A 54,536-nucleotide genomic window follows, 5' to 3' on the forward strand; every position below is an offset into this window, starting at 1 on the left:
GCAATCGCATGCATTACAACTATTCAATGACCGTTAAAGTCCTGAATATACAATGGCGTATCCCGTCCGCAATACTTGGACGGTAATCGAATGCTTCTCTTCAAGGAAACACTCACGCCAGCTCCAGCGTTGATCGTCGTAGCTCAACCGTCGTCGTGACTTGTCGCGGCTCACACGGTGTCGTCATCGGATTCTTCCAGATCGACGAGCGACTGACCGCACACCATCATAAACACATCTTCTTTGGCTAACGGAGCCACACTTAGCGTAACTTCACCATATCCGGGCCGACTGACTCGCTCACTCCTTCGCTGACTTCTCGACTCCCTTGTCTCCACTTCTTCACTGACTTCTCAACTCCCGTCTGCACTACCCTCGTCGTTTGCACGCTTGTATCCCTTCTTCCCCGGTTTTTAGAAGCGTTGGGAGGTTTCTTCGGCGTGCAGTACAGCTGAGGCTAGAGAAAGGGCGAGAGCTTTCTCGTAGGTTCGAATCGCGGCGGCATCGCTCGCGGATGCGTCACCCTTTCCTTCTAGAAAGATCCAGGCTTTGCCGGGCGTTCGATCGTGTTGACTGCGTCTGGCTCGAGTGGGTGAGGAGAATGCGGCGCGCCGGCGTCTTTTGATGCTTGTTTTTTCGTTGTTCGTGCTTCTTGGTCGCGCGGCTCGCGCTGTTCTGTCTCGTAGCTGCTTGAAAGCGGCTGCGCGCGCGCTTTATAACACGCTAATTTGTGACAACCTCCTTTTGCCGAACAGTAACCACACACGGCGAATCTCTACCAACTGGCTTCACACCGGCGGCGAGACCTTCGGTTCCTCCATGGTGCCTGAAACAACCAATAATCAACCTGATATTTCCAGGCGTCCAGAAAAAAACAAGATCTGTCAGCACCAGCTCTTAAAGGGCCCCTGACAGCAAAATTTTTGTTGGTGACTTTTTTACTGTAATTTGTAGCTTTGTGTCTGGTAAGTTAAATCGTAAATGCTCTAGCGTATCGTATAACTAATTCTTGCGTAGTTAATTGTGACCATTTTAGCGTCACTTCAAAAGGCCCGCCTAAAAACCACAAGGAACTAGCGCCCCATGCGGGGGAGCGTCAGAGACCACGTGCACTCAAGCTGTGGTGACGTTGAAAGCGCGGTTTTCAAATCGGGGCCCCGCGCGCGGTAGAGATTGAAAGTATGTGGGTGCCTTGGTATGGGTTAAACCTGTTAAGCGCGTGTCCCCTCACGAAAACTACCTCGTGAGCAGCCCGATAACAAAGCGAGAGGGGTGCGGAACAATAGGCCTCGCCGGGTGCCAGTCATCGTATTGTGCACGCGTGCACCGGTGCACCCCGCAAACCTTCCGTGGAACGTCACACGGGGCCTCTATCTACGTCATACCAGGATGTCGCGAGGTGCAGCCAACTCAAATGAGCACTCACGCTTACTTTTAAAACCAAATTAAGATATCTTAAAGGTAACATTCGTCACTAATAATCAGTCAGATGTGTCCCCGTATACAGGAAAGTCAAACAACAAAAACATCTCGAGGTTTCAATTTTGGTGTCAGGGGTCCTTTAAACAGCTCGCTTTACTTCTATTGTACGAGAAGTATCGCGACTCAACTCACGTCTACAACGGCTCCGTCCTACCGAGCAGTTCAACAGCGGCGGTCGTGATTCCAACGATCGCCACAAAGTGGGAATGATTATTTTTTCCAAGGCCCTCTTCATCGGGCAAACGGGTCGGTGTTTGAACACCAGGCTGTCAGAGCATAAGAGGGCCTTGGAAAAAAATGATCATTCCCACTTAAAGGGACACTGTTCTCAATGTGGCTGCCTGCCACTGTTTGATGACACCTCCGTCGTTTTCCATCACGTAAACCAACTAACCAGAGAATAGTTGAAGCGTTTCACATTAACAAAAGAAAAGACTGCTGCATTAGTCAACCATCGGTTTCATTAAGTCATCGGGAAGTCACCTTTCTGGAAGGGCCTTAAATTGTAGGATTGCTTCTTTTGCGCCCTCATCCTTGCTTCTATTTCCGTTTTAAGCGAGTGTTGATTTCTTGTTGAACGTCTTGCAATAACCCTAGATTGTGCATGGTTTTTTATAGTGTACAAGCTGCTCGTGTTTTGTTAACTTTTGGTTTTTGAATCGCTTGAGTGTGCCACATAGTTTGGTCCTAGATAAGAATACATTGACTGTCGGTTTATCTTCACACGTGCATAACTTATCCTTTCACAAATGTGTGCAAAATTTTGCCGTTAATCAGGTGATATTGAGGGATGGTTCATTTCTGTGTCGCTCGGGGGTGCTTAGGTACATATATATTGAAGTATTTTTCCTGAAATAAATTCAGTTGCGAGTGTAGCGAGTGTCGTGTCCTTTCTGTTTCTTTTGTCCCCGTCGAAAGTGCGCTACCTAACCATATAGGCATAATTATCAGTCACCAACTAGCCCAGCTCTCAACCTTATTGAATGCACTGCCTCTCACTTTTTCTTCTTCTCTTTCCTCCTCTCTCTCATCTTTGTATTCCCCTTCCCTAATCCGCCAGCGTAGGGTAACCTACCGGAAGTTTTTCTGGTTATCCTCCCTGCCTTCTCGCTTTCTGTTTCCTTCCTGTCGAACTTTGTGGTGAACATTCCGCTGATTTGCTAATGCGGCAACGCCCTTTATCCACCAATTCTGCATTTCCAGAACGCCTGCGTCGCATTAGGGCCACATATATTGCTCTCATCGGGCTGCTGCTGCAGCTTCATTCATAGCCGCTTCTTCCCGACGGCAGTTACGACGAGCGGTGTCTCGAGATGCTCAAGCCTCTTCCGCCATGGCGCATACGTTGTCGGTCTTCCCCGGCTGCGACTAGAGCCTGGTCGCGTGATATTTGCGATTTGTTTTTAACACGAAAATGTTTTATGCCGGGATCCACCATAACTTCAAAGGCGTATTTCCGTCACGGAAATACGTCAGTCAAATATAGATGACAATGAAAAAAATTCACAGCATATCCACGGGTGAATGTTGAAGAGCTTGGGCGAAGCTCCTGAAGCAATCATGGTCACACCGTAAAATCTTCAATTGTTTCGCCCAGCAGTAGTCAAAGCGATAGCCCAGTACATCATCAAAGACGTGACAAACACTGTATATATTTATACAAGAAATTTTATTAATAGTAGGTGGTAGCTAGACGTGGCTTCCGTTCCCCCTTCATTATAACGGCTTTATGGTCGGTGAAGTGATGGATCGGTGATCGGTCGTAGTGGGATGTTTGCAAAGACGAAATAGTGGGCAGTTTGCAAAGGTGGCTTCCGTTTCCCCTTCATTATAACGGCTTTATGGTCGATGAAGTATTGGATCGGTGATGGATCGTAGTGGGATGTTTGCAAAGACGAAGTAGTGGGCAGTTTGCAAAGGATCGGTGATGGGCCGGTTATGCCTTACGCCGGACGCGTGACAAGGTTAGACTAAGAGGAGCTTCGCCCCTAAAAAGTCGCCCGCATCTTCCCACAGGGGGAATTCGAGTAAATACGTCGCAGAGTGGTGGGGGTAGTAGTAGTAGTAGTAGTAGTAGTAGTAGTAGTAGTAGTAGTAGTAGTAGTAGTAGTAGTAGTAGTAAACAAAAGAGGTGGGAAGGATCGAGGACTCATTTTTTGTTGGACACCACCTAATGAAACCAGGAGACTTGATGCCTTAGGTACTATACGAGGGTTTATTGGTCAGCTTTCCAGGTCGTAAAAAGATGACGTGCAGCGTGACGCTAGCTGGCAACAAAAAGAGTGTTCCACAATCCCCTTCATGGCTGCGAGCGGCGCTGGCTAACACTCCCAGGATTACACAACCATGAATACCCAATAAAGTGGATGGGATAGCGACCGCCCCTGTATAGCTCGATTGGTAGAGCACCAGACTCGTTATGTTAAGGTTATCCTGTAGCAAGTTGATCTTTCATCTACTTGAATTCCTTTCCATTTATGTCATAATTACTATACTACAGTTAAAACATAGAAGTAATGTCCCCTATAACTTCATTAGTTTCATTGTCTGTTGGCTTCATTAGCTTGCTATTTATGTCACAAGCTGTCATCTTCTGCTGATAAAGTGGACAGAATTATTTTGAAGTCATGAGATGAGATGAAGAAACATGTGTGCGCTGTACTGGAGGCGCTCACTGCGAACTAGCGGCTAATTTTTCGATCCATGATATTGACTGTATTATTATATGACAAGTGGATGCAGTCACCTTCTGGCAAGTGCTAGATAATAATTGACTACACAACACCCAATTTTTTAAATTAGGTAAAAAGTCAATGGGCCTTTTAAATAATCAATGGGTAATTACTAGCTTCTTTTAGTGGGGAAAAGTGCTCCACTGCAGCCCCGCCACGGTGGTCTAGTGGTTATGGCGATCGGCTGCTGACCCGAAGGTCGCGGGATCGAATCCCGGCCGCGGCGGCTGCATTTTCGATGGAGGCGAAAATGTTTGAGGCCCGTGTACTTAGATTTAGGTGCACGTTAAAGAACCCCAGGTGGTCGAAATTCCCGGAGCCCTCCACTACGGCGTCTCTCATAATCATGTCGTGGTTTTGGGACGTTAAACCCCAGATATTATTATATTAGTGCTCCACTGCATTTTTGCGAACTATGCCTCAACACGATATTGAACGTTGCGGAGAAAAAGCAGATTCGCTCAGATACTGGAGCTTGGTCTCGCTCAAAGCGTTGTGCTAAAGGCCGTCGCCACAATGTGGCCTCCGCGACTGTGAATCGAACCCACGACTTTGTGCTGTAGCATGCAAAAATAAAATGATTAGGAAAACATTAAGATGTGCCCGACCTTTAGGGTTCCTATCAAGCTACCGGCACAACGGGCTGTGAACAATAACGTGAGCGCGGAAAGCTCCTGTAAAGTGAGAGGATATGTATTGAAGTTTTCCTCGGATGAAAACGGTGTTTGTACTTTTCTGCGCCGTGAGTCAACCGCGTCAGCAACAATTGTATCTTCCTTCGGCGCATCTTGTCACATGCGCTTTCGCTGCAGCGCATTTCCACGCCATGAAGAGCGCAACAGAGGAAAAGAAGGGTCACGTGACCTGAGCAGAAACGTCATGTATGGCGTCATTGGTAGAGCGGCACGTCGCTCTTGACTCTGTGTACGGCAGTAGCGATGCTGGCAAAATAGTGGTGGTGGTGGTAGTGGTTTGTAAGGAAAGGAAAAAGGCACCTAATTTCTGCAGCCCTTAAGGGAGCACGGCGGAGAACCGCGCAGCGGCACGGCGCAGGTTAAGGCGGGTTAAGTGCCTCCCAGTGAGTCGGGCCAACCACTGACACTGGCGAAATAGCGATACCTATGTAACGACAGGCAGAAACTTTTAATTTGATTCAAATTTTGCTGGTGGTATGACGCCATAGTTTACTGGTCACGTGACTTTGTCGCTTGTGACGGCGACCGGAAGTTCCACTGCTGAACTCTTTAGGGTACAGATACACTCTTCGCTGCGCATGCAGCCAAAGAAGGGATGCCCAGACAAGAGTGACGAATCTTGTGCCTGATCAGGGTTCACCCTACTCTGCTCAGACACTTGTACACGCACCGAACGGCACAGCGGTCGTAATGACGTCATATCAAGACGATACATATTCGCTTTCCCGCCCACTTTCGCCTTTCATTTGGCACTCAGCGGCGTAAGAGCTACGAACCGCACATGTGAGTACTTGTCATTTCGCACTCTAATTTCTTGGTCACTCATGTCGGGGCAGTACTGGGCGGAATGGCAGATTTGTTCGCTTATTCGGCGATGCTTATCAACGCCAGATGTGCAGCGTTAATTCAGTTCACTTTCCTCGGTGTAAATTTCTATGTGTGGGCGTTGTCTCTATGTAAAATAAGCAAGACAACGCTCTAGAAATGCGCTCATTCGTGGTACGGTCGGTGGCTGCTTTAATTTAGGTACTTTTAAGGAGCGGTGCATCGCGTCGCCGCGTCGCCTTTCGTGTCGCCGTGAGAGCGGTCTGACAGAATAAGGAACTTATGGAGACGATTGCGTACCGTGCTATGCCCCACGCTTTCATTTTCCTTCGTAGTGAGCGGTCATCGAGCCAGCGAAACATAGGCAACCAGGAATTGGAATCGTCATCATGTGTGCCTCGCCTCTTTTTTTGTTCATTGTCTCGACGCTGGGTTTACATTTAACTGTGACATGCCTAGGTGTGGTGGTTTGCCACTGGGTTTCGCGTACATAACAAGCAGGGCGTGTGCACTCCTTAGTGTTGTGTATAGCAGACGACCTTCGAAATAAAAAAAGTTCCTCTACACGCTCGCGCATACTGTCTCCGATCTCTTGGTTATAACAAAACTGTGGAGTCCACGCTCGCGCATACTGTCTCCGATCTCTTGGTTATAACAAAACTGTGGAGTCCACGCTCGCGCAGTATTAAGTAAACGCTACGATTTGAACCCATGTAATCCATAAAAGAGCGTGAGTGCCGACAAGAGAACAGATTGGCGCTGTGTCCCAAAGCGCTTTAGCTAAATCGTTGCAAGTATACGCGTGCACGCAAAATGTAGCCCAGTGCCTTTGTCTGGGCGAGGCTTTTCCGCTAGGCAGAAATGCACTCCTTGGTTTTGTCGCCTCGTTCGATGCTGGTATCCCACAGCAATGCCTTTTCCGATGCTAATGCCTTTTGCGCGCTTGGCCAGTGTCCAGAGCGGCTGTCCGCGGGCGTTAGTGACTGGATCAACCTGCCGTGAGCGGTGGGTAAGACTAGTATAGAATGGAGCATAACACATCGCTACATTATACTGGCCCTGCTGTTGTAACAGTAGATAAAAAAGATCTACTGTTGTAACAGTAGATAAAAAAATTTCAAGCAGAACTTTTTATTGTGGTAGTTGGTGCATGTTAACGGAAGGTGTTAACGGAAATAAAAATGTTCTATTAAATCGGCAATCTGGCTCGCCAAAAAATTCTAGCTTCAAAAATTCATTACTGTACGTTTCAAATCCACTATAAACGAGGTTCCAAAGTATTGCCGTTCTGTTCATAAATTTGAGGTGGCGCAGCTAGGCAAATGCCCCCACGCCCTTTTTTTTCCTTTGCGCTGGATGATCATAATTTCCGCAACTGTTTAAACCACATTTAAAAAAATCTGGTTCTGAATTTCAATATTTATTTTGCTTTTATGCTATCTTCGAGTTTCGAAATATTTCTTCGTTAAAGCCGATGTCGTGGCGGCTCTTGAGTTTTTGGTTTCGTTATAAAAGAAATAAATGTCCCAATAATTAAGGCAGACTAACCAAAGTTCGTATTTAGTTCGTTTTAACCGATAAATCGCTATGTCTGTGGTCGTTATAACGAGGATCAACTGTATACTCTTCGTGCGTGAAAATCGAAAACATTCGGAACCATTCGAGAAGGTTCCCATACGTTCACGCGTGGCTGCCCCCGAGCGATGTGACGTGTTTTAGACGGTGGGGCCCCCTCGACACGAAAACTAACCGTGTCAAATAATTGAATCGATATGGCGTATGCATAAGTTGCACTTGTCTAGCAAGCAGCTCCATCTAACTAGGGAACTGCGTTCCTCTCACTTTCAGTATTTTAAAGTCCGCAAGTCAATTTTCGGGCCCTAATGGGTTATTGGAATGTCTCGACTGCACTGGTGCTCAAATGCTGGCATGGCTTTAGCAGCAATTTTTGTAAGAGCATAACCATCGCAAAGCGCAGTATCGCTGAAAAAAAAAGAAAAAAAAACAAAACAAAAAAAAACAAACAAAACACGCAGAGCGTTGTCAGCCCAGTTTTGCGCTTCCAACCTAAAGATGGTGCCTCGTCAACGTGCCCGAATTCGCATTAGTGCCAGTGTTCCTTTTAACTAAGGTATAAATTCTAAGACAACTGCGCCCGCCCTGTGTTATTATGAACTTTTGTTCCTAATAACACAGTAAAAAGGGATAACCGTAGCCAAGAAATGGCAACTATACTACTACATTTATTTTTATTTCAATAAAAAGGTCATGTGACGTGCCCTAAAATAACTTTAGAAAGGTTGTATGTCTTTTTCAGTTTTGCCTAATGGTGTTCTATGTTGCGCCACATTATATTTAGGTACGCACCAATACACGCAACGTTGTACTTTGTACTAAACATATTGTCACGTAGCCAGAGACTACGCGCGGTTCTTAGGTAAAACGAGGTTTATTGAAGCGAACTTGTTCTCCCCATTAAGTTCAATGAAAAAGGCAAGTGGCCAAGTAACAGCCAACAGAGCTACGTACAAAAAGCGAGTGTCGGCGGAAGAACGAAAAATGCCGCGGCGGTTATCCTTTCCGCAACCATCGGATTAAACCGATAACACCGGTCTAGTGGTGACAGGGTGAAACACTCTCCCTATCAAATCAGATAGCCAGAGAAAGAGGGAAACATGCACTTCGCTTCAAGCACAGATAACACAATCGGGCGCTGCCAGACGCTGGCCACGAAACACTTAAAGGGGTCATGAACCACTTTTCCATGTAATGATCTAATGACGTTAGTATCGGAGTTTACTGCCTCCCGAATCGATTGCCGCAAAAATTTCTCGAATCCGTCAAGAATCAGCGGAGTTACGGGGGTTTGGCGCACGCTCTCAGCGCTTTCTCTTTTCTCGTGCCGACGAGCGCACTGGAAGCTAGACAGGGAGGGATGGCACGGGGGTAAGAAGTCACGTCAGCGCGCGTCATGAAACGCGATCGCTCTCCCGCTGTGATTCGCATGCGCGAGTGCGGCTACCGTGTAAAAATAGCAGACTGAGAAGTAAGCGCGCGGGCAAGTGGCGGCACCCCGTGGCAAGAAGCGCATCTCATCCGGCTATCGGCCAATAAGCATGCTATGTCTCCGCGACGTACGCATGCAGACGCCCCGCCCACCGACGAGAGTGAGAACCGGCCTCTGTTTGAAAAGAGGGCGCCTGAGGAAACGGCAAATTCGCGCTCCGCTTGTGGGGTTTACGCGACGCGCACGACTGTAATATTTTGCAGAGCAGTTCATAGCCCTGTCAGCTTTCCGCAGGTTGTGTTTTTTCAACAAGCCCAAGAGGTGCTTCATGACCCCTTTAAAAGTAACAAACGAGAAGGCATAGTTCGCGGCAATATAAACATATCGTAATCGCACTGGAATGTTTTGTAATTATGCATCAGACTAAAGTGACTGTTAGGCTATCTTTTAGGACCCTTTATTGGAGCAGATTCGTTACGATTATTTGGGAAGTTGAGTGCTATCGCGTGAGCTGTTTACCACTGCTGCTGCTGCCCTGGCGGATTTCCCGCTCGGAAAAGGCTTGCGGCAAGACAATCTGTGCAGATACGTTGTCCAGCTGGGTTCCCCAAAGGCTGCATTACTGTATCCTCGAACATGATGGACACATGTCGTGAAAACGTTAAATCTTTACTGTAAGTATGGTGTAGCCATCATATGTTAACGCTTGACGCGCAGCGTGCCCTGGTCCGTCAAATACCTAAGTGTGCTCATCTACACGCATTAGAACAGCAGCGTTCGTGCAGTTCATCTATGCTGATACTCTGAAAATATATTTTGAGAAGTAGCGCAGCGCTATACTCTACGAGCTGAATTGACCAAAGACGTGGGTATTACTTGCACATGAAATGAAATTCATAATTGTCTAACAATTTATCTAATTGTGTTTTAACTAAATACAAGTTCTATTGCATGCATGCGTTGGCAGCTCTAGTGCTGTATTTGCGATTTGTGCTAACGAAAGTGGTGCTTCCGCTTCTGCAGCAGGTCTACTCGCGCTCTGTCGCGAGCAAAGATGGCCTGCCATGTACTTGCGTGTCAGTCGATCATTGATGTCACACTAATTTATCTATAAAGCCTTGAAAGCTTATATACGTGCCTTCACTGATGGCCGCCAACGCAAGCACAAGCGTACACGCCGCCGTGGCTTTCGTAAAGTTGCATAAATGTTCGAATGTCCGGTCTGTGTGACACAACCGGAACGAGTTAACAGGCTCTATGTGGACGCACTTTCGCGTTACACAGGAGCTCCTGTGCGCACATGCATGAATGTCTACGGCTGCACTAAGCCTCCTATTTCACCATTCCAGGAGCGGCCGATGGCATGTCAGACCACCTGTCTTTTCTCGTCGCGTGGAAAGATCATGGCGGCGAGCCTCAAGACTACGTTTCGCTCTACAGACGATTCTTCACTACAGTTGACATTCCCCGAAGAGTACGTTTTCACATAAGTGATGTTGTGGTGCAGTCGGGTACGCACTCGTATGAGAAGCTGTTCCAAGCTGTGTGCACAATTAAGTTGCTCGACCAATCGGCCTCAGATAGCGAGCTATCCTCCATGTGCTCCAGCATAGCTCAGCAGTGGTGTTTTCTGGGCAAGGTTGTTCCGTTCAAGGGGCATCTTCAGTGGCTAATCCCCGACCGAGAGCGCGGTTTTTGGCGTGGCTTCTGGCGCGCTACAACTCCGTACGAAACTCACACACCACTGGAGACTCTCTCTTTCGGAACCTTCGCTGGTCTTTGCGTGTTCGCTCAAAGCCACGTGATTTATTCCGACGAAGGCCCTCCAGCCTACTCGCTCTCTTGCGCTTTCAAACATGACGAGAGATTACTGCAAGTGATGCTTTTTTTGAACCACCGTCAAGAATGCAAGCATGCCTCCAGCGCGTTCAAGCTGGAGATACCATACGGCAGCATCTTTAGGGTTGTTGTAAACGAGGTGGAAAGAGATCAAGACACCATAGGCATCTACCTTCAGCTCATCACCCCGCCATTGCTGTATCTAAGATCAAAAAATCCCGGCAGCTGGGATATGCCCAGTGGTAGCGACGACAGCGCATGGTTCAACCGAGTGTTCCAGCTGGGATGTACTTGCTTTTGGTTGATGCGAAGCAGCGACATTGGTGCAAGCTCCGTAATCAAGTTGAGTCTCAAGAACAAACTGAAAGGACGACAAGCGATCAGTTGTCTAACAGCCCGTTGCAAGCGGGAGACAACTTTTCAGTACTCTCCGATGACGACCTGCAAAATTGGTTCTCAGCTGAAAGAGATCAGGAAGCGTTGCAGCAGCAAGGTTAAGCCGCGTCTCGGTTTCTCCGCTTGTTATGCCTTGAGCGCCGTTCTACAGCAAGGAAATAATGGATATTCTCAAATGGCTTTGCTCGCTCGCGACAAGATGGAACAGTTCGAAGAGGACCTGGTTAGCTTTGCCCTCAATAACAGCGCTGCCCTCGAGGCCGCTCTTTTTGCGATCCGCAGCGCTATCGAGGAACACGAGGTTGTCGATATCGTTCACTGTCTGCCGAAGCTATATGAAAAATTCTGCAAGGTCGCTCTTCACCTCCCTAAGACACCCAATGGAACGTGCTTGGTTCGACGTTCTATAGTCACTCCGTCCAAAGTGATCTTGCTCCCTCCCCAGCTTCACAACGAGAACAGGATCCTCCGCAAGTTCGACCCGGAGTACTCGCTAAGAGTGTCCTTTCGTGACGACAATTTGCAACACTTGTCCTACTCGCTCATGTCCGGCTCCTGTCGGCATATGGCAATCGAAAGGGTCGTCACCGACACTGTCCGGAACGGTCTGGCCGTAGGAGACAGGCAGTTCAAGCTTCTGGCGTCCTCGTGCAGCCAACTGCGAGACCACGGCGCATGGTTCTACGCTACGGTGAGTGGTTCTTCAAATACGTTTCATGATCCAACGATTGTACTGTCGTAATACTGAGCCCAGTACCTTCTCAAGAGCTGATCTTTCTGGGCGTCTTACGAAGAATCTTTTGTCGTAAGTCTAATTCTGCGCTGGCCTTGCAACCTATTTGTCGCACACCCGTTGCCACGGGCCAGCAAATTGCTTTCCATCCATCTTGATCTAAGTTTTACACCTATCGCAGTCTAGGCTTACGCACTAGAAGAGGCTTACGCAGCACTCCTTGTTCTTGTCTTTATTCGATAGATCCGACATTTCTAAATGGTAAATGCACTGAGAGTTCCGGCGTGTTGGCGTAACCAAATACAACCCGTTTCGACGAAGAACACAACTAGTCCCACATGCACTTGGCACGATGTTCCTCTGTCGGACACAACGGCCATGCACTGGCGTGTAAAATCTGATTGGAAAAATAAAGCGCTATTTGACGCTTGGGCAATGCTTAAAGACGCTGGCAGGAGAACATCTGACAGTATACGCGTAGGGGCAGGAAAAACTCCTTTGTGAAAAACTAAGTGAATAAACCAGGTTATAACTCTTTTGCTACCATATACGGGGAGGGGGAACGGGGCAGAAAAAGAATCTCTCTCGTCTCATGTAAGGCTAATGACTTACTGCCAGCTACTCCATGTGCAATAATATACCTCATAGCACCTGCACCGGTCACAGCGTTAACCCATAGAGCTGGCGATAAGTGTATAGGTATAGTCTAAAAGTCTCGGCATAATATCCCGATATTGGTCCTATTACAGCAAGTGATCCAAGAATGCCGCTCCAGCATGTCTGATCTAACAAGTTGTCGATTCACTTTGAGCTGAAACTAACAAAGCAGGATTTTCATGAGTATTCCAGGCTTTCTTTTGCTCCTGCAGCTTTAATTGTTGAACAGGGAAAAGCTGCATTATTTCGCTCGCGCTTTCGTACACCCCACGCCTTCGTAAAAGAAAGCAATAAAACAAGTGGGCATGAAAGGTAGTTCTGGTATGAATTACACTGAGTCTTATTCGTGCATCAATCGGTCAGCTAGCCTAGAAGCGTAATTTGCTTCGTCCACCTTTATACGATATACATATACCGCACCTTTGTTCATAGTATACATTTCTCCTTTGAAGTGCCAGACCAAGTCGGCCTCGAGCCACCGTCTGTATATCACCCGATCCGGAGTCTCGGTAGCAGAGACTGCGGATCGCCGTTCCGGTAAGGGTAGGGGAAGGGATGGAACGCTGGGGTTCCCTGCGTCATCTTACCTGCTGTGCATGCTATGCCGTACCATAGTTTTTATTTTTTTTTCCCGCCGTGTGCTTCTAGGATGGCAAAGGGTACTCCACCGATATGATCCGCTACTGGATGGGTGACTTCAGCAGTATCTCGAGCACTGCGAAGAAGATGGCGCGCATGGGCCAGTGTTTCTCATCAACTGAAGAAGCCGTGAAAGTTCCCCTCATCAGCGACTCGGTGCTGGAAGTCCCGGATGTCCTAGGAGGGAAGAACTCTGTGACAAACGAACAGTACATTTTCTCTGATGGCATTGGCATGATTTCTTCAGAACTGCTTGATGAGGTGCGTACACCCGCAGTGGCTTTTATCCTGCTTCCATCCGCAGGAACAATGAAAACCCTTGCACTTTTTACATCGCGCTAGCGTCGACTGCATGGTTTGTCAGCGCCTTATAACTGCAGTCGTAGCCTTTTTGTTTTTCTGTCATTTGCTCTTGATCATAAACGTCATTTCTTTAGCCTTATTCCTTGGAGCATCCGTAGGTTCCTACAGAAGTCTAGCCAGTTCCACGTCGGGAAAGCTGTCGTACTGGGAAACAAGCGAAGCTGTTGCTCCTTTCATTCTGTCCCTTCCGACTTTTCTTTCGTTAAGTCTCGTGTCATCATCCATCGTACACGTTATGCATATATGTATAATTAGTATTCGATACCTCATATAAGGTCATGTTTAAAACACACTTGAAAAAATTGTTTATCAACACCATGATTAGACGCCACATAACGGGCACTTCCCTAGTGAAGTAGAATAAACTTTATAGTTTTACTGGCTTGAATACTGGTGAGGTGTTCACCTTGGATTTGGTCGACCCTGTAAATCCTAACGTACATATGCCGTTGTTACGTTCGCTTTGCATTTCCAGAGCGCTCCGGCAGCGTTATATACGCCGAGTAACATTCACGATCTAAGCTTTACCCCGAATATAAGCTGGCTCCACTGGCGATGAAGGCAGATTAGTCATTTTTGTACTGCAGTTTTACAGCTGTCTTTTAAGTTACCTAACACAGGGCCCATTCGGTAGGTAGTATCGCTGGTTGAAAACTGGCAAAGAGAATCGCTGGATGACAGTGGCCCAGTAACTTTATTGGCTACATGCCCATCCACACGAAGATTATGTTCCATGATTAGACCGCCTATCTGTTGATACTAGACAAACCTGTTTTCAGATATCTCTGGTGTATGCACAAATTTGTCTACTTAAGTCTTATTTTAAGAGTTTAATGTTGGGCGAGTTGGTGTTCGGACATAGTTGGTGTTTGTACATTAATAAGCAGCGCCTGTGTTGGTCTTCTTTTGTTGTGTCGTGTTCGTGGCGCTGCTTACGGTATTGTCATGTTGTTTGTAAGTGTACAGACGGGCATAAAACAAGTGCTCCTATTTAACTTACTCATGCTTTTGTTAATGCTTCGATATGCTAGAAGATACGCTTTGTTGCATGTTCAATCCAAACACCGAAAATTTCTTGACATAATTTTAACGTATTGGGTTAACTGCGACTGCAAACCAAGGAATCGCGTGTTCATTGCATATAACGACGTCAATGGCAAGGAAAACATCTGATTTCAGCGTGTGGTTCTTCTATTCGTAGATTCGAAGATTTCAGTGCGAGCCAGAACACTACTGTTACAAATCACTTTTTTACTGCATAAAATGTCTTGTCACGCAGTACAATCGTATACTTGGGAATAACATTTATGCAGTACAACCCGCTGACGCATGTATATTATGTGTATAAAGTACCATTTCTCGTCAGGATTTGTAGCCATCGCAAAGTCTTCTGTGCAGTATTAAAATTCGGAGCAAGTCGTGTGGCTGTCGCTGCCAGTACTCGCATTTATTAGCGTAACCAATAGCGATTTTGAAGTGGCTGTACGTGCTACCTTAAATTCGCGCCTATACGCGAGTTTTCATTGCCTTTACTGGGCATTCCTTCTTACAGGAAGTGCACAAACTTGAGAAATCTGTCAATCGGTCAAGCAGAACTTATCATGACTTGTTTGTACAATCCTCAAAAAAGTCGGCTGCTTTTTTCGAGGTTTCTACGTTAACTCTGCTTTAGGCGTGCATTCTTTTAATCTATCGTTCTGTGGATTCGCACATGTATTACTCAGGTGCTCACTCTTGCTGGAAGCTGTGAAATCTTTCTTTCTGAATTTTCGAATCGTCAAGCTAAGTTGCAGTTGAATTTGTGCAAATGTATAGCTTTTATTTTTCACAAGGCCGGTAGTTTTTATTTTATTTTTTTTAACAAAACCTGGCCTTCTCGCGTTTAGTCGTCGTATAGCGAGTGTTTAGTGTTTAAGGCCACAATTCAAACCTCTAAAGGAAGTGTGGAGCAAGTTCCATAGCTTGCTAGGGCGTGAAAAGAGATTTGGTTTCTTTGATAGGTGCACAAAAAGCTGAAGTTTCTTGAGACACCGTCAGCCATTCAGATACGCTACGCCGGATACAAAGGCATGCTTTGCCTCAATCCGTCGCTTCCTGGTCGCCAGCTGGTTCTCCGGAAGAGCATGCGCAAGTTCAACTGCGTCAACTCGGAGAACATCGAAGTGATCAAAATTTCCGCTCCTCGTAAGTGCCCAGTGCCTGTTTAATTTGTAGTCTTTCTTTCGCTCTGTTCAAGTCGTGGGAATATGGACCACATTCAAAAGTGTCCAAGTTGCACTAAATTTACCCTTTGTAAACGTAGGTTTGGTTCAGTTCTGATTGCCGGTTCCCTTACAAACTCTGCGATACAAAATGGTTGGTCAGTTTCTTCCATACTTTCGGTACACACTTGGATATATGGGATATACTAGTACGTATAGCTAAGGAATAAAATTGCTCCCAGTAAAAAAATAAGTCTGAAATTCCTTCCAGAGTTACGAGGCCCTACCCTTATTCGCCGCGAGATCGGGCTACAGGTGGCAGCACCGTCGCTGCGTTAGTGCGGGTAGGCGGTAAGCGGTGTTTAGGACAACGCCAAATGCACTGTGATGAGCTTGAACGACAAGGTGTCACCCGCATTGAAGTGATTTTGGCGAAAGGACGGTACGATGATTACACCAAGCGCCAAACCGACACATGCATGCACTCGCAATATTAGTGTGCATGCAAGCCTCTGAAGGCGAAATGCTTGTGTATATCGTTTAAGAATATGTACCAGCATTTGGTACTGTGCTAACACAACGGAATAAGCTGACCTTGGAGGATGTGCACGACGTTCGCACACATGCGATCACGGTGTGGCTAGCAGACGAAGCAAGGAGCCATCCTCACTGCGGTATTTCGTCCGGTGGGCGCCGACTCTGTTCGATCTCGAGGCCAATATAACAACCCATGTATAACCTTTCATGCAATCACTGACAATTTCTGAAACGTTCTAACCAAGTTCAATTGCAAACGTATATGTGTAAGTTATTCATACAGTCGATGTCGTAAAGCAACTCGCGCATCTCGAGAGGTAATAAACATTAAAGATGGCATCCGTCTAATAAATGGCTTGCAGCGGCATGCCATAATGCAGTAGGGACTTATAGCGGTTTCTAGTGCCCCATTGTTAGTCTGAGGTGCCTTTAAGTGTATGGTAACGATGGTTTCGCTCGCCAAATAACTCTTTCGTAATTCTGGAAATTGAAGGTCGACATGGGCGAAAGGGCCTAATGGAATGCTAAGGAATATATTTACTTTCGTGGAGCGCCGTTTTTACAGTTACATCACCGCAGCCCTCGTGCTTTTCCCGCTGTTGATTGTGATTATGAACTACTAGCCTTCGCTCTAGATGAGCGCGGTGGCTGTAATAACCTCGCAGTGTGGTGCAGTGTTCTTGTCCCCATGCATTGCTGCGTGTATGCAGCCGAGTCTTTTCGTCACAGGTGCGGTATTTCTCAACCGGCAGCTGATCACGCTCCTCGAGCAGCTGGGCGTCCCAAGCCGCATGTTCTTCTGCCTGCAGCAGCACATGGTTATGCTCCTCACGGAATCCCTCGTCTGCGACAAGAGTGCGCTCCAGGTCCTCGACACCTACGTGGGCTCTGCGCTCCCGTTTAATCAGCTCGCACGATATGGCTTCTCGCTTACTCGGGACCCCTTCGTGCGCTCCATGCTCTTCGCGGTGTACAGGACATCCATGGGTGAGCGATACTAATAACCTGTCCTAAAGTGACTTCTTTTTTTTATTTTTTAATGCGTAGCAATTACCAGTGGTTCTATAAATGGTCTTACTGGAGCTGTAGCAAAACATCAAACAATGAATCTTTGGAGTATACAACAGCTCCGATGAGAAGCCTTATGGAGATCATTAGATGCAGTTTTGTTTCCAGTTGCTCAGATGACGAGCCACGTGCGAGTGCTGTTTTGTGCGTGTTGCCAAAAAACAGGCAAGCTAAGAAGTGAAACCACAATTTTGCTCATCGCGATCACGTGTAGTTGCACTTGAAAGCAGCTATTTCGCGATCTTTACAGCGGAGTTCGTGCTCTGCCATAGGCTACGTTTATACTACAAATATTACTTTTGGTCTTAACTCTCTCGCCCCTCTAAGTACTGTCCCATCCGGTTAATACTTAATTCATTTGTTTGTGCAGCCTCAGGGGCTGATACACTGGTCGGTAATCACTTGAATCGCTGCTATATCCTGAAATTGAAATCCATGTTGTGGTGCTTTCTAGGTGTCTTTTTTTTTCAGGAACACACTATTTTGTTTGTTCCAGAATCTCTATTATCAAAGTCCCGCATAGCTGTGCCACACAATGCGGGGCGGAACATGTTCGGCGTGCTGGACGAGACCCGGACGCTGAAGTATGGCCAAGTGTTCGTGCAGTACACTTCCTTATCTCCAAAAGGCCCCCATGACGACGGTCCCGAGACTACAGTCTTGACAGGTATCTTAAAGTATTGCCACACCCGCTCCTTTATTTATGTTTTATGCTACCAGCCCATTGCAAGTGTAGCTGCGGACTTGCGCAAACCGCGCCAGAATGTCCGAGAACATTCGAGATTTTAGGATAGTCTGTTATGCTTGAGCGCGCAAACGCGAATAGATGTGTTCATTCTCCAACTAACGCGGCACCAGCGATAAGGCTCGAATGTTCGATGCCGCATGTATAAGTGCCGACACGCCTTGCCGCGGTTCAGTTTTATCGACGGCCGACGCTCTGTTCTCCGCTATCACTGTACAGTGTGTATTGCTGTAGCTTGACTCTCCGTTTCCCGGCCACAAGTTCGGCCAAATAGTTTCATCTTGGACACGCCGAGTGCTGCCTTCGTCGAAGTCACAACCCCGTGGCCGTGACAGCATAACAGACGCTACTCGCACAGCTACTAAGCTTGAAGCGTCGCTAAGCATGCACGCTATCCGTCCCTGCCTTTCGCAAGGCATTGGTCGTCTCGGTCCATATATCCTAGCTCTTAGAAAACATTGCGATAGCTAGTTTTCCCAGAATCGCCGTACTGCCTGCTGTTGCGACACCGGGTTCTCGCTCTGACAAGCGGGGCATCCGGTAGTTCAACGTGGTAGCGTGCCGGTTGGTATGCCATTTAAAGGGCCCGACGAGGACGACCGGGCATGTGCGAGAAAAGGCGTAGGCGCAAAACTTCATTTTACGACCATTTTTGCGTTAGGGAAAGAAAAGTATGTACAAGATATAGCCGACTCAACGTCGAAAGAGGTAACGACTACTACAACAGCAGCAGCAACGACGACAACGGTCTTCGGCACTCGATCCTCTGCTCCTTACGTAGTCACCACACAAAGAATCCGCACCGCTCACTTCGGATTTGTGGATAGTGATGTGAACTGCTCCCAGTTTAGTGGCCGTTGACCTCGTTGATTGGTGCCACTAGTTTGACGGTGAACGCGCCGCCTCCGCAGTCCTCTTGCCGGGGTTCGTTGAAGACGGGTGCCTGCGACATCCACATCCGTCCGCTTTTGGGAGGGGTGGCCTTTTGTCCCCAGGTGGCGGGGACACATAATCCGCACCTGGTTAGCTCATGACGGACAGCAGCTTAGCTCCTCAAGTGGCCGGCTTTTTAGCCAATCGTAACACTGGCGTAGCTCACTCATGACAAAGCAAGCCTTTAAGGCTCTTAATTTTGACATTGTCTTCTATTCAAGGCTATGAACTGTCCCTTTGTATCCGAATGCGTTCACAACCAATCCTGTTTAAAGGGGGATGCGGAGCTAAAAATTTTCGAGAAAAATATGAAATTTCAACTTAATGCTGTGGTGCGCAAAGGAACGAAACACGAAGGAAGGCAAACGAAACACGGCGCAATTTGCCTTCCTTCGTGTTTCGTTCCTTTGCGCACCACAGCATTAAGATGAGTTACCAACTCGCCCAGCAGTCCGTACTTCTCGAGTGAAATTTCAAGTTGTTTTGGATTGCTGGTTCATTAAAGAACATGCTGACCATGTTTGGTTATGCGGGCAGCAGAAAAGAATAAAACGAAGTCTTTTCACGAGACGGTGGCGAGCATTTGCTGCCGAAAACGTCTCTGAAACGCAGTTTCCAAGACGCGGCCGCAAATCGGGCAAAAGAAGCCGAACAGGGACTGAATGCCAGTGTTAAGTTTTTCTCTGCCCCCCCCCCCCCACCCCTTTTAGCAGCGGCGACAGCAGAGTCGCCGGCAAACCGGAACCGAAGCTCGAATTGGCGGAAACATACCACGCGACCTTCCACAGCTCGTTTCGCGTCATTCCTGAGTTACTCGTGCTGTCATTTGTGTACTACTCGGTTTTTCTGTTCTTTCTCCTGCGAGTTCATGACGATCAGCGGGTGGTACGTTTTGAGACCACCCCGTGTTCTGAACACCATTCACAGCTTAAACGCTGCGAAAAAATAAAGACGGTTGGATGCGATTGTCACAGAACAGTGTCGTGTTGAAGAGGAAGGCCATACCTATTAAGCAGGCCATTTTAAGTTTTTGACCATCGAAAGAAATAGCTTGTTGCGAAATCTTTGAACTCATTTTTCTCAGTTTGCACTTTTGGAGAGAGCAAGTCTATTAGGAAAACTATCACTTCCAAACTCTCCAACAGCTGCTTACAAGGCTGTTTCTAAACTGAAATTTTGTCAGGAACAAGATAAGGTACTTCTCTGATCCCTAAGCATTTTCTAACACAAGGAAAAATTCAGATGTGTGACATGCAGCAGTAATGAATGAATGAATGAATAAACTTTACTAAAAGTCCGGGCGAGGCGGGGGGAAGAGGGGAGTAACCCCTGTCCCGTTCCACTCTCCGTCGCTGATGATGGCGTCAGGTGACGGCTTGAAGCCCTTGGACCCGGGCGGCATCCTCGGCTTGCCGGACGGCCCAAAGTTGGTCGGTCAGTAAGGAAAAAATTCTTTGCCTTTAGAGTGATGCCATTTTTACACAAACGTCATGAAAAAAAATACGCCACTGGCCTTATTTTGCACTACAAACCCTCTAGAAGGCATCTAATTATAAAGAATTCGTACATTTTCATTATTTTTGAAATGGTAGTTTTCCTAAGTTGGCATACGTGATTTGTCATGACTCATAGGTTTTTTTTATGCATGCTAGGCTGCTGAAATTTGGAGTATGTTCTAACAATAAGGGGATAATTCATTCCTGAAATTTTCATCAAAATTCGTGCGGCAGTTCGAAAGTTGACGGGTCAGCGCCCTATCCCCCGTTATCATCGCACCTCCTAGTCATCAGTTGCCTCTGAGCAGAGTAGCAGGATATATGCACGCAGAGGAAAATCGGAGAAAGACGAAAGGAACAGCCGAGTCGGTGCTTGTCTGTCGTTGCTTTGTCATTTGTCTGTAGTTACGCTATTGCTCCAGTGCGTTTCCTCGATAATTTCTTCTTTTGCACACACCTGACATCCCTAGCAAGCATGTTTGACTTTTGTAACGGGATAGACAAAAGCGTAGTCCTTCTTCAGATAAGTGTGACGCCATTGTCGATGAAGCTCAGGGTAGCAACAATGAACTTCTCTGCTCTTCCACGAGAACACGTACATGCGTCAGCCGTGTCGACATTTTCTGCATAGCGAAAATTGTTTTCCTATATTCATGCGTTCTACAAAATGAGCAAATTGCTATTGGGGTTTTGTCTTTCACGCAAAAGACTGTGCGCTTGAAGCAGAGGCGTAGCCAGAAATCTTTTTCGGGGGGGGGGGGGGGGGGCGCTCAACCATACTTTATGTATGTTCGTGTGTGCATTTGTATGTGTGCGTGTATATATGCGCGAGCAAAATTGAAAAATTTCGGGGGTGTTTGAGCCCCCCAACCCCCCTTGGCTACGCCCCTGGCTTGAAGCAAGGAGCGCGTATGGATGTCTGGTTCGAGGGCCAAAGGCTGCGATAGTTTTCAAACTTCTTATGCTATTCCTATCGTAGTGGGCACGCTTCTGTATTCAGTATTCTTTATTCCGTATTCGAATTCCTTCAAAGAAATCCGCTAGGCTATACTGCATCATAAGCAACTTCATTGCCTTTTACATAAACAGAAAAGTGACTGAATAGTTCAGTTGCGAAGTAAAATGCCTGTTTTCACAGGAACGGTGCTGGTGACGAAGTGTCCTTGTCTTCATCCCGGCGACGTGAGAAAATACACTGCAGTCAATGTAACTGCACTTCATCACATAAAAGACTGCATTGTTTTCCCAGCAAATGGACCGAGACCGCATCCTGACGAAATGGCAGGCAAGTTGACAGATATACGTGTGCTGATGGCAGAGCTTTCAAAAAGGGACCCTGCAACACTTTTTCAGCATGGTTAGAACACGCTGCCGATCGGTATTCGAGGCTCCTGAGAACAGGCGAGCCAAACATTACAGCGCAGCACGCGGCCTGGAATTTAAAATTCTGTCTGCTAGAAATCATCCCCTCTTCTAACTACGAATGATGCCATATACCCAAATCACTTCGCAATATACCCAAGTCCACGGCCGTTGGCTGATTTCAGCACGACAAGCTACATAGTTATCCGTGGCCGCCGCGGGATGCCGCCACGTGCCCGCACGCGCTCTCGCGATCACACTGAATGCAAGCCACGCGTTCGAAGAAAAAATGTAAGTGTTCAAGGTCATGACGTGCGCTGACGAAGGGACGCATCTTCTTGCCCCTTGTCATCCACCTCTCTGCGTAGCTTTCAGCACGCTCGCTGGTACGAAAAGAGAAAGCGCTTCAATCGTGCGGCAAATCCCTGTAACTCCGCTCGTACTTGACGGACTCTAAAAATTTTTGCGGCAGTCGATTCGTGAGGCCATAAGCTCTTTTAATGAAGCCATTAGACGATTACTTGGAAAAATGTTGCAGAGTCCCTTTAAGGTGGACCTCCTGCGTGTGTAGATTGCGCATACTTAGCGTGAGCACAGATTATCCTCGCTTCAGATCACGGATTTTCCGTGGTTATCACGATGCCCCTTGTACATTATTTTACTTCGTAAATTTTCCCGTCCGAAGTAAACATACAAACTAAGGTCACTTTCAGCAATATCCATCATTAGAGTTGATGGTTGGGTCCTATAGGGTCCTAAAGTCCGGTGGTCTCCTAGGAATGAAGGCTCTCTGTTCGCATGTAGAATCTTCGGATATGGCTTTGGCCAGGCCAGCTAGAACCACCAAAGGTGCGAAATTTCAGCTGGCGTTGCAAAGGTTTCGTATGGGGGCGACCATAGGTTACGTATAATTGCCTACATCTACATAGACCAATGGAGGATACCTGCGTGCACGTAGCTCTGCAAAAAGAAATGCCGAGTTCGTAATTTTCTCAGGCATTCACAGCAAAAAAAATCGCATTACGTCATATATGCAGTATTGTATAACATAGCTTTATTGCATACGGAAGTTCCTAAAAGCAAAATAAGTATCCGATTGTCTAAGGTGCGAGACGAAAATTTCGTTTCATAGAAGATACCATTCCACTCAACTGTTCTTGAACTGTACAACAGCGGAGCCACCGCACTGTCGTAAAAGTTCTCTTCATACACATCTGAGAACGGAGCAACCAGCCTATCTAAACGCGGACGATGTTATTTTAAATGTTCCTTGGTACGCTAAGCATATATTGCCAGGGGTAACGCGAAGACCAAGCGCAATTCGTAGCAGGACATAGCGAAAACAGCGGAGCTCGGAGACGGCCGTACTGCCAGCCAGAGCTCCGTAGCGCATGATACTATGTTCTTGCATATATGGTAACTGTTGCAGAAAAACGTTAATACATACGGGTCCTTTATACCAGTCTTCTCTCATCATTGCTCGCCCAACTCAGGTATTTAACGATAATTTTCCTTGCAGGTTCTGATTTAGATGGAGACGAGTATATTGTCATCTGGGACGAGAATCTTTTCTTCCCGGGTCCCAACAGAGAGCCTATGGTGTACGGTCAAAAGCTACCTCCACAACGATCGGAGCATAATCTGGTAATTACGGTCTTCATACAGACGCTACTGCCGGGGCATGCATTAATCGTCAGCTGTGGCTTCAACTGTAGTTGTAGTGACATCATTCCCGCTAAAGAAGCGCTGTTGTTGATGATTCACGAGATTTGGCGGGAAAGTAGTCGTAGCTACTAAGGTTACTGCCCGACAAGACAGATTTAAGACGGGCTACCCCCGCAAGGCGTCCACCTTCTCACGGTTTCAATAGCGCTGCGTACCGGAAAAATGGGAGGGGTGGGGAATCATTCAAGCAAATGTTGTATCCACTTACAATTGGTAATACGTGTCTACGGCAAACTCTTGTCGCAGAGTCGGTGAAAAGGATAGTTCAAATTTGGGCTTGTTGGTTCGTGTTCATGTTGTATAGCGTACAGGGGAAATTACGAAAGGAAGTGTATCGCTTCGGTCTTCCTTTTGTAGTCTTTCGCTCTGGCTATACAACCTGTCGTTCAAATGGTTTTCGCGATGACCGAGCAACTCGTCTATTACGCGTAGTGTACTTTGTGGCAATTCAATTAACTAGTGTTCTCTCATTTACTCTCATCGCATCTTTCCTATACACCGTATAAACCATTCTCAAGCCTGCCCGCGTGCCACCACAGACGCATTGCCATGAAATGCTTTGAAAGCTGTCTAAGAGACATTTTATTTTCTTTTTGCACTCTTTCAAGGTCGACAGCATGGCGATGTTCATCTCTGACTACATTCTGAACGACAATGTTGGTGTCATGTCCAACGCCCACCTAGCCCTGGCTGACAACCTTGAAAGAGGAGTCTTTTCGAAGCCATGTCTCTCTATAGCGAAGAAAATCTCAACCTGTCTCGACTTCGCAAAGACTGGTGTTCCCGCTCTTTTGGAAAGGAACGAAAGACCCGAAGAGTACCCAGATTTCATGGATAAGGGCGGTCACAAAAACACGTACCGTTCTGGTAAAGTTCTCGGCTACCTGTACAGGTTTCAAAGGTTTCTAGAGTCTGTCGTTAGCTCTAACTTCAGCAGCCACCTCGTTGACAGCGGCAGCAATATCAAGCTGCTTGAAATGTGCGGCTGGACACGTTACAAGTTAATCGTGGAGGACCTGTTGGCAGCGCACGAGTCCGACATGGATCGCATACTCAAGCAGTACGGTATAAAAAGTCAAGCAGAGATTGTGTCCGGATACCTCAACGAAGTCTCGGCCTCCAACAAGGGTCACTACGAGAAGAGTAACGTTGAAGTTCTTGTCGCGAAGCAGTACCGAGCGATAGTGGAGTCGACACGGGAGCGATTCTTCAAAGAAGTTAATTACGCGTGTCGCATGGAAAACGCGCTGTCAGAAGCAGATAAAAAGCAGATTCTTCTGAGGATGGCGTCCGCGTGCTATATGGTGACTTACTGCAGTACGCAGAAAACCTTTTCCAGTTTCCCTTGGTCTTTTGCAGACGTTATTCTTCTCGTCATGGAGGAGAGTTCATATAGGCTTGAGCGGACGAGCAGGAACCTTCTCGTATCCCGCCTGGATGATCAGCTGGTGGCTGCTGAATCCCAACACGCGTCCAAGAACGTGGCGCTTGGAGTGGTATTGAAGTGGGCCGAGAAAGAAGACTTGATACTGAAGACAGAAGCCGTGAATTGTGCTCGGATTTGCAAAGATTGTCTAGAAAAGCTATTCGCCAAAAGTGCACTTGCAGAGGAATCCGCGCATGCCGAAAAGGACCCAGAGAATACGAAGCCACCTTCCACTGGTCATTACGTCACTTCCTTTCTACGTTACGTGAGCAGTTCCTCCGTCGTCTTTCCTGAATGTGATGCCTGTAGCCGGTCATCACAGACCCACACCCTGACAATGGCTGCACTCAGGACTTACAGCATGTTGTCGATCTTGTGCGATCTCTGCCACCTAGGTCTGCCCTGCGACGCAAGCCTTCACGAACCCATTCAGGAGATAAAAGAAGGCAACTCTGTCCGCATCAAGGTAAGCCGCCTTGATATTTTCTATCTGTTAAAGTTCAGTCAATTGTATTTTTGTGGAGTTCGCTCTGGGAAATAGAGGGCTAGTTTACATCGTTTCACAATATGCTTTTATAACCAGTGGCACAGTCTTCATGGCTACTAAGCTGTTCGTGTACTCGATGAAGTTTACCTAGGAGTTCGAATGCACTGTCTACGATCTGTTACCGGCTGTACTGTCTAAGCACTTTCGCAGGTTCAAAGTTGCTTCATGCTTCTCATTCAACTCGAGTGAGTTATTAAGTTGTAGCAGAAGCGCTGTGTCGAAATTACCCGCTCTGTAATCTATCGCTCCATTAAAGTGAATATTTCCTTCGCTAATAGGTTATTGGTTACACACCCCATATACCTTCGAGCTTCTTTGCCAATAGTGGCATGACAGTTTCGAAGAGTATCTCAAACAACCGGGTTAAATAATGCCGGCCTACATGCTGCAAGGGGCTTTCATTTTTGTTTACATGGGCCATGGTTTCCTTGGCATAGTTTTTGCATGGTATTCCTTTAGCTCTTACGAACAGGAGCCACAGTGTGAAAAAGACTGTGCACTCACTACGTTAAAAGGTCTTTGGACGCAGTCTGCCCTCTTGGACGATCCTAAATATTGTAGATTTAATAATACGCTGTCGTGCGCTGATGCAAAACTGCGACAAAACGGCACGCAATGACAAACAGAACTGTTGGTATGCTTCGCTTGTCGCATTGTGTCGAACTCTCCTCGCTATATACCCTGCTGCGCTGGCTTTTTTTTTTCCTTCGTGCTTCCTGTGCCACTGACGCATACGACCTTGATCAAAGAATCTTTGCTTCCGAATATGGTTTTAGTGCTATTGCGGACGCGCGTCTAATAAACTTTTACGCCTTTCGTTGCATCTCTTCCTTCGCGTTGCGCACGTGTGGTATTTTCCCTGAAACTGAAGGGGCTCCGACCCACACACAGTTCCCAAACGTCGGCATTCTTTCCGAGCAGTGTGCAATTAATACCAGATGAGGAAAACTGTTGCCCATCAGCGCACCGATAGGGAGACAGTTGAAACATGTTTTTTCAACCACTGATTATGACGTCAGTTTTACGGGAGTGTTTTCGTAGCACCTAGGCAAACTAGCAACCGCGCAAACTAGGCATTAGTAAAATGTAATTAACGCTCATCAGTTAGGAAACGTAATTCGGCCATATTCTGCTGCCGGAGTTGTGGAACCTATCGTATTCTTTTCTCCTCTTGTGTTGGTCACAACATCGATGGAGGCGAAAATGCTTGAGGCCCGTGTACTTACATTTAGGTGCACGTTAAAGAACCAGATAGACCAAATTTCCGGAGCCCTCCACTACGGCGTTCCTCATAATCATATCGTGGTTTTGAGGCATTAAACCACAACAGTTATTATTGGTGGCCACAATATTCGCACATCAATTCTTAAATAACCCGAGGGGCAGCACGTAGGCTGTGGTGAGGAAGGATAGCGCCTGAGTCTGCACCATTAAGTAGCTTAAAAGTACACGTTTAAGAAATCGCCGCTGCTTGTTACGCTTGTGCAGCGCCGTACGGCGGTATACCAATGAGTCGCTCCGTTCTGGAAGTCTGAGCTGCGGGAGTTTGACGTCAGACACACAACGTGAGAAATTCGGATGCTCCTAGTTCAACTTAAGGACTTAATACAATGAGCATTTTCTGTGCATGCAAACACGAATTTACTCGGTGCGCTCTGTGGATGACGGTGGTGCAACACAGTGCGCAGCATACCACGGCAGCTGATCGTCAGCCTTATGTACGGCGCTACCACTTGCGCAGGTGTCCAGCCCAGCCTTATGGGACATACTGGTCCACAGCCAAGACGAAGTGGCTGGCCTGCTCTGCTCTTGGTCCGGCGTGCAGGAGGTTCGCATCCGGCGCGGCTCCGACCGCTGTAGCGGCCAATACATAGTCGTATCGTCGATCGGCCGTGACTGGCAGCGCTGGTTTCTCGAAGAGCTACTTCTCCAGCCTTGGTTTGCTCGCGCCGTCTTGACGCGCAGCCTCGCCGAATTCATTCGTGCATAATTTGTTTTGACGCAGGTGTAAGACTGCACGTGCAACTAATGCATACATTTTATCGAATTTCACTTTTAACCTTTTGACAAGGACGTTCCGCCACCATGTATTCTGGGCCATGGTCCCGCGAAAAACTTCCTTCTCCGCTGTGGCATGTCCTGCGGGCACGTACCTTTCTTTGTACTCATAAAATTGTTGTTCAAGAGATTTTTTTTTCGTTTCGCGCAAGGGAAAGTACATTGCATCTGTTAGTCAAACTAACTAGCGCGCATCTCTGTAACAACTGTTTTATTTGTACTTGTTTTGTGTACACGTTATACGCTTTAAATAAAGTGACAGATATAGCTTTCTCATCGAGTGGCGTTTGTATACACAAATATTTGGGGCAGGGAATAAAAAAATTCAGCCGACATTAACGTTCCATGGGCGCCAGCCCCTACAGCATTCGGAGAACGTTTGCTTCACTTGTGCATACTTTCGGCGAACTTTTAGTCGTCGACTTCCATAGCTTCAGTGTGCACGCACTCCACTAGGACTAGCTTGTTCGGTCGTCCACTTCAATGAGTCAAATGACGAATGACTGTTCTGTAGTGGGTATGTGCCTTATGTTGGCTTTCAATCAACTCGTTCAAGTAATCCTTTGCTATCCCGACAGTTAATTGGCCCGTTACTAACCTTATTCCATACAGTGGGACTTCGGTGACGTCCTGCACCTAAATCACTCTGTCGGTCAAATATTTCCTGCAGCTGAATCCCTGGGAGTAAGTTTTAACGAATTTATGCTTTGGGACCACCAAAATGCCTACTTACGCACTAAACTTTCGAAAGCCGTAGGCATTCTAAGGAAATATATGCATTTTCTCCCAGACCATCAGAACAGTCTAGTATACAGCATAATTGCTGTCTGGGCAAGTTGGAATTGGTTATGCATGGTCTAGTACACACTGCCTTGTTTGAATCGCACTTGCGTTACTGTCATCTCGTATGGGGAAATCGTACTAAGAAAGCCCTGCATAAGCTTATTATAATGCAGAAAAATGCTCTACGAGCGATTGCTAAGCAGCCACATGATACGCACGCATACATCGCAGTTTACTAAACTCAGAATTTTAAAATCTGAAAAGTTGTGTGAATTTCAGCTACTATCTGCCTTTAAATGTGAAACACGTAAGAACACACATATCTGAACACTTCCTATACAACGCTTCTTTACGCTCCTTGAGGCGCACAGAACTTAACTATGGTTGAAGTCTAGCATCCCTCAGGTTTTAAATAAACTTCACCTGACCATAGAGGGACTTCAGTGTTCTTTCGAGCAATGTTGTATGCGCTTCTTGCATAAGGCTTATCTGGTGTTTTAACTTCACTGGTTACATAATCAATGTAGTTTCCATGGTGTATGTATTATTCAATAAATATTGCTGCTGTTCGTTTTTGTGTACACGTTCTATTTACTTCTGCTAAAGTGTCCGCTACTTGGTACTGGGAGGTGGGGGCCTGTCAAGCTAAGTATGTAGAGTTTTTTTGCCACATATCGGCCCGCAACGTGCTAGGGCGCGTTCAGAGGGACCAAAATAGTTTATTCATCCATCCATCCCCAACCACATCTCTTGCGCAATTTGTTGTACCTTGTGTGGTAAGTAAATAAACTTCAAACAACGTAATATGAAATGCGTCCTATACAACTCTTACCTTGAACCAGTAACTCTGTTTTACTTGAAAGATGTAAATGTTATAAAGCCCTCAATAAAACAAGAACTCTTATAAAAGAGTGGACCCAACGCTCTACTTCCGGTTGGATGGGGGCGAATTCCGGCGTGCTCCTTGAGAAACCTAATGTCGCTTAGCCATAAAAAAAAGCCCAAACTTAGCGCAGCCAATTTCTAAGTAGTGCATCTAAAAAAAGGCAGGCCTAACCTTCGCCGGCATTTTTCGCATGGATTCCTCACAGTACAAGGTAAACAAATACGTGGTGGTCAAGCTTTCGTAGCAGATAATGCGTTAAAAAAAATGGCTGTTTATAGTACTGATCGCACCAATGCGAGGGGGCCACTTCAGGTGGATGTAAAAATAAACTGAAGTGACTGCATATCGGGTAACAAAAGTTGTTTGCGATCAGAGGGCGCAAACGTTTCTTTCTCTATGTGGGCATGCGAGTAAGATAGGATTTTTAGACTTGCAATTCGAGACGAGTCTGCAATGGAATGGGCACTGCAAACCTCAAATCGATGGGTCCTTTGCGCTGCGCCGGCTTTCGAAGTTCAAAGCCCAACTAAACGGGCGATTCTTGTAAAGTCAATGAAATTTAAGTGTACTGCTGCTCCACCTTTGTTACTTTGTAAAAATTAGCAGTACTGTGCGTTCGCGAGACTATGGTGAATTTGCCCTTCACTACAATTTCTTTCGTAGTGGGCTAGTTGATCAACAGCTGGACACGTGCTGCATATCAGCATATTTTGCGGTGTTTGTATCTCGGGTATGCAGGAAATCCCCGAGTGCAGTGGGATGCTCCACACTGCGATGAAGTTTACGCTACAACAAAAGTAATTTGTATTCATGTCCGAATATCCGACAATTGTTTTATCACTTGAAATCCATACAACACGGATTACAGAGGTGATAGTGTTTAAATTGTGGCAACGAAAGAACATGTGCGTGCTCGGCACTATTCGCCCTCAAAACCTTACTCATAACATAATCACAATTTGCGATAAAGATATGCAGAACAGTCATTAGTATTGGAGTGACAAGGAAAAGTATATACCGTAACTTATTGTAACAACCAAAATATTCATACTTTCGCGAAAACTTTCGGTCAAACCCCACAGACTTACTCAAAACCTCCAAGTCGTCCTTAAAATTTTTGATTGGCACCCAGATGGCTTAGATGTATACGTTCAATGCCGACGCATATTTCGGTTGATGCAGTTAGTTTTACAATTCTTCGGGAAAAAATAAATGTATGTTTCAAACAACTTGAAGACCGTTATACTCCCCCTTTTTTTTTTTTTTGAGATAGCAGGAAATATGCATGCGCGCGAACATTGGCGCAAACATAACTGATCTCGCGTTGCGCGCCCCTTTCGCTTATCGTGCGTTCTGAAGCGTTGCAGTGGAGAGTGACAAAGCAGCTATGGAAGACCAGCCAACCAGTGCCTACAGAAATTCTTGTATACTTTCTCGCAAAATTATTTCTTCGCGTAGAGATGCTTACTTTTATGGGCCAGAAGCATCGTCCCGAAAGGATGCCGATAACCGCAGCACCATGAAGGCGGCTGAATTCGACGCTTATCTGGTGATCTAACTATCTTCACTTTTCAATGAAGGCGTTCACTCATGATGCAACATAACTCGGCAAACGCAAAGTTGGGGCCCCCGAAATTCAGATAGCATGCATGAAGAGGAGCAAAACGCGTACGTTTGAAGGGGCGCGTGGTAGCAGGCTAACTTTACGAGTGCGCTTTTTGCAGTGGCATGGACGCCCCCCCCCCCCCTCCACCCCTCTATTTGTTTTGAAAATGGCCTTATTAAATGTTCAACATCGTTTAATAATAAACCCGCAGCGTCCCTCATAATCATATCTTGGTTTTGGGACAGTAAACCCCAACAATTATTGCGATAGCAATTATATGGACACTCTCGGCGGATTTTTGCTATCACCGTCATGTCCCGTATATGTATGTATATATGCATAAAGGCACAAATAAAAATAATTCAGAAGAAACATATGCTGAAGCGCGCTACCGGGGATTCGAACCTGCGACACCTCGCTCCGCAGCGCGCTGCCTTAGACAATTTCGCCATGCGTCATTCGTTCTCCACGATACTAACGGCAGAATACAAACGCAGGCGGTGTTGGTGGTGTTGGGTGAAACGCACGGGACGCCACACGTGGCGAAATTAAAATTATGCGAGACGCGCGCCATACTGCATCGTTTCCCGGGCTGCGTTTGCGTGGTATCGCTGTCGACCCACGCTAGTTTTCCATTTTGTGGTTGTAGCGCCACGCATCTCGTGGCAAGTCGCGGCCAGGGAAAAAGAAGAAGAGCGTCCCGTGGCTCGTGGTGGCGCTATCTAGTGGAAACACTTTGATTCTCGTGGGCTTATGCCACAGGAGGGAAGAAACGAGACGGCTGAACCAGAATCACAGTATATATCTTACACCGTGACCAGAATCCTGAGGCTAAAATTACAGCGTGAACGCACAAGACACCCACGAACAAAAACGTACGACATAAAGCGCTGACTAACAACTACTTTGTTCTTTCATACGCCAATGCATATATAAGCCCAAGGCAACCTTACCGCACATGCGCACACAACAGTAGCTCTAAACCAAAACGTGTAACACGGATGATAGTGTATTAGATACGCGAAGACATGCAATCATTTCAGATGGGTGCGGGGACGAAGAAGTAAAGAAGTGAAAAGAACAAGGAAGTGCGTTTGCGCTGTAATTTTAGCCTCAGGAATATGTTCCGACTACACCCAAATGAAGTTTTATTTTAGTGACCAGTATCGACGAAATCAGGGAACGCGAGCCGTGGCTTCACGTGCCACTGCCAATCGCCGTCTTTATTTTCTTCTCTTGAGGTTGCACGCTTTCCGGTTTTGTTCGCCGTCCAAAGGAGGGCGCTACAGGGTCTTGGGACAACGCGAGCGCAAGAGTCCGAGAGTGACTTGCGTTCTGCGCATGTGCCCTGGCGGCTCGCAAATTTATAGGTCCCCAATTCTAAAACTCTCAGTGTTTCGCCGGAGTTGGGATGTGCGCCTCCGACTTGTACGTTGACATACAGGGCGTGGTCGACCGTGTTCGCGCGCTCATCTCTTGAGGGGGAGTTATGTAAGCCTTGTGCTTTCACCGCAAAGTTCGCGCTGAAGCTATGGACCGCACAAAGGTCACTTTGTTCGCTGCAGCGGCCACGTTTGCGAAAGGAGTGAACTGCTAGCTAAAAGAGCCAAAATAGGGGCTAGTTCAAGTAACAACTGTGACAGTTCGCACTCGTCCTGTGTGTACCTGCGCGTTCTTTTCGTGCGTTCTTCTTCGTGCTTGAGCAGCGCGCAGCAAGTTTCTAGCTGCTTGCCGTTCTTCCTGTGGCATTCATTGCTTCGCCCTTGAGGCGAAACTGTAACTTTTATTATCGTTTAATAATAATAAATTAAAATGCAATCTTCTTCGCGCACTGAAGTTAACAAAATTCTAACAGAAAGTTAGTCTTAGTTAACTTACTGTCATGTTCTTTATTTCAAAAGTAACTTTTTTCCAAATAGTATTCTTCCCTCCTCACCTAGTCAAACTCCAATCGTAATTTCTACTATCCGCATTGTTGATGTTTTCTTCAAAAATGGTCTCCGACCGCTTTTCGTTCACGACCACGTAAATCGACCTTTCACAGCATTCGGACGGTTTAGGACGCTCTACGACGAACTTTGTTTTTATACACTTAATTCAGCCTCAAGTTAGTGCCGCCGGGAACGTAGACAGTTATAGTTCTCTTTTAAGGCGACGCCGAGACATGCACAAAGTGCCATGGATCTTTAATTCATACTCAGAGACGACACTCACCGGTGCACCACGTATCTCGAAGCCCACGCGCGGACTTCGCTGGCGCGCCATCAGTGCAGCCCCGAGGCCACACGCCGTCGGAAGTCACGCAGAATTCGCGTGGACTACGTCGCAGGTGCCACTGGATGGCGCAACGTGTCATAAAAGAAACACAAGCTAAGAGAATATGTGCAGCCACCACTTATACATAGCGCGTTTCAGTGATGGGATGTAGGCTACACTTCTTCCCTGTTATACGCATTAACGCCGACATTTACGGTGAGATGAATTCGCGAGATGAGTTTTCCTCTCTTGACCTCTTTTTTTTTTTCACCATCTCCAACCTCACTTAGTGAGCTTGTGAGCTAAGTGAGCTCACTTAGTGAAAGATCACCTAAGCTTTTGGTGAACGAAATAGAAATGTTACCGGATGTGTTGAGCTTCGGTAATTCATTTAATTTAGTGCATGTTGCGAACGTTTACACGTTCGATTCCTTGCAGACGTTGTCTGGCACTCTGTGATAGGCCGACGGAGTGTGGGAACGAGATTGCAGCGTCACTGGCAATGTCAGAACCCTTTAAAGACGTTGTTTATGAGCCCAATTAGTCGGTGCAAGTGTGAGTCTTATAAACTAGAACAAAATAATTATTGAAGAAGCAGCGGGTTTTTAGCAGTAATTTGGCATATGGACCTTTGTGTGCTATACCGACTCTCTATTTAAGCCATCACCGGAAGGCAAAGGCGTGGTTAATTGATATAAAAGGCTTCGAAATCGTGAAAGGTTGCTATCTTAAGGGAATCGCTATTTGCAGACGGGGTTGTTGAGCACTTTAATTGACAGCGGCTGTAAAGGTTCCGATCGGCAACAGCAGAGGGCCTGTAAACGAGAATATAAAAGAGTGACCTTCATGACAACACACTGAAATGGATGTCCCCCGTTTCGTGGTCCATGGCCTGCATGGAAACGGCACGGTCTAAATATGAAGACCTGCAGCGCGCAGGCGGGTGTATACGTTTAAGAAAAGTGCGTATATCGGCGCGAAGCTCGATACCATAACGTCTAGTGAAGTGGCGAGAAGCCCTTCTATAGGCGATGTGAGCCCCTCTGACGAAGCCCTGCCGCTGAGCTTATGGAGACGTACCGTTTGTGATATGAAACGTTAGTAACTTCAACTGCTGATATTTGCCCTTGGAGACGGTGATCCGCGATGCCTTACTGAAGCACCTCCGTTATTACTGAGACATAGTGTGGGGCTGATGTTCTTCATTCCCCAAGTTGTCTGGCTACACTGATCCACATCACAAGGATTTGCACCACACGTGAAACTTACAGATGCTGGCTTCACTGTCAATACACATAGCTGCTTTTATTAAGGGCGGAGCACTTTAAGAACCCGGCCTGTCGTATGCTGTCATCGTATGCTGTCGTAGCTTGGCTTAGCGCAGGCAAAACCACGAATAGCATAGCCAACTGAAGCATATTGAGCGCGCGGTCGCGCCAAGTAGAAGTCTTCTTCCTCTTGTTCTTCGAGCGCCTTGATGATAAGTACGGAGCACTTTAGGGGCCCGGGCTGTCGTACGCTGTCGTAGCTTGGCGTAACGCAGGCAAAACCACGTATAAAAATAGAAAAATGGTAAGCAAGCGAGTTATAGAAAGAGAGAGAAAGAAAGGGAAAAAATAAGAAGAAAAGTAGAAAGAGCAAAAAAAAAGAAATAGATAAAGAGAGAGGAAGAAGTAAATAGAAATAAAGAGAGAAAGAAAGACAGAAAAAAACGGAAACAGAGAAAAAGAAAGAAAGAGAGGAGGAAAGAAAGAGGAACAAAGAAGGCTGCCCAGCTCCGCACTTCCTTCAGGCTTGGCACCCCTAGTGCGAAGGTGCCTTAGTTTTTTTTTTAGCATGGGGCATAGGTGAAGATGTCACGCTGTCTTGCTTCAAAGTATAACGATGAAAAACATCAGAATATTTCTCACATGTTATTGAGCGAGATACTTTCTGGGATTTTACGTCTCAAAACCGCAATATGATTGTAAGGCCCGCTGTATTATGACCTGAAGCACGCCGGATCCGGAAATTTTAACCATCAGGTGATCTTTGACGTGCACTCACATCAGACAGTACACGGGCCTCTAGCATTTCGCTTTCATTGAGATACCACCGCCGCGGACGGGATCGAACCCGCGACTTTCGGGACCGTAGCCGAGCACGTTAACCACTGTATCACCGCGACGTACCAGAGAGAGAGAGAGAGAGAGAGAGAGAGATAGCACTTGCTCTGTGTTGTTAGTAAAAGGTGACCTCTGCTTTCTTCGGACATATTTATTTTTATTTTGTGTCAGAAATGTTTTCAACTGCGCGATGAAGACAGGACGAAAACAGGAACACATACACACAAGCGCAGTGTGTGTATGTGTATGTGTTTCATCCTGTCTTCATCGCGCAGTTTAAAACCTTCTTGAAACCATGAACCGACTAGCCCAACAACACGCCTTGCTTTTATTTTGTGTTGCCCGCAATCTGTTGTTTGTCATTAACAAAGCTGTTGTAGGGAATTATCCAAACCAAAATACACCCGCAAACAGAAGTGGGCATGAAGAATATTACAGTCTTTTGTCCTACTCATTAAACAAAACTCGTAGATATTAGGGAGGGCCTGCTAAGACTTGCAACGTGTGCAAGAACGAGACGCGAGGCCATCGGGCGTGAATTTGAATGTTACGTAATACAAGCAGGAATAACAAGCAAAACAAGACATAAGCTTCACTCAAACATAAACTCTTGTCTTTATATTGCCTTAGTGCAGAAATGTAAAATTCGAAACATATGAACAAATCTAAAGTAACACTTGTCACAGACAAATTTATTTGATAGCTTTGTACAGCAAGAGGCATACTTAGCGAAAAACAATGGCGGCAAACTGATGAGGGGCGAGAGGCAGTACTGTACAGACAATGGAACCGCATGACACGCACTGATGCACGCATTCCTGAAGTAGCTTGTGGCTGGTGGGTGACTTTTGATCTGGATACTTTGGATAAACTTCTTTGAAGGCAAGCTGCCCGCAGACGAAGCTCACCACCCTTTTTGTTACATGTGGGACCTATTGCTGAGGGCTCAGTAATTACTTTTCCTATACACGTTGAAGGATGGTCCTCGTCCTGGTATCCGCATAGGCTTGAATCCACCATCGTTGCCGGATCCAAATCCACCACCAATGGCATTTCTGTGGCCGCCACCGAAGCCCGCGCTACTGCTACCTCCGAAGCTTCTACCACCACCGCTTCCCCCGAAGCCCCCGCCACTGTTTCCTCCAAGGCCTCTACTAGCGCCGCTTCCTCCAAAGCCACCGCCGCTACCGGCACCACCATGTCCTCCGGAAAAGCCTCCTGCGCCGCCGCTGGTACCACCGCCGCCAGAAAAGCCTCCGCCTCCGACGGGACCTCTGGGGAAACCTCCCCCACCTCCGCTGCCCCCGTTGAAGTTTGCACTACTACCGTGACCTCCAGCGAAGCTTCCGCCACCGCTGCCACCACCGAATCCACCGCCACCGTTTCCACCAGCAAAGCCGCCAGCACCGCCAGCACCACCACTGCCACCACCGAAGCCACCACCGCCACCATTTCCGCCACCACTTCCGCCCCTGAAGCCACCGCCGCCGTTGCCACCATCGATGCCTCCACCAGTGCCTACGTCGCCCCCGTCACCTCCGTCACCTCCGTCACCTCCACCCAATCCGTCACCACCTCCCAGAGCCCCACCGATATCTAAGTCACGAGCGCCACCGAGTCCTAACAGGGCTCCGGCGTCGTTGTAGTTGACGATCTTCTTTATGGTGTGCGTCAGAGTTGCGACTGGTTGCCTCACGTATGTGGTGACGGGCCTGGTCACGTAGCGTAGCTTAATAACTGGCTGTTTGACATATGTCACGGACGCCACGGGAGTCGCCACACCACCAGCGATATTGACTGGGGCCGAAACGCTCACCGGGCCGGACACAGTCGCCGGGCCTGCTGCAGCAGCCACTGGAGTCGCCCCAGGACTCGCCACGCCCACCACGGTCGGACCGGCACCGAGGATGGCTCCTCCACCTCCCAGGGCTCCTAGGCCTCCGAGGCCACCAAGACCCAGCGTGCCAAGTCCTAGGCCGGTGACACCTAGTCCTCCAACACCCAGGCCGTGAAGACCACCGATGCCGTCGACACCACCGAGGTGGCCCAGAGCTCCAGTGCCCAGGCCGTCGCCAACGAACGTGGCTGGTCCGAGACCACCGCCTAGCAGTGTACCACCGGCAAGCGAGCCGCCGCCAAGTGCTAAGGGCACGCCGGCCGACGCACACGCCACGAGGGCCGACAGCAACACCTGGGACAGAGAAGCGCTCCATTTAGCTCTATGCTGCAAAAACGATCTTCGAGAAAAGTCCAATATGTTTGCATAGGTCATGTATGCGGAGCTTATGTTAATATTCACATGGGTAAGCACGCCGGCCGACACACACGCCACGAGGGCCGACAGCAACACCTGGGACACAGAAGCGCTACATTTAGCTCTATGGTGCAAAAACGATCTTCGAGAAAAGTCCAATATGTTTGCATAGGTCATGTATGCGGAGCTTATGTTAATATTCACATGGGTAATAAGCGATCACCTCAACTTTCGTGGCCCAGGCGTTTAATTATCCGCATGATCTAGCCAATAAGTTATTGATGGAGGGATATAGGTTTGGTGGCCCGCCGGTATTATAACGTAACATGTGCGCAAGAAGGAACCCGCCCGCAAACTTCCCGTTCTGCGAGCACATTCTCGCAACCGCTGATATATATACATATATCATAGCATATTCAGCCGACAAACAAAATATATTGAGGTAATGCGTTAATACGTTAGCACTTCAACGTGCTGTTCATGTGAGGTCGGATGAAACAGCAGGCTTTTGTGCTTCCGTTCAGCATTTGTAGAAACAACGGGGAGAAGGGTAGCACGAGAGAAAGTTCTGCACTTTAAGTGCGCCTGAAAGCAAATGCAGAAAAGGGCCAACTAATGTCAAATTGCAGACGGATGACTTGAGTGCTCATTTCTGCGTGTTTACATGATCACCACTCATACTGGACTGAGCCTAATGATAAAAGTACGGCCATAACTTAATTTTTAACTATAGTGATAGTTTCTATAGTTTCTTTGTGGTTATTCACTGAAGTTACCTATACCATAAGAGCACTTACAGCATCCGCCACGGTGGATCACTGGTTACGGTGCTCGGCGTGTTCGATCCCGGCCGCGGCGGTCTCATTTCGGTGGAGGCGAAAAGGTAGAGGCCCGTGTAGTGTGCGATGTCAATGCACGTTAAAAAACACCAGGTGGTCTAAATTTCCGGAGCCCTGCACTACGGCGTCCCTGATAATCATATCGTGGTCTTGGGACGTAAAACTTCAGATATTATTATTAAAAGAGCACTTACTGCATGTGATGTGTGATTTCTATCCGAACGCGCGATATATATTTCTGTTTCTTCGGACATATCTGCACATTTTCCTACGCAATATTAATTGATACTTCTAGACAACCAACGCATGATTTTGAAATAATTAAACACGCTTACGGGAAGGACAGCAACTGTACAATAGAACAGTAAATAATTCACAGCACTGTTATGCAATGATCACTATGCACTGCGCCACGACTTTGAACAGTTGCCGGAAGCTCATTTGTGAACACTAAAAAAAAGAAAAAAAAAGAATACAGTCCAGTCACGCCGCAATCAAAATAGCTGTCGAAGAAAAAAGAGAAACTGGAAACGAAAATAATAAATTATCGGGGTTTTTCTCGGAAGCAGTACTTACAGCGAGACGCATGATGCGGCTCAGACGAGGCAGAAGACAAGCTAGCCTCGCACAATAGCCGTCCCGCTTTGGCTCTCTTTATACCCCGCCGTGAGAGGGTCTGGGCGAGAACGACACGGTTTTCCCAGATCGCGGGCAACGGGGCGGTCGTGCTGCGAGCGCTCGCGGTGCCGCGGTAACGTATGCTACCCGACTTCTGGGCTATCACGTCGTCACCCCAAACGAACACCGCCTTTATTTTTTTCTCATCGTGTCCGTGTTTTCACTGCTGATGCGCTCACAGTCTAAACGAGTTTCCGTCGGCATGCTATCGCAACTCTTCCCCAAGGCTGGCAGACGTCGGCCTCCGGCTATAGTGTCGCTTTCTTGCATGCTCTGCTCCTATGCCTTCGCAAAACAAGGCAGGTGCCGAATGCGCGTTCGCTTTGCAATACTGTGAGTGGGCGAGAACGGGCTAGGGAGGTACGATTTGTCATATAAAATGGCCCGCACAAACACAGACAATGCGGTCGCAAAAATAACGCGACACGCCGGCAAGAACTTTCTACGCTACGGTTTGACGAAGAAATACTTTATGAATTTTTATCATTGCCTCTAGGTGTTGTCGTAATGCCGGCCTCTGTTTCCCGTATTCTGCCTTGATGCTTCGCAGATATTTAACAGGCCATGCGAGTACGCTTGCACGGCATCATTGATCAGTCTAAGAGGTCGTTGGTGCAGGCGCAATTCTTTTAAAGCAAAGGACTCCCGGGGATGATCAGGTCAAGGGAGCGTTTCGTTCAAGGCCAGCTTTGAAGCTTGTAGCTCTAAACGAACTCGTTCAACGCTGAACCGGAAGGCGACATTTGTTAACGCGCTGTGTCGGGCAAAGTATGCGCTCTGCTCTCCCTACGCTCCTACTTATATTACAAAAAAAAAAACAAAAACGAATAGACGGAACCAACCTTGTTTAACACTGGACAGTATTTTTTTACAGCTAGGCTGTTAGTCGTACGTCGGTCTGAATTTTCGTGTCGTCTTCGTGGTCGCCATCCGCCAGCACGAAAGGTGGGCCGATACTGGGGATAGTGCAATACCGGGCCGACCCGTGGTGGAGGTAAGGCATGCTTTCCGTAGTGCAATACCGGGTGTACCCGCTAATCCGTAATGACCCCTTTTCCAATAAACAGGTAAAATGCGCAGCTTATGTTGCCGATGAGGGTTGCAACGTGGGCTTGTTGGTTACTCATTTGAACAGCTTTTGGTGTAGCGCGAAAGGAAACACGGACACGAGAAGGCACAAAGAACACCACACAGCGCTACTAGCAACAACATGTTTATTTTCATTGTGAATTATCTGAGTGATCCCACGTGTTCAGCTGTCTGCCTGATTTTGATGGTATATAAGCGGTCTGTTTCTTGAAAATAAACATGTTGTTGCTAGTAGCGCTGTGTGGTGTTCTTTGTGCCTTCTCGTGTCCGTGTTTCCTTTCGCGCTACACCAAAAGCTGTTCAAAAAAAGCTTATGTTGCGTGCACGTTTGACCGTGGCCGGCAGGTGTGGCGCGTTAGGCACTCTTAATCAAGTCATGCTTAAGCACTCGTAGACCCGTACTCAGTATCGTGGTACCAAACACACGCAATGATGATGATTATTGGGGTTTTGTGGCGCAAGGGCCATGAGTGGCCAAAGAGCGCAAGGAGAAACGTGAGAAGTGCAGGGCACACGTGAGAGAGAGAGAGAGAGAGAGAGAGATAATAAAATGAGAGAAAGGCAAGGAGGTCAACCAGAATTCTAGCATCCGGTTCGCTACCCTGCACTAAGGGGCGGGGGAAAGGGAAAGAGGGATGTAGAAGATTAGATGTGTATGGGGCAGTGTGAAATATGGGAAGAGCTAAACGTGAGTGTATATGTGTACAGAAGTTGTATTTAATATCATAACACGTGTTCACACAACACGTCACTCTTCACACAACATAGCCGCAACAGCAATGAAAGCAAGGCAAACAAACATCATGCTCAGCACATCTTGATAATTTTGATTCAGGAACGTTTTCGAACGCATGCGCCAAGCCAGGCACGACGTTCAGCAGTTAGCGCCCAAAAAGCCTAGCGCTGGCAAAAAATTACAGTGGTTGAACGCGGTTAAGCCCGCTTTGTCGATGGATAGCTCGGTATTGCTTAGAGACGCTGCCAGGCGCCGTCGGCACTGTCGGCTTGAAGGCGCAGTGAATGGATGGATGGATGCTATGAGCATCCCCTTTATAACGGGGCGGTGACGTGTGCCACCACGCGCGACAAAAAGAAAAAAAATTAAGTTGGTCTAATGCCTTGTCTACTTTGATTAAATCGATCTTACTATAGGGGAAAACACATAAATTCAAAGCCCAGTTCTCTGCTCTTAACGGCAGAATGTCCTATTTTCCCCACTATTTATTTTTGTCCTTTATGTCTGCTTTTCTGCCACCAATACGCTAACCACCTCTTACTTATTTTAGAGTGTACTAGAACAGGGGAGTGCTCGGAACGAGCTTCGAAAAGCGAAACCCAAACAGGGTCAATCCGCTTGCAGCGCTGCGATCGGTAGTCTGCAATGGGTCGTCGTTTAAGAGTTGCGCGCGGCTCCGCCGAAGTGTGTGTGTGCAGGGGTAGAATACCCGCTTCCCACTCAAAAAGGCCCGGGTTCAAATCGCAGCTGTAGATGGTGGGTTTTATTCTTAGTGCCACCTTTTATAGCTGTATTTGGCTTTCCTTTGCTTCTTAAAACTAGCATCACTTGCTACGTGTTGCTTCAAAAAGTAACGCAAAATGTGAAGTAAAATAGATAAAATTTGACAGTGAGCGCAGTAATTTCAGCGCCATCGCCCGGGATTGAACAAAAACGTAAAGCATGGCCTCCGAGATTATCGAGAATACGAGACTCAAAACGAGATTTTACATTTTACGTTACTTTTTGTAGCAATACGTAGCAACAGAAGCTAGTTTTAAGAAACAAAGTAAAACCAAGACAACTATAAAACGTGGCACTAAGAATAAGAACCCACCATCTACAACTGCGATTCGAACCTGGGCCTTTTGAGTGGGAAACATGCATTCTACCCCTGCACCACTTTGGCGGAGCCGCGCGCAACTCTTATACGACGACACATTGGAGACTACCGATCGCAGCGCCGCAGGTGCACTGACCCTGTTTGGGCTTCACTTTCTGTACATTGGTGCTGCGGCCGTTCCGTGCACTCCCATGTTCTAGTACACTGTAGAGTGTGTCCAGATAAGATCGAACACGAGGTCCCGGTCAGCATTTATCTATCTATCTATCTATCTATCTATCTATCTATCTATCTATCTATCTATCTATCTATCTATCTATCTATCTATCTATCTATCTATCTATCTATCTATCTATCTATCTAGCCGCCTACGACTTTGTGCTCTCCTGGCCGTTTCGTTAATCGGATGTATACCAAAATTGGTGTGTCATAACATGGCCTTATTACGAACATAAATGACAGGTCATATCATGAAAATCATGAGACGCATGTCATGAACAGCATGATTTACATTACACGGCCTTTGGGCTCCCTGGCCGTTCCGTTAATCGGATGTGTACCAAAATTGGTGTGTCATAACATGGCCTTACCACGAACATAAATGACAGGTCATATCATGAAAATCATGACACGCATGTCATGAACAGCATGATTTACATTCCACGGCCTTTGGGCTCTTGCGGCCGTTCCGTTAATTTCATATATACCAAAATTGGTACGGCGTGACAAGAGTTCATGACGAACATAATGACAGGTCCTAACATGCAAATCATGACGCGCATGCCATGTGCAGCATGATTTACATGACATGGTCTCGGGGCGCTCGCTGCCGTTTAAATGAAGGGATACATACGAAAACTGGTATGACGAGACATTTCTGCATGACGAACATAACTGACACGTGGTAACATGAAAATCATGATTTGCATATCATGTATGACATGATTTACATGCCACGCTCATGGCGCACTCGCGTCCGTTTCGCTAGATTGATGTACACCAAAATTGGTACTGTGCGATGTGACTTTATGAAGAACATGAATAACAGGTGGTAGCATGAAAACCATGACATCCATGACATGTATGTCATGATTTACATGCCACGCTCATGGTGCATTCGCGTCCGTTTCTCTTGCGTGATATACACCAAAATTGGTGTTATGCAACACGACAGTATGACGAACGTAAGTGAGACGTGGTAGCATGATAATCATGACATGCAAGTCATGCACGACCTGATTTACATGCCACGCTCATGATGCGCTAGCGGCAGTTTCAGTAGATTGATATACACCAAAATTGGTATTGCGCGATGTGACTGTATGAAGAACATGGATGACGGTAAGATGAAAACCATGACATGCATGTCATGTATGTCATGACTTAATTGCCACGCTCATGATGCATTCGCGGCCGCTTCGCTAGCTCGATGTACACCAAAATTGGTATTGCGCGAAGCGACTGTATGACGAAGGTAAATGAGACGTGGTAACATGAAAATCATGATATGCATGACATGCACGACATGATTTACATGTCATGCTCATGACGTACTCGTGCCGTTTCGCTAGCTTGGTATACACCAAAATTGGTATTGCGCGACGCCACTGTATGAGGAACGTAAATGAAAGGTGGTAACATGATAATCATGACATGCATGAAATGTACGACATGATATACATGCCATGCTTATGGCGCACTCGTGGCCGTTTCGCTAGATTGATATGCACCAAAATTGGTACTGCGCGATGTGACTGTATGAAGAACATGAATAACAGGTGATAACATGAAAACTATGACATGCATGCCATGTATGTCATGACTAACATGCCACGCTCATGGTGCATTCGCGGCCGTTTCGATAGCTTGATATACACCAAAACTGGTATTGCGCGATGAGACTGTATGATGAACATAGTGACAGGTGGTAACATGAAAAACCATAATATTCATGTCATGTATGGCATGATTTACATGCTCTACTCATGGTGCGCTCGCGGCCATTTCGCTCCTTTGATATACACCAAAATTGGTATTGCGCGATGTGACTGTATGACGAACATAAATGAGAGGTCTTAACATGCGAATCATGTTATGCATGTCATGTACGGTATGATTTACATGCTACTGTCATGGTGCGCTTCCGGTCGTTTTGTTAACGTGACATATACCAAAATTGGTATGGCATGACACGAGTGCGTGATGAACATAAACGACAGGTCATGCATTTATATACCAGAATATGCGTTTCACTGGCATGGTGTACACTAGATTGTGCATGCATGCGTGCATAGCAAACATGCGATATATGGTGGACTAGATGCCATATGCATGAATGATTTCATTTGGCTCAAAGACAAACAAGGCGATGTATGCAGCAGCTCTTTGCTGGCTGCTTCGCATTACATCGATTCCAACAGTGCGTGGGATCTGCCGAATTTTTTATTTTTTCGGCGTCTTTTTTGGCCGACATGGTTGTGATAATCTAGACGTCTATATTGTTTCCTTTCCAATAAAAAATTCAGTCGAGCGTCAGCGCTAGTCCTGTTTGCCTGTTCTCTTTCGTCCGTCGTTCCCGTGCGCGTTGCACTTCACGCATGATGAAGATGTGCAAACTGGCTCAAGTTGCTATATTATTCGTTCTTTCGGATCCGTTTGGCTCCGTGCCACCTGCAGCCGCTTTGTCGCAAGACGAAGTTCAGCAGACGTTCAGCAGTTCCACTTCACCACCTTGACCTTTTAGGCTCACCAATTCAAATTGGAGTCGCGAAGTTCACAACCATTCATTCTTTCATACGAGACAAACGCCAAAACACAACAGTTAACATAGCCACAAGTGCGTTCGGAGCCGTAAGCGCGAAGATTAGGCAAAGCCATGTACTACTTGAGGCCCGTGTGCTCAGAGGCCCGTGTGCTCAGATTTAGGCGCACGTTAAAAAACACCAGGTGGTCGAAATTTCCGGAGACCTCCACTACGTCGTCTATAATAATCGTGGTTTTGAGACGTTAAACCCCAACGATTATTATATCCCACGGTGGCTGAACGATCGCAGCGCCAGAGTTCCTTCTAGTAAATATTGTAGGAAACTCGATGGCTGAAGGTGACTGGGACGCGATTAATGACCTTGGGAGCCATGGCGTAACAGAGCGTCCGTTCTAAAAATCAATTACAGCAAAAGCTCGTTAATTCGACCCTCGTTAGTTCGGAAAGTTGGATAATTCGGACGTGCTCCCTGGTCCCGGCCAGCATATATATTGTTTAATGGCGTCACACTCTCGTTAGTTCGGTGATATTTGGCCGCATCCGGTTAATTCAGACAACGCATCCTCTATTTTTTTTTTCAATACCAGTGCGAACGCTCGCTCATCAATGGGAGCCGTCGGTCCGCCTTAGTTCAGAGAGCTTCCGTGGTGCGACTTCACAAGGGTAGGGCTGCTTGCGTCACACATGCGTCTGGGCGCTCAACGCTGCTGCTGTGGTAGATGCGCTGTACCTCTCCTATATCATGAGTGTCAGATTTTTTCCTTCGTAATCCTTCCTTCGTGGCTCGAGGCAAAACCGCCGCACTGCGCAGCGCTCGTGGGACCTCCCATGCAGTTGTGTCGCAGTGACGCGTCCCGTTGATAGCACCCATAGCGCCACGAAAGGAGACGCGCCATCTCAAAACACCGCGTCTTTTTGTGAGCCAGCGTGACAGTATGCATAGTAATCATGAGGGATGCAAGACGCCGCTCCACGGATAAAAAACACAAGTGAACAAAAAATTAACTCCTCTGGTTTCCTTTGTGAGGCGCCACCTAAAGGGTACTCTCCCCCAAGAACGCAAAGCAGGCGCGAACGCTAGCCGACGGAGGAGAGTAGGAAAGAACCAGAGGAGAGGGTGGTGAACAGTCGGATCGGGCGTATCTGGCTGATATTGAAAGAAATAGAGGAGGCGCTGATTCAGATGATTCCGAGAGCGCGCCGGGCGCGAAGCGTCGCAAATGTGCGTCTAAAAAGAACGTCAGCAGTGTTCGTATACAACGGAAACGAAGCGGCGCTGTCTGCATCGCTATCTTCGTCAGTTAGAGACAACGGATTTGTCCACTTACGGATCCGGCACTCAGCAGCTTCGTTTTAACTTCATGCAACGCGGACGCAATGTCACTAAATTCAAACACGGCGGAACCTGTTGAAGATGAAGAGCTGGTGGCATGCTAGCATGAAGGCACGCTGCCATAAAACTCGCTTGCTACGTCGCCATGGACGAACTATCAGTTGTTGCTATTTCTCTCTGCGAAAAAACTGTCGTCACGTGTGAGTGGTGGCGGTGGTGGTAGCGGTACGTAATAATAAAGGGGTTCAGAGCATGCTTCGGGCTAAGTAAAGCCGGGAGTCTGACGCCGTGGTCGGATTGTGAATGATTTCGCAGTATGACGAAAATTACAGCTTTTACACTGCTCTTATGTAAAATGAGTACAAGGTTTACGTATTCATCAAGAAAATGAAAATGTATGGATGAAGGAGACATTTGTTTATTGTTTTCTTGATACTTTCGTTAATTCGACATTCGGTTAAATGGGACATTTTTCCGGCACTGTGAAATCCGAATTAACGAGTTTTTATTGCATAATGTTTATAATTCACCGCGCAAAACTGTAGAGGAACATTAACATTCTCTTTCACTAAACAAACCAGCGCTAGAACGTGTAAAATTCATAAAATATCCAGTCGTCTCACTTTACAAATCTGTTAACCGAAAATATCTTATCGACGGAGTCCGCAAGAAACTTAGCCTACCTTGCTTCGGCTATATAAATGTCACGACATGATCGACGAACAAACAATGCGATTATTTATTGCATCATATTCTACAATCACTGACTATGACTGTGTACGCAAAAAATTCCGCTGTGATATAACGAAATGGACTATATCAAATATCTTCAGTTGTATCCCATTGTACGAACACTACGACTGCGACTCCTGAGAATTTTTATAGTTCTGTTTCTTTTAATCGCGCGCAATTGACGCGGAACTTTCGTTTGGTACTTTGCACAAGAGTCTCACAAGTACAACCTATCCTATACATTAATAGCGTTTGCTGTCGGGCTAGTTGGTGCATAGCTGAACTTCAATTGATGGTGCAAATGTTAAGACAGGAACGTAGAAGACACGTAAGACACGGACAAGCGCACAATGTGCGCTTGTCCGTGTCTTACGTGTTTTCTACGTTCCTGTCTTAACATTTGCGCCATCAATTGAAGTTCAGCTATCCTATACATAGCTGCAGAGGCAAAAATATCCGCAATATCTTCACAAGGATTTGCCTTAAGAAATAAACGCGCTATCAGCGTTTATTGTTTATAATATTTCATACATGCCAAAGACGTTTAAAAACACGTCAATATTGTACGAAACCAGGGAACCAGTTTTTTTTGTATGAAAAGTTTGGTGCAGATAGAAAAGAACCGTATCTAAATGACTAAATCACCTGCATTTCGTCACACGCCATCTGGTGGAAAACTGCCAGATCAAGATTCGATGAGGCGTTAAACGAAACGAAACGCAGCCGGCTTCGAACCAACGAACCCGCGATCGTGTTATCAGCGATTTTGATCGTTCGTCGTTCAATGCGCTCGGCTATCGCTTCGGCGGCTACTGCGGACAAAAATCAGGTTCAGATATCTACTACTATGAATTCCGCGACCTCCTTATGAAAACAGCGATTTTGAAACAACTACTCGGCCATTTCATGAGCTGCTGCTGCAACCAACTGAAAACTGTATCATTGAAGTTAATAAATCCCCGGGAATATACCAATCGATGCAATATTTTCATCGCAAATCGCTTTTTAGTGGCCAGAAAAGCCTCCAAAATGTGAACGTTTCCATAGACTCCCATACTTCAAAGTTCACCCGCAATTTGGAACGGAATTTCGGCCGTAAGTAATGGTACTGCTTCCATGAGATGTCGGGATAAGCGCAGAGAACTTATTTCCTCGGAAATATTGTGAAATATGGCTTCTATTCTTAGTTATTCGCGAAAAACGACGCTCTGCCATAGAAAACGCGCATGTTTGCAGAGGCGGCCGTCAGAGGCGCTGTCCGGCGATGTCCCTTATTCCTGGACATGAGAGCCTGTTCAGACATTTTGTCAGTGTGCTCACGTAATCGCAACACATCAAACCTTCATTGCAGTTTAAATGTGCATAGCTACTTAAGCCGATATTCAGGAGTAAACGTTAGATGCGGCTCTTAAAGATATGTAAAACCAGTAATTGGCTAAATCTGATGCAAACATTTTATTTGCCCTACCTTGGTTACAAAAAAAAAAGTAGCTGGCAAAATCACAAGAGTACATCTTAGATTTGTTCGCTAACAACGTACGACTTGGGAAGAAGTGCGTTGTTATTGTTGCCTCAATAACTGGCTCATACCCCCGACGGGGATTGGCAACACTGTTATTTTTAATAAAAAGTGTCGCATGTTATTTCATGGGTTGTTTCTGCTGATATCGAACGCACATCTGACTCACACAGACTGCGAGAGATTGGCTATGAAAAATGGGCTCGGACACCCTTTACGGGGTTTTAAAAAATGGGTCCAAAATCTTCGAAAATCAGGAAAAGGTGATATTTGCTCGCTGCCTTACAGTTGCCTTTTCTGTAGCGGCAGGCATCTTCAGATGGTTAAAGACATCACTTGGGACAGTAGTTAAGAAAGTCAAATTAATTAACTTTTTTTTTAGTGGAGTTAGGCGGTTATGCCAAATGGGAGATTTGAAGTTCTTCATGCAAAGAACCCATCGCAGCTTTGAGATGTAGGTAAAGAGGCCTCTAGTAATTATTGTGGCGTAATGAAATTCAACCAAATCAACGGCGAAACCGAAACCGAAGCACCGATGAGCGCAACAAGCAGACGACTAGAATGACGTCACTGTTCAAGCCAACGATTACAAAGGTGTAGTTCCGCGTTCGTTAACGTGTGTGCGCCATGCGTGCTATAATTGCAAGCGCAGCCCGCACGCCGGCACAACGAAGTCGGTTGATGGTTGATGTAACGGCGCTCACTCATTCTGGACGTCTCATAACAATATGGCAGTTGCGATCTTTCACGTTTCGGTTTCGCCGCTGAATTTGGGTGAATTTCATTACTTCTATTACTAGAGGCCGCTTTTTGGAAATCTCAAAAACTGCAATGGGTTCTTCGCACGAAGGACTTCAATTCTCCCTTTTGACGTAACCGCCAGCTTCACTAATTAAAAAAAAGGTTAATTAATTTAACTTTCTCAAATATTCTCCCAAATGATGTCTTTAGCCATCTTAAGATGCCTGCGGCTACCGAAGAAGTAATTGTGAAGGCATCGAACAAACATCGCATTTCTCTGACTTTTGGGGATTTTGGATACATTTCTTGAAACACCCAGTATACTACATCATACAAGGTGTTCAAGCTAACTCATACCAACATTAAAAAAAAGCACAGGAGCTCTGGAAAAATCGTAACACCATATTAGTGGTAGTCGTACGCAGGGTGTCGGAACGAAATGTTTTAGGGGCGAAGCTCCTTAAGGCGGCACCCGTTCGTCCCTCGTAGTCGTAGTCGTAGTCCGTAACCAGTCTTACGCTTTGACCTCCAAGGTGGTGCCGGTGGGAGATTTTTCCTGTGCGTTGTTGAACAATAAAAAATTCGCAGCGGTAGCTAAAAGCCGACTTCTTCGGTCTCTCATTCCCATTAGCAGCCATTCTTTACCTCCAAAGTAGTGCCTGGTGAGATTTCTCCTGTGCGTGATTAAACAATAAAAATTTTGTTCAAAACGCCGTTGATTGATGAAATAAACCAACGAAAGACGCCAGATGTTTTGTAAAAGCAAAACGGAAGAACGCCAGATGTTTCTAAAGCAAAAGGAAAAGACGCCAGCTGCTTAACGAAAGACGCCAGATGTTTTCTAAAGCAATGGTTTTCTAAACAATGAAAATTCACAGCGTACATGTAAAATTAAAGTGAGCTGCAAGTCGTCATAACTCATCGAACCTTTAGTATAAACGCGCCCTATCTCACGTCGGTGATGATGTACTTGGCAGAATTCACGGAAGGTTCACGGTTTACCGATGAACCTCCGCAGCTTCGCCCACTCATCATCATTCCCTCCGTGGATATGCTGTGATTTTTTTATTTCGTTTCGGTTTTAATATCGTTCCACTGCAAAAAGTTCCCATCCGTTTCTGTTCCGGGACGAAAAAAAAAAATGTTCCGTAACCGTTCGTAACGGTTTTTTTAATGCAAAAATTTGAAGTTGAGGTAATCATAAAGAACATTAGATTTGTGACGTAGTTACTTGCCCTCCTCTTAGGAAAGTGGGAAAAGGGTAATACACGTTCTTCAGAGGAGCTGAAATAACTGCACCACGAATTCCTACCAACTAGCACAAACCGGTATTAATTTCAAAGTCATAGTATTTATTTTCTCAAAAGATAAATACGAATTTTTTTGTGAGCTCAATGCTTTCTGTCAAGGAAGTGAGCACGATCTCAGAAGCAGCACGTCATTGAGTGTTCTCTCTGATGTGCGAGACCGCTGTTCTGATAAGCAGATCGCCAGGCCTGCGCGGAACACGCAGCACAGTCACAACGAAAGCTGAAAGAGCGGACTTTGTAGAGCCCGTTGGAGAGTCTCTTGGGGCAATAATACAAGTACACATGCAAGGTACCTACTACGCCACAAATCATCCCAATTTTTCTGAAGTTCCCACTATGCCATTTTTCATCATTCTTCGGAGTCTCGTGGTACACGCTACACATCTGTAAGGCATTATGTGCACTTTGTGCTGTGACTGATGATGATAAAGAATTATGGCTGAGCACTTTGCAGTGGGTGGGAAGCAGTGTTGCGGAATGGGCGCCTCCATTCCATTTCAATTCCATTAAGGGAAATTAGAACTCGGAATGAAAAAAACTTAGCCCATTCCAACTCCGGGAATGGCCGAGCACTTCAATTCCATTCCTGTAATTCCTCGACGTAGGAAAGGCATCTTGATAGTTTTATCGAGTTAAGAATGAACGCCCCATAATGCTGATGTCATCAGATCACGATGTATACACGATGTTTGTATACCGCTGCAAAAGTACCGCTGCAAAAGTACGCAAAACGCGTTAACAAGGTCGAGGGATAGTAGCTTGGTGAACTATCTTGTGCAGTACAACCACCCTACTAATTCCCATAGGGGCAGTTCTCCCGCTACCTATAGTATTTGCATGGTCAGCATGTTTCAACGAATGGTAGTGTTTTAATATTGTTTATGCTTAAATGTGTTAATGCTAAAATGACGACATAGCATATTTTTATGCTGACAAAAGTAGTATTCAAGAAGACTAAGCAGTTTTGCCACGCGTCTGGAGCGGTCGTGAATATGGAGAAAACTAAGATTTGGTTAATGGGGAATAAGACCCTCAGATCTGCTGGTATTATTTGGAACAGTGCACCGCTTGGACACCTTGTGCCTTTGCATCGAATACGGAACACTGGACCACCCTGCTCGTCAGCACTCACGCTTGTCAAGCGCGCCTCGCAAGCATGGATGGGTTGAGGAGAACTTTCTGTGTTCGCCTGTACGCAGGTATGCAATGTCTTCCTTGTCGCAAAGGTTATTTACGTGTGTCAGGTACTAAACTGCTCGTGAGATAAAGATCAGGCTGTGCATAGGGTATTCGCCACTTTCGTGTGGGGGTATCAATGGGAACCAACGCGCAGAAATAATTTGTTTTACCCCTGATCCCGATCCCTTTGGTCTTTTTGAATAAAGTTCCTCGCTCGCTCGATCTCCCTTCTGTATCTGCTCGGATAATGCATTTGTTCGTATACTAACTTATGCCTCGGTTTGTAGCAGGCGCGTTGCTTATAAATGTACCGTGCTTGCAATTAGCCAAGCCATTAAAAAAAAAACTGCTTCATTGTTAATTTCGAGGCTCTGACTTACTAATGTTTGAAGTTTGAAAAACAGCACGTAGACTAAAACGTCGTCTATTTTCGGAAAAAGACGTAATTCTATTCCCATTCCATTCCGTGCAAAAGGCGCTCAATTCCATTCTCATTCCCTTCCTCCAAGAGTTGTCCCCATTCGATTCCGGGGTCGCCAGAATGTGGAATGATTCCGGAGTCATTCCAATTCTGGTGGGGCAACTCCGCAACACTGGTCGGAAGCATTAAAACACACACTCTTTGCGCTATTGGCATTGTGTGATGACTGGTTGTTATTTTACTCTTCTGCCACGCTGTATTACATATATTAACACGATTTCTTGCTCGACATGATGCCTGCATAGAGTATTTTTGCGAAGGAATTACAAGCACCAGCGTGGCACTGTGGTGGAAGACCCGACTGCCACGCGTAGAGGGCGCGGGTTGAAATCCCATTCGATCCTAGAAATTTGTTTCTCATTTAATTTTTTCTTATATCACGCAATAGCGGTCACGGACGCCGGCGGCGGCGGGCAACTATGGCACCAAAATCACCTGTTGTGATCTCATAACAGCTTTCGCTCTAACAAACTTCAGCGCCGACAATGCCCCCTCAACGCTGGCCTGCGTGACAGCCACGCAGCAGTCCACTTGCGTTTACATAAACATCTCTGATTGCCACTGTTTTTGTTTTTTCGCACAATTTCAACATATATTTGCTTTGGAATTCCTGCCTGAGGTACGCGCTAATACTGTACCCTGGGATATGCTCACAATGCATGAGCTCAGTTGCTCCGGATTGGGAAGTTTTCTCGTTGAAAAAACGATTGAAACGAAAAAACGATTGAAAAAATTTCGGTTTCACTCCGGAACGAAATAATAGATAAAGTTTCGGTTACGTTTTCTTTCCGGTCGAAAATATCTTTTTTTTTTCGTTTTCGGTTTTTGTTCCGTTCCGACACCCTGGTCGTACGTACTTAAAAACGTACTGTTTCATCACTAAGTATTGATTATCTTAAACTGGAGACAACTTTTTAATTACTGCTTGAATCGCTAACATGTCAATTCTGAGTTGCAGGCCGCCGCAAATAACCTCGAAATCAGGCGCTTATCTCGAGCTGAAGTTTGCCTGAGGACGCGAAATATGGCGCGCGCTCCGCGCCGCTACTCGAGCGCTTCCAAGCGGTCTCCAAGCGATGGATACCCGACTACATTCGTTTATCGCAGCATCGTACAGGGCTTCGCGCTTTTTGATGGTCGCGGCATGAAAGCGCGCCACTGGCGCATTGATAAGCCTGCGCCGTCGGGCGTGTGTGTATGTGCGTGCGGGGGGGGGGGGGGGGGGCGTGGTATGCGATTTATATGCAGGGAAACCGTTACCGCGCACTTACGCCTATCAATTTACGCGCCCCCTCGTTTTGTAGATAAGAGCCTGTCGAAGGTTAAAGCTACGCTAAGTGCCGCATGAGACAACGTTGTTGCGTCAGCAGATGCCGACGCTTACCTCGCCACCAGTTAGGTCGCGATGTCTACAGAACCACCCTGCTTGGCGAAGCCCTTGTGCGATGAAGCGACAAGCGATTGCGGCCGTGTATCCATCAAAATTCACTTGGAAGCGCTTGAGCGAGGGCGCGCGAGCGCGCGTCTCTTTCATACGAGTACTTCGCATGTACTTCATGCAAAAAAAAAGTCAGATTTTAGCAAGAAAGCAATGTTTGATTCCGAGGTTATTTGAGGCGGCCACCAAGTTGACATGTAACCGATCCACGTATTAATAAAAAGTTGACCAATTAAGGTTAATTAATCAATATTTGGTGATGAAAAAATACTGATTGTTAAGTACAAACGACTACCGCTAATGCGCAGTTAGTGCTATTTTTCTAGAGCACCTGTTTTTTTTAAACCTTTGTCCAAGTGAGCTGGGACAACCTATACGCAAGGAAGAGTTAGAATTTCTGGACTGCTATAGAATAAAAGCTAGTTAGAACATGGGCTTTAGAATTAAAGCATTAACAACACGAAGAATTAGCAAAGATTACCCAAAGCAGGTACAGATCAGCAGACAAGTATTTCAATTCTATGAAACTTTCTCGACGACGGAGCATGCGTTCCACAAGTCTGTTCCACAAGCTATATTTCAACTTTTCTCATCTGTGTGGCATTTTACTCCTTCCGCCTTCTCGCACCTCTCTTCGCTTGTTTAACCCCAAAAGCGTCCGACGTCTTCAAGCCTCTACACTGGCATTCAACAAATGTTTCCTCCCGACAGCCATTCGAGATCGGAACAGTCTTGCCGGAGATGCCGCTCTCGAGCGCGACGCAGCTAAATTTAGAGTGTCTTTATCATCCGTTTTTGTTTGATCCACGTACTAACCAGTTTTTCAATAAATGCTTCTACGGCCTCTTTATTTTTTTTTTTTTGCTATCATGTATGCATGTCGATTTTAAAGAATGATCCTAATTTATTTGTCATCGTCCGCGCTTGGCATCGCAGTCCTTGTAAATTTGTCGACCGGCTTATTATTCTACGTATTAAGGTGAAAGCCTTAGATGCAGGCTAGTACCAGGAATTTTTTTCGTGGGGGGGGGGGGGGGTGTCACTTGGTGAAAAGCTGGACCATTTGAGAAAAACACCAATTTTCATTCTTTATTTTTGGTAAGAACACCTATTTCACCAAAATATCAAGGTTGGGGGGGGGGGGGGGCTAGCCCCCCCCCCCCCTAGCTAAGGTCCTGCTTAGATGCCTCATCAAACGTGAAAAATGACCGTCGGCGTCCAGCGTCGTCGGGGACAACG

General features: G+C 46.5%; 2 protein-coding genes across 2 annotated transcripts; one reads left to right on the top strand and one right to left on the bottom strand.

Annotated features, from left to right (window-relative positions):
* Nucleotides 1-10,090: 10,090 nt before the first annotated feature.
* LOC119372084 (uncharacterized) lies at nucleotides 10,091-27,481 on the top strand. The gene is made up of 9 exons (XM_037642541.2): nucleotides 10,091-11,667; nucleotides 13,015-13,266; nucleotides 15,369-15,552; nucleotides 16,836-17,093; nucleotides 17,671-17,841; nucleotides 21,487-21,633; nucleotides 23,230-23,354; nucleotides 24,044-25,327; nucleotides 27,150-27,481. Exons 1-9 carry the CDS (start codon nucleotides 10,105-10,107, stop codon nucleotides 27,396-27,398), a joined length of 4,233 nt encoding a protein of 1,410 aa, XP_037498469.1. The 5' UTR covers nucleotides 10,091-10,104; the 3' UTR covers nucleotides 27,399-27,481.
* Nucleotides 27,482-35,773: 8,292 nt separating this feature from the next.
* Nucleotides 35,774-38,988, bottom strand: LOC119372092 (uncharacterized). Its single transcript, XM_037642553.2, has 2 exons — nucleotides 38,772-38,988; nucleotides 35,774-37,293 (listed from the first exon to the last, which is right to left on the bottom strand). Exons 1-2 carry the CDS (start codon nucleotides 38,781-38,783, stop codon nucleotides 36,049-36,051), a joined length of 1,257 nt encoding a protein of 418 aa, XP_037498481.1. The 5' UTR covers nucleotides 38,784-38,988; the 3' UTR covers nucleotides 35,774-36,048.
* Nucleotides 38,989-54,536: the final 15,548 nt, after the last annotated feature.

Source organism: Rhipicephalus sanguineus, chromosome 1, assembly GCF_013339695.2.
Source record: "Rhipicephalus sanguineus isolate Rsan-2018 chromosome 1, BIME_Rsan_1.4, whole genome shotgun sequence".
Lineage (NCBI taxonomy): Eukaryota > Metazoa > Arthropoda > Arachnida > Ixodida > Ixodidae > Rhipicephalus > Rhipicephalus sanguineus.

Coding starts and splice junctions, on each gene's coding strand:
- LOC119372084 (XM_037642541.2), top strand. CDS start 10,105: ATGTCAGACCACCTGTCTTTTCTCGTCGCGTGGAAAGATCATGGCGGC. Junction 15,553..16,835: donor GATCAAAATTTCCGCTCCTC/GTAAGTGCCCAG, acceptor TTTTCGTCACAG/GTGCGGTATTTCTCAACCGG. Junction 21,634..23,229: donor GCATCCTGACGAAATGGCAG/GCAAGTTGACAG, acceptor TTTTCCTTGCAG/GTTCTGATTTAGATGGAGAC.